General features: G+C 41.5%; 2 protein-coding genes and 1 long non-coding RNA gene across 3 annotated transcripts; 1 reads left to right on the top strand and 2 right to left on the bottom strand.

Annotated features, from left to right (window-relative positions):
* Positions 1–16,181: 16,181 nt before the first annotated feature.
* APOBEC1 (apolipoprotein B mRNA editing enzyme catalytic subunit 1) lies at positions 16,182–22,805 on the bottom strand. The gene is made up of 5 exons (XM_040235091.1): positions 22,685–22,805; positions 21,088–21,115; positions 18,855–19,252; positions 17,995–18,113; positions 16,182–17,343 (listed from the first exon to the last, which is right to left on the bottom strand). The coding sequence occupies exons 1-5, from the start codon at positions 22,698–22,700 to the stop codon at positions 17,185–17,187; spliced, it is 720 nt and encodes a 239-aa protein (XP_040091025.1). The 5' UTR covers positions 22,701–22,805; the 3' UTR covers positions 16,182–17,184.
* A 12,076-nt stretch (positions 22,806–34,881) lies between these two features.
* On the top strand, positions 34,882–55,271 carry LOC120858787. The gene is made up of 4 exons (XR_005719944.1): positions 34,882–34,934; positions 35,666–35,668; positions 51,340–51,355; positions 55,241–55,271. It is a non-coding gene; the product is annotated as an uncharacterized LOC120858787 (long non-coding RNA).
* On the bottom strand, positions 43,001–49,217 carry GDF3 (growth differentiation factor 3). Its single transcript, XM_040235090.1, has 2 exons — positions 48,889–49,217; positions 43,001–43,827 (listed from the first exon to the last, which is right to left on the bottom strand). The coding sequence occupies exons 1-2, from the start codon at positions 49,154–49,156 to the stop codon at positions 43,001–43,003; spliced, it is 1,095 nt and encodes a 364-aa protein (XP_040091024.1). The 5' UTR covers positions 49,157–49,217.
* Positions 55,272–72,089: the final 16,818 nt, after the last annotated feature.

Here is a 72,089-nt window from a genome sequence, read left to right as displayed (position 1 = left end):
CTCTTTGTGACCCCTGGAATGTAGCCCACCAGGCTCCTCTGTCCATGGGATTTTCCTGGCAAGAATATTGGAGTGGGTTGCCATTTCCTCCTCCAGGGGATCTTCCCAATCCAGGGATCTTCCCGATTCAGATATCAAACCCAGATCTCCCTCATGGCAGGCAGATTCTTTACTGTCTGACCCACCAGGGAAGCTCATGGAAATCTATAAACTCAGACATTTTTGATTGTGGTGAGTAATGAAACTGAGTAGGACTCTGTGAGACTATCAGGTACGAGGCCTCTTTTGTTGGTTCCTCAATCTCTGGTAGGCAAGACTCCAACCTCCATGACCTTCCCTGAGTTCCAAAGGGCAGATTCTAACAAGTTGCTAATCAAGGGAGGAGCAGCCAAGAAACAACCCTAGGCAAGACATAAGGGACACAAGAGAAGCTCATTAAGATTAGGAGACACCTGAGATCCTACACAAACTCTAATCTTGTCAGCAACCCCACCCTTGGGGAGTATTGTTAAAAAATTCCTCAATAACCTCTCCAAGTTGGGACACATAGTTTTTAAAGGTAGGAGCCTGCTGTGTCCCCGCTCTGTCTGGCAAAGTAATAAAGGTCACCTTTTTTTTTCTCACTGCACTACAAGGCAGTCATGTGAGACCTTATTACCCTGATCAGAGAGTGAAACTGCACCCCCTGCATTAGAAGGTCAGAGTCTTAACCACTGGACCATCAGGGAAGTCCCAAGCAATCCTTTCCTACTTCACCGAAAACTCTGCATCCGATAATTGATTCATCATCAGTGAACAGACTGAGCTTTCGGCATCAGTAATTATATATTTTTTTCTATACTATCAGTTCAGTCAGTTCAGTCGCTCAGTCGTGTCCGACTCTTTGAGACCCCATGAATCGCAGCACGCCAGGCCTCCCTGTTCATCACCATCTCCTGGAGGTCGCTCAAACTCATGTCCATCGAGTCCATGATGCCATCCAGCCATCTCATCCACTGTCGTCCCTTTCTCCTCCTGCCCCCAATCCCTCCCAGCATCAGAGTCTTTTCCAATGAGTCAACTCTTCGCATGAGGTGGACAAAGTATTGGAGTTTTAGCTGTAGCATCATTCCTTCCAAAGAAATCCCAGGGTTGATCTCTTTCAGAATGGATTGGTTGGATCTCCTTGCAGTCCAAGGGACTCTCAAGAGTCTTCTCCAACACCACAGTTCAAAAGCATCAATTCTTCGGCACTCAGCCTTCTTCACAGTCCAACTCTCACATCCATATATGACCACAGGAAAAACCATAGCCTTGACTAGACGGACCTTAGTCGGCAAAGTAATGTCTCTGCTTTTGAATATAGTATCTAGGTTGGTCATAACTTTTCTTCCAAGGAATAAGCGTCTTTTAATTTCTGCAGTCACCATCTGCAGTGATTTTGGAGCCCCCCAAAATAAAGTCTGACACTGTTTCCACTGTTTCCCCATCTATTTCCCATGAAGTGATGGGACCAGATGCCGTGATCTTCATTTTCTGAATATTGAGCTTTAAACCAACTTTTTCGCTCTCCTCTTTCACTTTCATCAAGAGGCTTTTTAGTTCCTCTTCACTTTCTGCCATAAGGGTGGTGTCATCTGCATATCTGAGGTTATTGATATTTCTCCCAGCAATCTTGATTCCAGCTTGTGTTTCTTCCAGTCCAGCGTTTCTCATGATGTACACTGCATAGAAGTTAAATAAGCAGGGGGAGAATATACAGCCTTGACGTACTCCTTTTCCTATTTGGAACCAGTCTGTTGTTCCATGTCCAGTTCTAACTGTTGCTTCCTGACCTGCATACAGATTTCTCAAGAGGCAGGTTAGGTGGTCTGGTATTCCCATCTCTTTCAGAATGTTCCACAGTGTATTGTGATCCACACAGTCAAAGGCTTTGGCATAGTCAATAAAGCAGAAATAGATGTGTTTCTGGAACTCTCTTGCTTTTTCCATGATCCAGTGCATGTTGGCAATTTGATCTCTAGTTCCTCTGCCTTTTCTAAAACCAGCTTGAACATCAGGGAATTTACGGTTCACGTATTGCTGAAGCCTGGCTTGGAGAATTTTGAGCATTACTTTACTAGCATGTGAGATGAGTGTAACTGTGCGGTAGGTTGAGCATTCTTTGGCATTGCCTTTCTTTGGGATTGGAATGAAAACTGACCTTTTCCAGTCCTGTGGCCACTGCTGAGTTTTCCAGATTTGCTGGCATATTGAGTGCAGCACTTTTACACCATCATCTTTCAGGATTTGAAAGGGCTCAACTGGAATGCCATCACCTCCACTAGCTTTGTTCATAGTGATGCTTTCTAAGGCCCACCTGACTTCACTTTCCAAGATGTCTGGCTCTAGATTAGTGATCACATCATCATGATTATTTGGGTCGTGAAGATCTTTTTTGTACAGTTCTTCCGTGTATTCTTGCCACTTCTTCTTAATATCTTCTGCTTCTGTTAGGTCCAGACCATTTCTGTCCTTTATCAAGCCCATCTTTGCATGAAATGTTCCCTTGGTATCTCTAATTTTCTTAAAGAGATCTCTAGTCTTTCCCATTCTGTTGTTTTCCTCTATTTCTTTGCATTGATCGCTGAAGAAGGCTTTCTTATCTCTTCTTGCTATTCTTTGGAACTTTGCATTCAGAATAATTGTAATCTCAATTTTCCCATTATCTCAAGTCACCATGCATTTCATTGCTTTTTAGTTCAGTTCAGTTCAGTCGCTCAGTCATGTCCGACTCTTTGCAACCACATGAATCGCAGCACGCCAGGCCTCCTTGTCCATCACCAACTCCCGGAGTTCACTCAAACTCAGTCCATCCAGTCGGTGATGCCATCCAGCCATCTCATCCTCTGTCACCCCCTTCTCCTCCTACCCCCAATCCCTCCCAGCATCAGAGTCTTTTCCAATGAGTCAACTCTTCGCATGAGGTGGCTAAAGTACTGGAGTTTCAGCTTTAGCATCATTCCTTCCAAAGAAATCCCAGGGCTGATCTCCTTCCGGATGGACTGGTTGGATCTCCTGGCAGTCCAAGGGACTTTCAAGAGTCTTCTCCAACACCACAGTTCGAAAGCATCAATTCTTTGGTGCTCAGCTTTCTTCACAGTCAACTCTCACAACCATACATGACTACTGGAAAAACCATAGCTTTGACTAGATGGACCTTTGTTGGCAAAGTAATGTCTCTGCTTTTGAATATGCTATCTAGGTTGGTCATAACTTTTCTTCCAACGAGTAAGCGTCTTTTAATTTCATGGCTGCAATCACCATCCACAGTGATTTTGGAGCCCAAAAAAGTAAAGTCTGACACTGTTTCTACTGTTTCCCCACCTATTTCCCATGAAGTGATGGGACTAGATGCCATGATCTTCATTTTCTGAATGTTGAGCTTAAAGCCAACTTTTTCACTCTCCTCTTTCACTTTCATCAAGAGCCTTTTTAGTTCCTCTTCACTTTCTGCCATAAGGGTGGTGGCATCTGCATATCTAAGATTATTGATATTTCTCCTGGCAATCTTGATTCCAGCCTGTGCTTCTTCCAGCCCAGCATTTCTCATGATGTGGTGGCTCAGACGGTAAAGTATCTCTCTACAATGCGGGAGACCCAGGTTCGATCCCTGGGTCGGGAAGATTCCCCGGGGAAGGAAATGGCAATCCACTCCAGTACTATTGCCTGGAAAATCCCATGGACAGAGGAGCCTGGTAGGCTACAGTCCATGGGGTCGCAGAGAGTCAGACACAACTAAGCAACTTCACTCTGCATAGAGGTTAAATAAGTAGGGTGACAATATATAGCCTTGACGTACTCCTTTTCCTATTTGGAACCAGTCTGTTGTTCCATGTCCAGTTCAAACTGTTGCTTCCTGACCTGCATACAGATTTCTCAAGAGGCAGGTTAGGTGGTCTGGTATTCCCATCTCTTTCAGAATGTTCCACAGTGTATTGTGATCCACACAGTCAAAGGCTTTGGCATAGTCAATAAAGCAGAAATAGATGTGTTTCTGGAACTCTCTTGCTTTTTCCACGATCCAGTGCATGTTGGCAATTTGATCTCTGGTTCCTCTGCCTTTTCTAAAACGAGCTTGAACATCTGGGAATTCACGGTTCACGTATTGCTGAAGCCTGGCTTGGAGAATTTTGAGCATTACTTTACTAGCATGTGAGATGAGTGCAACAGTGCAGTAGTTTGAGCATTCTTTGACATTGCCTTTTTTTGGAATTGGGATGAAAACTGACCTTTTCCAGTCCTGTGGCCACTGCTGAGTTTTCCAAATTTGCTGGCATATTGAGTGCAGCACTTTCACAGCATCATCTTTCAGGATTTGAAAGAGCTCAACTGAAATTCCATCACCTCCACTAGCTTTGTTCGTAGTGATACTTTCTAAGGCCCACCTGACTTCACATTCCTGGATGTCTGGCTCTAGGTGGGTGTTCACAGCATCGTGATTATCTGGGTCATGAAGATCCTTTTTGTATAGTAGTCTGTGTATTCTTGCCACGTCTTCTTAATATCTTCTGCTTCTGTTAGGTCCAGACCATTTCTGTCCTTTATTGAGCCCATCTCTGCATGAAATGGTCCCTTCAGTTCAGTTCAGTTCAGTCGCTCACTCGTGTCTGACTCTGCAACCCCATGAATCGCAGCACGCCAGGCCTCCCTCCCTGTCCATCGTGGTCTCCCGGAGTTCACTCAGACTCACATCCATCGAGCCAGTGATGCCATCCAGCCATCTCATCCTCTGTCGTCCCCTTCTTCTCCTGCCGCCAATCCCTCCCAGCATCAGAGTCTTTTCCAATGGGTCAACTCTTCGCATGACGTAGCCAAAGTACTGGAGCTTCAGCTTTAGCATCATTCCTTCCAAAGAAATCCCAGGGTTGATCTCCTTCAGAATGGACTGGTTGGATCTCCTTGCAGTCCAAGGGACTCTCAAGAGTCTTCTCCAACACCACAGTTCAAAAGCATCAATTCTTCCACGCTCAGCTGCCGGGGTCCAGCCCTGGTGGATCCAGAGTAATTCGAAGGTGGGGACGGAATCGGCATCCTAGGAAAAAACTTATTTAATTACAGCTATGGAGAGAGATTAGAAACGGATAGTGTAGTAGGAAAATTAGTGGAGAAAAGGAGGCTGAATAACTTGGTTTACGTGGAATACCGATCACCACCTACGTAGGCCACAGGCGTCTTTCTGTTCTCCAGAAGGAGAGGAGGCACTGAGGCCTCCCCAGTCCGATCTTAGAAGCCCAGGCAGAATTAGTAGGCTTGGTGAGTACCCACGTACCAGATGGGAATTCAGCCAGAAGGGAAGAAAACAACACGGGGGAATCAGTCTTTCCAGACACTGATCTGATTTCTTTATTTTTTAGGTTTGTTTGTATACATTTTGTTATACATAAGGATGAATACAGAGTCACGTGGAGGTCAGCAGACCTGAGCCTTGTCACAATCAAGTGCTTCATATAAAATTTAATTATACAAAGGTCTTATGGGTTTTACATCATCTTCTGCCATGAGGCCTGCTGACATTTTACCACCCTTTCTTTCTGATAACCAAAAAACTTATTTTTTCTTAAACCAGGCACCACCCTCCAAATAAAGTTGCATTCCTATAGGGTGAGGGTGTAGAGAGTTACAATCAAGAAAGGAATTTATTTAACCCAAGGTTAACATGATTAATCTTAAAGGTTAATACTTATTTCTCCTATATGCTAGTTATATTCATTATAAGGGCAGGGAATATAGAGATTTAGCAGCAAACATCAGCCCAACAAATGAAAATCCTTTCACCAATGTTCCCCTTAAGATCTATTTAGTCTTAAGATAGTGATAAAGTTACATTTTTACATAGCAAGGACACAGTGATTTATAACAAAGTACAGTGATCTATTACAAAAGAGAAAATTCATTAACTCAGAAAGTTTAGTATTGCTAACCTTAAAAATTCCTATATTTCCTTTTCTATATTCCAAATACATTGATTAATATATTCCCAGGTGCCTAAGGATATGGAGGCCTGGTGGCAATCATTGACTCAACAATGAGAAAAGCCCTATGCTAATTAAGACTTTCAAAATACTCCAAACTTTCTGTGCTGTTTATGGTTGAGAGGCTGTCACACAAGCTAGTCTGTCAGCAGAGAAGTTTGACCTGAGACACCCTTGTCACACCCAGGGCAGGGAATTAGCAGCAATTATTGGCACAATAAATGAAAAACCCTTCAACAATATAATTCCTAATCAACCCACTATACTATACTAATAATTTTCTAACTTTTTAAAAGAGTCTGTATATAGAAAGTTTAAAGCATCTCATGCCTCTCACGGTTGGGAGGTTGTAAACAATCACATGCGGCCGGACGAACCTGCTCAGGCAGGCTAGAGAGCCTTCAGAGGAGTTTGTAAGTTGAAACACTCTTGTCATGCCCAGGAATTTTTATTAACTGGAGCTGCATTTTAACTCCTTCTCTGAGAGAAATGGTGATGGGGGAGAGCCCCCCGTAAAGTCAGAGGTGTAGGTGAGAGCATAAAACAGACTCTGGTTTTGGGGATAGATGCTTGGGAACAGGGGGTCTCCTGAGGCTCGATCCTGCCGAAGCCTCCTTCCTCATGACCTTTGCCATGGGCGGAATTCCTCACACTGGCTCCCGCACTCAGCCTCTTCACAGTCCAACTCTCACATCCATACCTGACCACAGGAAAAACCATAGCCTTGACTAGACGGACCTGAGTCGGCAAAGTAATGTCTCTGCTTTTGAATATACTATCTAGGTTGGTCATAACTTTTCTTCCAAGGAGTAAGTATCTTTTAATTTCATGGCTGCAGTCACCATCTGCAGTGATTTTGGAGCCCCCAAAAATAAAGTCTGACACTGTTTCTACTGTTTCCCCATCTATTTGCCATGAAGTGATGGGACCGGATGCCATGATCTTCGTTTTCTGAATGTTGAGCTTTGGTATCTCTAATTTTCTTAAAGAGATCTCTAGTCTTTCCCATTCTGTCGTTTTCCTCTGTTTGCACTGATCTCTGAGGAAGGCTTTGTCATCTCTTCTTGCTGTGCTTTGGAACTCTGCATTCAGATGCTTATATCATTCCTCTGCAGTATCATTCCGTTTAGCAGGACTTCACTTTTCTGGGTGCTGAAATTACCTTAAAGTTTCCCTAATCTGTTGATAACCAGGATAACTGTCATAACTAGAGGGAGAATCGTTAGAATGAGAATCTATATCTATTGGCTTCCCTGGTGGCTCAGTGGTAAAGAATCCACCTGCCGATGCAGGAGATGTAGGTTCAATCCCTGGTTGGGAAGATCCCTGGAGAAGGAAATGGCAACCCACTCCAATCTTCTTGCCAGGGAAATCCCACGGACAGAGGAGCCTGGTAAGAGTCAGACCTGACTTGGTGCCTATCCCCTTTATCTATTAAAGAGACTTTATCCCAGCCACTCATATGGTTGGCTAATATCCCGATTACCATAAAAGATGGACAATGGGTAAGGATTTCTTGATTCAGCCTCGTCTAGCTTCACCTGATTTTTGAAAGTTTGCTTGGGCAGAATTTTTGCACCTATAAGAGACCTGCCACTTGTCAAACATTTGCAGTTTTGTTAATATTTCAAATCTGTAACATTTCCGCAGAAGTGGGTTTCCTTCCTAAGTTTTTCAGTTTCTTTACAGATGTTCTCCATTCCTCAAGGTGTGTTTCATGGAACTCTATTTTTACATGACTTTCAAATATGTGTCTTTTTAAAGTTTCCTTCTTAAGAAGCTGGGAAATTCTGCACAGAATTTCTGAAAGGTTCCCAGTGTGTGTTTTAAAAACGAATGTCCAAAAAAAATAAATAGAAATGAATGTCCATAATGAATCTTTAAGGGAGTCTAGTACACTTTGATTAGCATAAGAAAAAAACTTTAACAGGAACTTTTACATATTACTGGGGTGGGGGTGGTCAGGACTGGGTGGGTGGCTGCTGAACCCTTTGTGGAGTTTCCTCTGTAGTATGGTGCTTTCTACAGTTACTGCTGCAGCTTTAAGTACCTTAAAGCTTCTGGTATCAACATTTTAGGGAAATGGCAGGCTCAGAACTAAACTGTCTGGGTGGGTTTTTGCGTGGAGGACAGGGGTAGTCTTTTGATATTCATTTTTTGATTTTTGAGCTTTTCTGCTCTAGGATACGGGAGATGAACTTTGGTTACAATACTTTAATTTGGCAGGTTTTCTTCTACTTTCGGTCTGCCTGGAACTGTTTCCATATGATTTAAAAAGCAGGTGTAGTGTCCCATTATTATGTGGTTGGGGGATTTTTTTTCTTTTTTAAAATTAACCATGTCAGCTGGGATTAGACTCCCTAGAATCTATCAGTGGAAAAGTAACATTGAAAAAATGCTTTCAGAAATTCAAATTTCAGACAAAAAGTGCTTAAGACGTGGTATTTTTTCTAAGTGCTTCTATTTATACCAGAAGCATTAAGGTAACCCAGTGCCAAGTACCATTCTTGAAAAATTCTTTTATATAACTGACCAGTGTTTATTTAATAAAAACAAGTAGATACATATAAATAATTACTGGCAGTAGTTTATAATTATTGGGTTAAAAATAATATTGAAATATGGGACTTTCTGCCAGTTGGGTAATTTTCACTAATTTTTTTTTGTTGTTGGTATGTTTTGATTTAAAACCTGGAAATGGAGTAAAATATGACTATTTAAAATGTTGGCCCCGAAAAAATCAAGATTTAAATATGTATTTGTACTGAAAAAACTAATCATAACTACTAAATCTTAGCCATCTTAGGCTTGAAAGAAAAGTTGGTATTTTGTAAATGCTAGGAGAAGGAAATGGCAACCCACTTCATTGTTCTTGCCTGAAGAATCCCAGGGACGGGGGAGCCTGGTGGGTGGCTGTCTATGGGGTCGCACAGAGTCAGACACAACTGAAGTGACTTAGCAGCAGCAGTCACCACAGAATGCAACTTAGCAATTGTAGGCTTAGAAAGTACTTTGGGGGAGTTTCCTGGTGGTCCCGTAGTTTGGACTTCACACTTCCATGGCAGGGGGCACAGGTTTCATCCCTGATCAGGGAGCTAAGATAAGGCATGCTGAGGGCCAAAAAGTATTTATTTGATGATATATCAAACAATATTCATCATGTGCTTTATGTCAGTGAACAACACTCTGCACTAATATTTCAGTTGCACAATAGGACACCTCCTTCTTTTGCAACCTCCATGTCCAATCACCCCTAGTTTTACATCTTAATTACTCTTGATTATACAAATTTCTTTCTACCATCTTAGCCTACTGCCCATCTTGACCATTCTGCAGTGGAGGGAAAGCAGAGTGAGGAGAAATTTCTAGACATCTCAGTTTTTTTTTCTTTTTTTTTTTTTTAACATTATATATTTTTAAATTTTTATTGGCATATAATTTATTTACAATGTTGTATTACTTTCGGCTATACAGCACAGTGAATCAGTTATACATACACATAAACTTACTCTTTTTTAGATTCTGTTCCTATACAGGTCATTACAGAGTATTGATTAGAGTTTCCTGTGTGTTATATAGTAGATCCTTCTTAGTTATCTATTTTATATACAGTAGTATGTATTTGTCAATTCCAATCTCCCAATTTATCGCTCCCCTCATTTCTTCCCTGGCAACCATAAGATTGTTTTCTACACCTGCAACAACTCTATTTTTGTTTTGTAAATAAGTTCATTTGCACCATTTTTTTTTTTTGATTCCACATATAAGTGATATACAATATTTGTCCTTCTCTCGTCTGGCTTACTTCACTCAGTACAACCATTTGTAGGTTCAGTTTTTTGCTTTGAGTGACTAAGTAGATAGTAGAGTTATTTTACAGAATAAAAAATATTTGCTTTTCAAAAATTGAGTTTGATTTTCTTATGCCTATATGAGTGCAGATGTTTTGCTGGGAATTATCTTAGGAGAGAGGCCTAACTAAACAAGTAGATTTAGAAGACGTCAACAAAGAGAGGAACAAAGAAAAGATAGAAGATGTCAACAAAAAGATGATAGTGGAATATAGAGGTGCAGAATAGAATTCTTTAAAAAAATTATAGATATAATTTTATATCATTATAAAGATTATATATATATATATATATATATATATAATGAATTGAGGAAAAAGCCCACAGATATGACCTAGAGAATACCATCATTTAAGGGACAAGCAGAGGAAAAGGAAGTTCAAAGAAACCAAAGAAGATTAGTCAGTGTTAAGTCTGCACTTTCTCTAGCCACCCACTTGTTCTCCAACAGGAAACTGTTAGTTTTGTTTAAAGCCTGAGTATATTCTTTTAGAGAAGTTTCATGAATGTTTAAGCAAACATCTGATATCCATATCACAATCTGCTACCATGTTATGATGACACAAAGATAACCCATAAAAAGGCCAACATGGCAAAGAACTGAGGCCTCCAGCCAACAGCCATGTGAGGGCGCCATCTTGGAAGCAGGTCCTTCAGCCTCAGTCCAGCCTTTCTGAAGCTCCTTATGTGCTGAAATCACATGAAACACTCAGGGCAAGAACCACTTTGCTAAGCCACTCCCAAATTTCTGACACAGAAACTGTGAGATAATAAATGTGTTTTGAATAAGCTGCTAGGGTTTGGGGCTAGGTGATTTGTAACTAATACAATAAAGAGAAATAGAAGTTTCTGGCTTCAGTTTTCATTTTCCTTAAGCCATAATCATCCAGATTTTTTATTCTTCCTTTTTTTCGGTTTTTATTATAGATTATTTTAGGGAGAATTCCCTATAGCTCAGATGGTAAAGAATCTGCAGTGCAGGAGACCAGCGTTCAGTCCCTGAGTCGGGAAGATCCTCTGGAGAAGGGCATGGCACCCCACTCCAGTATTCTTGCCTGGAGAATCCCATGGACAGAGGAGCCTGGCGGACTACAGTCCATGCGGTTGCAATGAGTCAGATACTACTGAGTGACTAACACTACTACTGTAGATTTTTTTTAATTTTATTTATTTTTAATTAAAGGATAGTTACAATCTTGTGTTGGTTTCTGCCATACAGCAACATGGATCAGCCACAGGTATACATATTTCCCCTCCCTCTTGTGCCTCCTTCCCACCTCCCACCCCATCCCAATTCAGATTTTATAGATGAGTAAATTTTAGGCTCAGACAAGTTAATATATGCATTCTAAGTTGCAGTGTTTAAGTGATAGAGCTATGAACATTTTTGGTTTTCTGACAAAAACAATGTTCTTTGTACTCTCTCAATAGCCTCTAATAATTACAAATAATTTATTTTTTTTATAATTAAGTTACTGCTGTAGATAGACAGGTCCTCTCAGTCAGTAACCTAGGCACTAGTGATATAAAGGTAGATGAGGCAAATTAAGTAGATTCAGTATGAAGTAGAACTGTGAGATGAGGACTTTCCTGGTGATCCAGTAGTTAAGAATCTGTCTTTCAATGCAGGGGACACGGGTTCAGCCCCTGGTTGGGGTACTAAGATCCCACAGGCCGCAGCACAACTAAATCCACACACCAAAACTAGAGAGCCCCTGCACCACAATGAGGACCCAGCCCAGTCCAAAAAAAAAAAAATTGCTTAACATTAATATTAAAAAACAAAAATGAACTGTGGAATAGTATTATACAGAGATAATTTTTTGATGAGAGTCGTAGATGTGAGAAGGCTCAGAAAAAAAAAACAAAAAGAAAAAGCATCAGAAATATTTTGGCAAGAGAGAAGTTTCAAGTCAGATAGAGAAGGAGAAATATCATATGACATCCCTTATATGTGGAATCTAAAAAGAAATGATAGAAATGAACTTACTTACAAAACAGAAAGAGACTCGCAGAGTTAGAGAACAAACTTACGGTTCCCTGTACACACTGCTATATATAAAATGGATAACCAACAAGAACCTACTGGATAGCAACAGGGAAACCTGTTCAGTGTTATATGGCAGGCTAGATGGGTGGGGAGTTTAGGAGAGAATGGATACATGTATATGTATGGCTGGGTCCCTTTGCTGTTCACCTGAAACTATCACAACATTGTTAATTTGCTATACCCCAATACAAATAATATTGTCACCCTGCTTATTTAACTTATATGCAGAGTACATCATGAGAAACGCTGGGCTGAAAGAAAAACAAGCTGGCATCAAGATTGCCAGGAGAAATATCAATAACCTCAGATATGCAGATGACACTACCCTTAGGGCAGAAAGTGAAGAGGAACTAAAAAGCCTCTTGATGAAAGTGAAAGAGGAGAGTGAAAAAGTTGGCTTAAGTCTCAACATTCAGAAAACGAAGATCATGGCATCTGGTCCCATCACTTCATGGGAAATAGATGGGGAAACAGTGGAAATAGTGTCAGACTTTATTTTCTGGGGCTCCAAAATCACTGCAGATGGTGACTGCAGCCATGAAATTAAAAGACTCTTACTCCTTGGAAGGAAAGTTATGACCAACCTAGATAGCATATTCAAAAGCAGAGACATTACTTTGCCGACTAAGGTCCGTCTAGTCAAGGCTATGGTTTTTCCAGTAGTCATGTATGGATGTGAGAGTTGGATTGTGAAGAAGGCTGAGCACCGAAGAATTGATGCTTTTGAACTGTGGTGTTGGAGAAGACTCTTGAGAGTCCCTTGGACTGCAAGGAGATCCAACCAGTCCATTCTGAAGGAGATCAGCCCTGGGATTTCTTTGGAAGGAATGATGCTGAAGCTGAAACTCCAGTACTTTGGCCACCTTATGAGAAGAGTTGACTTTGATGCTGGGAGGGATTGGGGGCAGGAGGAGAAGGGGACGACAGAGGATGAGATGGCTGGATGGCATCACTGACTCGATGGACGTGAGTCTGAGTGAACTCCGGGAGTTGGTGATGGACAGGGAGGCCTGGCGTTCTGTGATTCATGGGGTCAAAAGAGTCGGACACGACTGAGCGACTGAACTGAACTGAATTGAATACAAATAATACAGAGGATGAGATGGTTAGATGGCATCATCAACTCAATGGACATGAATTTGAGCAGGCTCTGGGAAGGCTCAGGGAAGCCAGGCATGCTGCAGTCCATGAGGTTATAAAGAGTCGGACGCGACTAAGAGACTGAACTGAACTAAATACAAATAAAAAGTTTAAAAAAAGAGAGAAGTTTGGAGATTGACAAAATTTATATCTACCTCAGAGATTAGTCAAGAGTCAAGAGAGATTTATCCTTCTTCAGAATGGTAATCATAGGCATGCCTTCTAAAAATAAGTAATCATAAATATACTAATTATTTAATGTTATCTCTTTATTTCAAATTTTAGGTCCTTCCCATATTGTCCCATAAGTTTATTACATAGTTCTTAGGATGCTTATCATTCACATTTTTCTGACTTATCCATACCAACTTCCCAGATCATAAATTTAATAGTCAAATTAGCAAAAATGTTTAAAGGGAGAATAAAGTGACAGGAGGTAAGGGAATGACTGGCATGAGGAGCTTGGAGAAATATGTTCAATATATGAAACAAAGCAACAGATTAATAAATAAAATTTGACTTGGGAATTGCCTGGCAGTTCAGCAGTTAGGCCTCTGAGCTTCCACTCTTCCACTGCAGGGTACATGGATTCAATCCCTGGTTGGAGAACTAAGAACCCACAAACTGAGCAGCAAGGCCAAAAGAAAGTAAAAAAGCCAGAAAAGTGAAAAATCTTGGCTCTCAGCCCCAGAGAACCAAAACAAATGAGTCTTTCTAAAAAATTAATGATTTGCACTATTCTTCCTGTATAATAAAAGGAAATACATCAGTTCACGTGATAAACTGCCTCTATTCTATCTTTGAGAGGTTTTTTTTCTCCTAATATCCCATTTTTATAAAAATAAATAAATGCTGTTTTTCATGGCAGTTTTTAAAAATGCATTGACTGTCTTCAAACAGACATCTGATAGGATGCCACCCGATCTATGCCCCCCAAAGAGACTGCCTTATCCCCATGTAAACCCAGGAAGGCGAGCCAGACTGAACCAGTTTGACCCTATTATGGAAAGTGATCCTATGTTGCTTACTGCTTACTGGCACACCCTGCATTCTTTGCGGGGGGCGGGGGAAAGAGCACATTTCTCTTTAGTTTCATTTCTGCCATGGTGTTGCCTGTCTGACCCTGGCCAATTGCAAAAGGTTTCTGTTTCCTAGCATCCTTGTTATGCAAACACATCATGTGTTCACCATTTCCTCTTCTTCCTTGGCACATGTCTGGACTTGTCTCTTAGCCACCCTTAGAGCTAGGTGGGGCTGCAGGTCTGATCTATGCTGAGTGACCTTTGCAAAGGTCAGAAGTGACATTTGCCATCACCAGTCCTTGATTCTGAAAAAGACCTTTCACATTGCAAAATGCTTTCTTTCTCTGTGTAGCCCCTGCCCCGCTCCCACCTCCTGTGAGCCAGCTGATGTAGAGAACTCAACCGAGGACTCCAAGGCCATAGGAGGTGGTGTAGTCACAAGATGGAAGGAACCGAGGCCCCTGAGTTACTTCAGGGAGAAACAGCATTTACCCAAGTGACGTTAGACTGCAAAGGGAGTGAGAAATAACCCTTTTCTATGACTTAGCGACTAAACAACAGCAACAATGTGCAGATGCTAGATTGTCCTGTGTGTCCCTTTAGCATCTTCTGAGAAATTGGCTCCATGTCATTATCTAGCTTGAAGTCACAGCCAAAGTCCCTACATGTCAAATCCAAGATGGCCTCTCTTGAGTCTCATTTCCTGGGATTCAGGTCCTTGTATGCCCCACCCACTCTACCACTGAATCATGGCTAGCCAGTGTGATCCAAGAACACTGCAGAAGAAATACTATATGACTCCCAGACTTGGCAATTTCCACCTTGGTCCATCTTAGGCCACTTGCTCTGTAGGAAGCCAGCCACTGTGTCACGAGGACATTTACGTAGCACTGTGAAGATACCTGCTGTTGTTTAGTTGCTAAGTCCTGTCCGACTCCTTTGAAACCCCATGGACTGTAGCCTGGCAGGCTCCTCTGTCTACGGGATTCTCCAGGCAAGAATATTGGAGTAGGTTGCCATTTCCTTCTCCAGGGGATCTTCCGGACCCCGGGATCGAATCTGCACCTTCTGCACTGGCAGGTGGGTTCTTTGCAACAGAGCCACGAGGGAAGCCCATGGAGAGACCTACACGGTGAGAAACTGAGATTCCCCACCACCTACAGGTGTCCACTTGCAGCCACGTGTGTGCCCCCTGGGAAGCACATTCTGTGGCCTCAGTCGTGTCTAGAGATGACTGCGATCCTGGCTGACAACTTGCTGCAACCTCACGAGATATCCTCAGCCACCAATACACAAGTGACTCCTGAATACCTGACCCAGAGAAACGGGGACATCATAAATACTCACTGTTACTTTAAGCCTGCAAAGTAGTGGGGAAATTTGTGATACAGCAGTAAATAATACTATCTGTGATACTGCTGCTTGTGAAAAACTCTATAGGGACTTCCCTGATGGTCTAGTGGTGCAGACTCCATACTTCCAAAGGAGGGGGCGCAGGTTCAGTCCCTGGTCAGGGAATTAGATTCCATATGCCACGACTCAAAGTTCACATACCACAACCAAACATCTCAAATGCTGCAAAGAAGACTCAGCACAGCCAAATAAATAAAGAAGCAAAAATAAAATGTTTTTTTTTCTAAAGAGAACTTCTATATTCTGTTTTTTAAAATCTTTCCCCCAGTATTATTGAACATAACTGATATATAACATTGCATACATTTAAGTGTACAACGTAATGACTTGATATATGTTGCAAAATGATTATCAAATTAACTAAGTGGCCGCCTGATGTGGAGAGCTGACTCATTTGAAAAGACCCTGATGCTGGGAAAGATTGTGGGCAGGAGGAAAAGGGGACGACAGAGGATGAGATGGTTGGATGGCATCATCGACACAATGGACATGGGTTCGGGTGGACTCCGGGAGTTGGTGATGGACAGGGAGGCCTGGTGTACTGTGGTTCATGGGGTCACAAAGAGTCGGACACGACTGAGCGGCTGAACTGAACTGAATACATCCATCACCTCACATAGTTACACTTCTTTGTGTGCGATAAGAACTTTTAAGATCTACTCTTAGAAAATCTCAGGTACACAATATAGTACAAACTATAATCATCATGCTATACTTTACCTTCCCAGAATTTATTAGTCTCAAAATTGCAGGTTTGCCCAGGAATTCCCTGATGGTTAGAACTCTGTGCTTTCACTGCCAAAGGCCTGGATTCCATCCCGTGTCAGGGAACTTAGATCCAACAAGCCACTAGGCTCAGCAAAAAAAAAAACACTGTGAAAATTTGTACTCTCTGACAACTTTCACTTCTGCCCCCTGGTAACCACTAACCTGCTCTCTTTCTATGAGTTCAGTTTTTCTAGAGTCCACATGTTAGCGAGATCATATAGTAGCTGTCTTTGTCTGACATTGTAAATAGCAAAATGCCTTCAAGTTTCATCTATGTTGTTGCAAAGGGCAGGATTTCTTCTTTTCCATGGCTATGTAACATTCTATTGTGTATATATATACCACAGTATACCACATCTTCTTTATCCACTCATCTGCTGGCGTATACTTAGACTATTTTTGTGTCTTGGCTATTGTAAACAATACCACAAGGAACATGGAAGTGATTTCATTTCCTTCAGGTATATAAGGATTGCTTTGGCCCTTAGGATCTTTTGTTGTTCCATACAAAATTCAGGATTTTTAAAAAATTTCTGTAAAAATGCCTTTGGAATCTTGATAGGGATTGCATTGAATTTATAGATGGCTTTGTGTAGTAGGGATGTTTTTTTAACAATATTAACTCTTCCAATCTATGACCATGGGATATCTTTCCATTTATTTGTGTCTTCTTCAATCTGTTTCATCAATGCCTTATAGATTTCCGTGTACAGATCTTTCACATCCTTGGTTAAATTATTTCATATCCTTGGTTAAATTAATTCCTAAGTATTTTATTGTTTTTGATGTTATTGTAAATGGAATTGTTTCCTTTCATTCCTTTCCAGATGATTTGCTGTTAGTGTATAGAAATATACAAAAATATCTAAAAATATCTCAATTCTAATGGTGCTTACTCTTTAGTGGGTCATCAGTGCCTATTCATGAAACAGTATGTACACAAGAATTCATTCTATCCATCTCCAGGTCACAGGAAGTTGTATCATCCCCGTCGCTAAAAGGATATAGGGTGGAATCATTTGGTAATGACAATTTTGAGGAATAAGTCTGAACACTCTGAGCTGATTCTGATATCTTCTTGAAATCTGTAAGCAGGGAGGGAGACCCTGAAATTAAAAAATAGGTTAGAATAATAGTTTTCTTAATACCAGGAACATTTTAAAACATCATTTGGAAGACCACTGAACTACTTGCAAGAGAATACAAATCGGTCACCTACATTCCTTCAGTAAGATGACACACATCAAAAAGGAACAGAAGGATATCTGCAATTCAGTATAACCAATATGCATTGTAACAGTGATGATGATGATTCAATCTAATGATGGAGCCCATCTATACCTTGAGCTTTCCTGGTGGCTCAGTGGTAAAAAATCTGCTTGCCAAGCAGGACATGCAGGTTTGATCCCTGGGTTGGGAAGATCCCCTGGAGATGGATATGGCAACCCACTCCAGTATTCTTGCCTGGAAAAGCCCATGGACAGAGGAGCATGGCGGGCTACAGTACATGGGATCACAAAAGAGTTGACCATCACCTATATCTTAGATCAGTTTATCCACCCTTTCCCCTTTTATTTGCCACAAAGACATTGTCTTGCTCTCACATTTTAAAAAGATAAGTCAATAAGTAAATCTCAATATAAATGGCAAAGTTTAAATATAAATGGTGAGAAGAGCACATATTAAAATAATCAGGAGAGAACTTTGAAGAAAGATGCTTCTTTTTGCATCAGAATCTGTCCATTGCAGTAACTTACTGAAACGATACAGTAGAGTTCCAGTGCATACAAGTTCATCCACAGAGGGGGATATCTTGGCCAGTGAGCTTCTTTCCCGTGGGGGTAGTTGACAAAATTCCTCCAGCAGTAATCATACTCTAAGGAAACACAAATCTTGGTTCATTCAACACATACAACAGAAAGTTGAATCCAACTTAAAAATATACCATATATAAATCCCTCTGGCCTATTTCCTGCTGGAGAAGGGCTAGATTCTTCCAGCATCCCTAAAAAGAAGTGGAGTGGGTGGCCATTCCCTTCTCCAGGGGATCTTCCTGACTCAGGGGTAGAACCTGGGTCTCCTGCTTTGCAGACAGATTTTTTACCTTTTGAGCCACCAAGTAAGTTTCCCAAAAGGAACTCAGCAATTCATTGTAAGATGGTACAGAGGGGGCTTTGCTCGTGGCTCAGTGGTAAAGAATCCACTTGCCAATGCAGCAGATATGGTTCAGTCCCTGATCCGAAAGCCACAACTGTTGAGCCTGCGCTCTAGAGCCCAGGAGGCACAACTACTGAAGGCTGAGCACCCTAGAGACCTTGCTCAGCAACAAGAGAAGCCACCACAGTGAGAAGCCAGAGCACCGCCAGTGGAGAAGAGCTCACGCAGTGACGAAGACCCAGCACAGCCAAAAATAAATTAATTAATTAACAAAATAAATAAGGAGCGAGGAAAAGAGCCATCTCTTTGATGCTTTCTTTGCTTTGAATTTCAGAAGTGGGCTTTTATTCTACTTTGGGCTTTCACTTCTGAGACTTCCAGTCTGGGATAATCCAGTCTCCATACCACCACCACCACAGCCTCTTATAAACACCTAAGATTCTTAGTTTGTTGTTTTCACCTGGGGCTTTCATGACCTGGATAGCTACACCGCTGTGAAACAGGTCTTTGAGTCCTTGCCGGTTTTGCGGATCCATGTGCTGGAAAAGCCGTGCTATGTAAATAACTAGGGTCACATTAGGATGCTGATTCAAAAATTCTCTAATGGCCTTGGAGCATTGCCAGCAGGGACTCCAGGACAAGTACCAGAAGATGGAGCAGCTGATGGATGGGCAAAAATGTCTTTCTGAAGCAATTTTTTCTATAAAATTGCGTTCAACATGCTTGGTGGTGTTTTTGCTCGAGTGTCGCCAGACGTCCTGGCTTTTGCCCCACTGGATTTCATAGAGCAGATAGGCCTCTTTACAGAAGTTTCTGGGGTCAAAGGAGAATTCAAATTCCAAGGGTTCAATTCTTCTCCTGAAATAGAAAAAGCACCCCCCCCATGTCGTCATGTCAGCATTTGACAGAAGGTAGAAGGAGAAGAGGGTGGCAGAGGATGAGATGGTTAGATGGCATCACCGACTCAATGGACACTAATTTGAGCAAACTCTGGGAGAGAATGAAGGACAGGGAAGCCTGGCATGCTGTCATCCGTGGGGTCGCAAAGAGTCCGACACGACTTAGTGACTGAACAACAATAATTTCTTCTCCAGAAATAATTTCTTCTCCTTTTCTATCAGGCAAACCTAAAGCATGATATCTCAGGAATTTTTTTTCTATTCTATATCTCAAAGGTATCTGGGGAGGTCTGTTTGGATTATCAGAGTTTCTCTCACAAACAGGGAAGAGGTTTTTCCCAACTCATGTTCTTGGGTTACCACTCTCTATACCACTGCTTGGTAGTCTTGAATTCAGGTGTAAATATGTCTCGGCGTCTCTTTTAAAGTTTTCTTACTATATTCTAATCTTATTTATTTTGGCCTCACAGCTTGCAGAATCTTAGTTCCCCCCACTAGGGATTGAACCGGGGCCCTTGGCAGTGAAAGCACTGAGTCCTAGCCACTGACTGCCGGGGAAGTCCCTCTGAACTTTCTGTCTCACACTTAGAGGTGACCTGTCCCATTCAATCCTTATTATTCCTCAATGGAATAGTTTTGGTTTTTTTTTCAGGTGTGGAATCCTCAAATTGCCAACAGGAGTCAATTACCAACTCTGAGAAGAAAGTAATTTAGCCTCGGGATTCTTCCACATTCAATTTTGTGTATACTAATTCTTCATAAGAAAGAAATTAAAATTTCTCTCGAGGACATCTTTAGACATAACACTATCTGTGGGTCAAAGTTATGACTCAGGGAAAATTCAGAATTATGCCAAGGACTCTGCAATATGGTTGAGTCATAAGTTTATTACATTCTCATATTCTCCACTCATTCCTAAAGGATCACTTAATTTATTTTATAGAGCAATCCTTCCACCCATCAAGAGATAATATGTTCCCTGACAAATCTCTCTGTTCTAGACTTAGGGATGAGGGCAGCGGGGAGGAAGCTTCAAGAGGGTGAGATGAATGGTGGGAGTAGCATGGAAGCATATATACTATCATAAGTAAAATAGAGAGCCAGTGGGAATTTGCTGTATGACTCAGGGAACGAAAACCAGGGCACTTTAACAACCTAGAGGAGTGGGATGGGGTGGGAGGCGGGAGGGAGGTTCAAGAGGGAAAGGACACATGTACATCTATGGCTAATTCGTGTTGATGTGTGACAGAAATGAAACCAATATTGTAAAGCAATCATCAATCAATTAAAAATAAATGCAATTTTTAAATAGGTCTAGGGAATTGCCTGGCAGTCCAGTGGTTAGGACTCCGCTCTTCCATTGCTGGAGGACCTGGATTCAATCCTTGATTGGGAAACTAAGATCTCCCAAACTATGTGGCATGGTAAAATTAAAAAAAAAAAAAAGGTCTAGAAAATGGGCATAGGGTTTAAAATAGGAAGATCAAAGTGATAAACCAGTTTACGGAAGTTCTCACAAATTTCTATGAAAACTTGTGATTTAAAGGGAGAAAAACAATAGTAAGAGAATAACAAAGGAGAGCTGGAAGATAGTTTTTTTCAACTGACACCAAAAGGCATAGGAGGGAAGACACAAGAAGAAATAGTAAGCATAAAGAATGGAGTTGCAAAAACAAAGAATGGGAGCATCAGAAAAGAGGAAAAGAACAATAAGGAAATTGTAGTCCTCCCCCTCCTACATGCTCATCTATTCTAGGTTGAATTAAATGTGCACTATGATAGTAGAATTCTTACCTCAATGTGGGATCTCCTGCTGGAGGACCTGTTGACCAAGAAATGATCATGTCAGGTAACACCCATGTACAAATCGAACCATGAAGAAAAAAGGCTCCATTCTGCTAAATCCACAAATCATATCAGAAAATGCACTTGGAAGATTCTCTTTTGGGATTTCCCTGGTGGACCAGTGGTTAAAACTCCCTGCTTGCACTGCAGGGGCAGGGGTGCAATCTCTGCTTTCAAACCTAAGATCCAGCATACTGCACGGTGTGGCCAAAATCAAAAGCCAACACACACAAAAAGGCATCAAGTGCCAAGTAAATGTGTCTAAAGCACTGTTTTAGTCATCTCTGTGTTATTCACAGGTCTTCCCAGGTGGCTCAGTGGTAAAGAATCTGCCTGCTGTTGCGGGAACCGCAGGAGACTTGGGTTTGATCCCTGGGTCTGGAAGATCCCCTTGAGGAGGAAATGGCAACCCACTCCAGTATTCTTGCCTAAGAAATCCCGTGGAAAGAATAGCCTGGTGGGCTACAGTCCACGGGGCTGCAAAAAGTCAGACACAACTGAACATGCATGCATGCTATTCACAAATTCTCCAAATATTTTGTCTTATTAAAAAAATACACAGTAAACTATTAAAAACCATAATCGAAAAGAAAAAAAGTCTAAAATAAAAAAAATCAACCTCAATTTCCTTAGCTGGGCATTCAAGACTCTCAACAATATGTCTTCAAATTTGTTTTTGAGGGTGGGGAGAAGGATAAATTTGGGAGATTGGAATTGACATATACACATTACTATATATAAAATAGATAATAAGGATCTACACTGTAGAGCACAGGGAACTCTACTCAATGCTCTGTAATGACCTATATGGGAAAAAAATCTAAAAGGAGTGCATACATGTATACATATAACTTTCACTTTGCTGTACACTTGAAACTAATACAACATTGTAAAGCAACTATAGTCCAATTTAAAAAAAAAAGCAAATTTGCTTTCTAACCACATTCCTGATTGCTTCCAAAAACTCTTCTGTAGCCTAATCAATTCATTCATTATATTCCACAAACAGTCTTCGGAAAATTCTCTTAAACTCCTGGTGTCAGTCAAACAGGAATCTCCTTCTCTTTGCCAACCAAAATTCTGCCCTTTCAAGACCAAGTTCAAAACCCACCTCATATGAAAATCATTTCCTTCTACCACCTGGTGTTCTTCTTTCCCCAAGAATTTTTCTAACACTAAGTAACGGAACCTTAAATAATCCATTAACATGCCCTGGTGCTAGAACTTCAGCTGCTATCTTAAATTTTCATCTAGGAGTTATATTTTTTTAACTGAAGTTTTTTATTACGGTGAAACAAGCATGGCTTTAGTGTCATCTGATCAAAATCATTTACAGTATGAACAGGTGGTATTAATAATCACAATACCACCAATAAGAAGAACTGCTGTTTAAGAATAATATGAAGATATTAATAAATAGGAAAGTTGGAAAATGTTCATGAATACAAGCATGAACCAGACACATACGCACACACATAAAGGCAAGCACACACAGAGTTTTGGAGTTTTTCAAGAATATGGAGATTTCGGGCCCCCAACCATTTACCTCCGTCAGAAGCCATGGTGCTCTGTCTCTGGACTTTTTCCTCTGGACTTATATTGTGCTAATTGCTGCTGCCAGCAACCTGCCCAAACATAGTTTCTGCAGGTGTGACCACTGCCACCTGTTTGATCAGAGGATGACTCATTCCTGAGTCTCAGGCAGATACTAGGTATCTAGACCGTACAGAGATCAAACTAGTCAATCCTAAAAGAAACCAACTCTGACTGTTGCTGAAGCTGAAGCTCCAATACTTTGGGCACCTGATGTGAAGAGCCAACTCATTGGAAAAGACTTTGATGCTGGGAAAGGTTGAAGGCTAAAGGAAAAGAGGGTGGCAGAGGATGAGATGGTTAGATAGCATCACCAACTCAATGGAGAAACTCTGGGAGATGGTGAAGGACAGGAAAGCCTGGCATGCTGCAGTCCATGGGTTCACAAAGAGTCAGACACGGCTTAGTGATGAACAACAACAACAACAGACTGTACAGACAGGTAGCAGATGAAGAGGGCAGTTGGTGGGGTTGATAAGAAAGCTTACGATGCAGATAATGAATCTTGTAGCCTAATTCACTGAGAATGAATGTAGGGATATCTCCCTTTAAAGTTAAAACAAGACTGACACATTGCTGTTTACTGGAGAGAAGAGAGGAAGAAGAAAGGGAAGAGCGAATTGGCCTGGCTCTGTGACCTAAAGGTTTTCATTGGTATGTGGTGAAACAGTGAGGCCTTGCCCTCCTGCCATTATTCATTAATTTCTAACTTCCTCTTCTTTTGCTCTTCACCCCAGATTCTCTTGGAAAGGGGAGGGGCATTATAGACGCAAAACCAAAAGAACTTTGGTCTCTGAGTCAGGGAATTGTAACTGAACAAGTTTCAGGTGATTTCTCTTGCTTCATGAAGCAAAGATTAAGTGTATGGCCCCATCCACTTCCGCTTCCTTATCTGCCTTGGAGAAATGAATACTATACTTCCTATTGCCATTGCCTCCTGTTGTCTGAACTCTGAGTTCAGCTCCTCTGGGTTTGAGCAAACACACTCCCAGAATTGAGGTCACCCTCAAGACCTAAGGGTCCCTCTAGGGCTTCCCTGGCGGCATAGACAGTAAAAAATCAGTCTGCAATGTGGGAGACCTGGGTTCGATCCCTGGGTTGGGAAGATCCCATGGAGGAGGGCATGGCAACCCTCTCCAGTATTCTTGCCTGGAGAATCCCCATGGACAGAGGAGCCTGGCAGGCTCATCAGGTGGCAGGGTCAGACAGGACTGAGCAACTAAGCACAACACAGGTTCTCACAACTACAGCCCCTGTACTTTAAGTCTCAAATTCTATGAACCCTATGCCTAAACTCTAAACATAAGATTTTCTTAATCACAAAATCAAGCCAGAGCTGGACAAGATGAAGCAGATGTTTGGAGTGGCAGGCGATAGTTTTGAAGAAGGGGAAGAAGTGCCACATCATAATTCAAGGTCCTTCAGGAGCCAAGTCCATGGGGTCCCAAAGAGTTGGACACAACTGAGCGACTGAACTGAACTGATCCCTGGGACGTATACATACGCTACTTTACAGTAGCACGGTAAACTTTGCAGACTGACTAAGGTATGAATCTTGCAGTAAGATCAACCTGAATTATACGACTGGTCTCAATCTGAAAGACTTTTATTTATTTATTTTTCCGGCTGCACTTCTCGGCATGCAGAACTTCCCTGATCAGAGATTGAATCCACAACCGCTGCAGTGGAAATACAGAATCTTATCCAGTGGACCCTGAGGGAAGTCCAAAGACTTTTATAAAAGGTATGCAGAGGTCTTCCCTGGTGGTTCAGTGGTAATGAATCTATCTGCCAATGAAGGAGATGTGGGTTCCATCCCTGATCCTGGAAGATCCCCTATGCCCCTACAACTACTGAAGCCTGTGCTCTAGAGCCAGGGAGCCACAACTACTGACCACATGGGCCATAGAGCCTGTGGTACATAACAAAAAAAGCCATCAAAATGAGAAGCCCCTGCCCACAACAACTAGAGAAAAGCTCACACAGCAATGAAGATCCAGCACAGCCAAAAATATACATAAATAAATAAATTCTAAAAACAAAAAAAAAAATGTAAGGAACGAAATTGGGTCACTTGTAGAGCTGTGGATGGACCTGGAGTCTATCATACAGAGTGAAGTAAGTCAGAAAAACAGTTGTGTTAGTCGCTCAGTTGTGTCCAACTCTATGGGAACCTATAAACTCTAGCCCGCTGGGCTCTCTGTCTGTGAGATTTCCTAAGTGAGAATACTAGAGTGGATTGCCATCCCCTTCTCAAGGGGATCTTCCCAACCCAGGGATTGAACCCAGGTCTCCCATGTTGTAAGAGCGTTCTTTACCACCAGAGCTACCAGAGAAAAACAGGTATTACATATTAACTCATATATGTGGAATCTAGAAAAATGGTGCAGATGAACACATTTGCAGGGAAAAATAGAGAGGCAGATGCAGAGAATGGACACGTGGACACAGGGAGGAAGAGGATAACGAGATGAACTGGGAGTAGGCTTGAAATAAATATACCAGCATGTGTAACACAGATAGACAGTGGGAACCTGCTGTTACAGCACAGGGAGCTCCGACTGGTGCTCTGGGATGACCTAGAGGCGTGGGATGGGGTGACGACTGCAGGAGGCCCGAGAGAGAGAGAGAGAGATGTATACCTATAGCTGATCAGGGATCAAGACCATCCCCAAGAAAAAGAGATGCAAAAAAGCAAAATGGCTATCTGAGGAGACCTTACAAATAGCTGTGAAAAGAAGAGAAGTGAAAAGCAAAGCAGAAAAGGAAAGATATACCCATTTGAATGCAGAGTGCCAAAGAATAGCAAGGAGAGATGAGAAAGCCTTCCTCAGCGATCAGTGCAAAGAAATAGAGGAAAAGAACAGAATGGGAAAGACTAGAGATCTCTTCAAGATAATTAGAGATACCAAGGGAACATTTCATGCAAAGATGGGCTCGATAAAGGACAGAAATGGTATGGACCTAACAGAAGCAAAGTGTTAAGAAGAGGTGGCAAGAATACAGAGAACTGTACAAAAAAGAGCTTCACAACCCAGATAATCATGATGGTGTGATCACTTACTTAGAGCCAGACATCCTGGAATGTGAAGTCAAGTGGGCCTTAGAAAGCATCACTACGAACAAAGCTAGTGGAGGTGATGGCATTCCAGTTGAGCTCTTTCAAATCCTGAAAGATGATGCTGTGAAAGTGCTGCACTCAATATGCCAGCAAATCTGGAAAACTCAGCAGTGGCCACAGGACTGGAAAAGGTCAGTTTTCATTCCAATCCCAAAGAAAGGCAATGCCAAAGAATGCTCAAACTACCGCACAATTGCACTCATCTCACATGCTAGTAAAGTAATGCTCAAAATTGTCCAAGCCAGGCTTCAGTAATATGTGAACCGTGAACTTCCAGATGTTCAAGCTGGTTTTAGAAAAGGCAGAGGAACTAGAGAGCAAATTGCCAACATCTGCTGGATCACTGAAAAATCAAGAGAGTTCCAGAAAAGCATCTATTTCTGCTTTATTGACTATGCCAAAGCCTTTGACTGTGTGGATCACAATACACTGTGGAAAATTCTGCAAGAGATGGGAATACCAGACCACCGGACCAGCCTCTTGAGAAAGCTATATGCAGGTCAGGAAGCAACAGTTAGAACTGGACATGGAACAACAGACTGGTTCCAAATAGCAAAGGAGTACATCAAGGCTGTATGTTGTCACCCTGCTTATTTAACTTCTATGCAGAGTACATCATGAGAAATGCTGGGTTGGATGAAGCACAAGCTGGAATCAAGATTGCTGGGAGACATATCAGTATCCTCAGATATGCAGATGACACCACCCTTATGGCAGAAAGTGAAGAAGAACTAAAGAGCCTCTTGATGAAAGTGAAAGAGGAGAGTGAAAAAGTTGGCGTTAAACTCAACATTCAGAAAACTAAGATCATGGCATCTGGTCCCATCATTTCATGGCAAATAGATGGAGAAACAGTGGAAACAGTGACAGATGTTGTTTTGGGGGGGCTCCAAAATCACTGCAGGTGGTGACTGAAGCCATGAAATTAAAAGACACTTGCTCCTTGAAAGAAAAATTATGACCATCCTAGACAGCATATTCAAAAGCGGAGACATTACTTTGCCAACAAAGGTCCATCTAGTCAAGGCTATGATTTTTTCCAGTGGTCGTGTATGGATGTGAGAGTTGGAATATAAAGAAAGTAGAGTGTTGAAGAATTGACGCTTTTGAACTGTGGTGTTGGAGAAGACTCTTGAGAGTCCCTTGGACTGCAAGGAGATCCAACCAGTCCATCCTAAAGGAAATCAGTCCTAAATGTTCATTGGAAGTACTGATGTTGAAGCTGAAACTCCAATACTTTGGCGACCTGATGGGAAGAGTTGACTTATTTGAAAAGACCCTGATGCTGGGAAACTTTGAAGGCAAGAGGAGAAGGGGATGACAGAGGATGAGATGGTTGGATGGCATCACTGATTCAATGGAGATGAGTTTGAGTAAACTCCAGGAGTTGGTGATGGACAGGGAGGCCTGGCATGCTGCAGTCCATGAGGTCGCAAAGTGTTGGACACGACTGAGCAACTGAACTGAACTGAACTGATAGCTGATTCAATTTTGTTGTCCAGCAGAAACTAACAAAACATTGTAAAGCAATTTTACTCCAATTAAAAATATATAAATATTCAATTTAGGTCAGTGTCCTGTTCCTGTTATACATTAAGAAAAAACACATGAACATATACGTTTGTAATCACTCCATAATCAAGATATTTAAGCTTGTCATCACTGCCCCAAATTTCCATGTTTGTTTGCAGTCAGTCCTTCTACTCCCAGTCCTCAGTTCAGTTCAGTCCCTCAGTCGTGTCCGACCTTTTGCGACCCCATGAATCACAGAACGCCAGGACCCCTGTTGTTCACCAACTCCCAGAGTTTACCCAAACTCATGTCCATCGAGTCAGTGATCCTATCCAGCCGGTGATGCCATCCAGCCCTCTCATCCTCTGTTGTCCCCTTCTCCTCCTGCCCCCAATCCCTCCCAGCATCAGAGTCTTTTCCAATGAGTCAACTCTTCGCATGAGGTGGCCAAAGTATTGGAGTTTCAGCCTCAGCATCAGTCCTTCCAATGAACACCCAGGACCAATCTCCTTTAGGATGGACTGGTTGGATCTCCTTGCAGTCCAAGGGACTCTCAAGAGTCTTCTCCAGTGCCACAGTTCAAAAGCATCAATTCTTTGGCGCTCAGCTGTCTTCATAGACCAATTCTCACATCCATACATGACCACTGGAAAAATCATAGCCTTGACTAGATGGACCTTTGTTGGCAAAGTAATATCTCTGCTTTTTAATATGCTGTCTAGGTTGGTCATAACTTTCCTTCCAAGGAGTAAGCATCTTTTAATTTCATGGCTGCAATCACCATCTGCAGGGATTTTGGAGCCCCCCAAAGTAAAGTCTGACACTGTTTCCACTGTTTCCCCATCTATTTCCCATGAAGTGATGGGACCAGATGACATGATCTTCGTTTTCTGAATGTTGAGCTTTAAGCCAAATTTTTCACTCTTCACTTTCCCTTTCATCAAGACGCTTTTTAATTCCTTTTCACTTTCTGCCATAAGGGTGGTGCCATCTGCATATCTGAGGATACTGATATTTCTCCCAGCAATCTTGATTCCAGCTTGTGCTTCCTTCAGCCCAGCGTTTCTCATGATGTACTCTGCATAGAAGTTAAACAAGCAGGGTGACAACATGCAGTCTTGAAGTACTTCTTTTCCTATTTGGAACCAGTCTGTTCCATGTCCAGTTCTAACTGTTGCTTCCTGACCTGCATATAGCTTTCTCAAGAGGCAGGTCAGGTGGTCTGGTATTCCCATCTCTTTCAGAATTTTCCACACTCCCAGTCCTGCTGCTGCTGCTGCCTAGTCGCTTCAGTCGTGTCTGACTCTGTGCTACAGCACAGACAGCAGCCCACCAGGGCTGGGCTGTCCCTGGGATTCTGGCTCCCCTGTCCCTGGGATTCTCCAGGCAAGAACACTGGAGTGGGTTGCCATTCGTCCTAGGCAACCACTAATGTTTCTATCACTAAAGCTTAGTTTGGATTCTTCTATAATTCATTCAAAAGGAATCATATAATGTGTCAACCTTTGATGATTGCTTTTGTAAAATAAAATTCACATTTATGGCAAGATAAGAAAAAGTTAAAGATAAAAATCCTTCTCTGGGACTTTCTGGTGGTATAGTGGATAAGAATTCACCTCCAATGCAGGGGACACAGGTTTGTTCAATCCCTTGTCCAGGAAGATTCCGCAAGTCCTGGGATGGCTAAGCCCAAGTGCCTACAGCCCCAGTTCTGCAACAAAAGAAGCCACCCCAGTAAGAAACCTGAGCAACGCAGTGAAGAGTAGATTCCGCTCACTACAACTAGAGAGTAGCCCACGTGCAGCAACAAAGATCCAGGGCAACTGAAAATGAAAATAAATTTTTAAAAATCTCTACCCTTTGACCTCACCCCTCTCCACATTGTGAATTGTGTATCTACATTATGCATGAACCAAATCTCCCCCATTGGCAGGAATATCTGCTCAACCATAAACTGCAAATCCTAGCATCAACAAGACAACTCCTTTAAAGATAACATTCATTTCTTCTTGGTCTTGTCACAGGACCCACCACAATGGGGTTTAAATCTGGATTATGTAAACTGTCATTTAACATACAGCCCTCTGTTTCAAAAAACTTACATGAATTGTGTCTCAGCTTCTAATGAACAGAACAGTTCTCAGAGCTTCCTGGGTTATAATCCTCAAATTTGTCTGCAATAAAATTTTTCAATTCTTTCTTGGATGAACTGATTAATTTTTCATCAACACATTTTTTTGCTCAACTACTTTGTGAAATTGATCTATGTGATTAGGTGTATCAGTGGTTCATTTCTTTCTATTTCGGGAATTCCATTATAGGGTTTTGTTACAATTTATTTATTCATTTATCCTTTGATGGACTTAGGCTAATGCAGTTTTAGGCTATGGTGAAGAAAGATGATGTGAACACTTGTACAATTCTTTGTGTAACCTTTTTTTATTTTCTTCTCTTGGGTAAATAAATTGGGAGTAAAATCATTGGATCAAATAGATAAGCATTTAACTTTTAAGAAAATTATTGGGCTGTTATAATACTTCACACTCCGACCAGGAGGAAATGAATATCCGAGTCATTTGATGTCCTCCCCAACACTTGGTCAGCCTTTCTAGTTGCAGTAATTTCTGTGGGTATGTAGATTTTAATTTGCGTCTCCCCGGTTCTTAATGATGTTGAGCATCTTTTCATGTGCCTGTTAATTATTTATATGTCTTCTTTTCTGAAGCCTGTTTGAGTGTTTTGTCCTTTTTTTATTGTTATCTCCTTACTAATTTGTAAGAATTCTATACATATTTTATTTACAATTCCTTTATCATATGTGTATATATATTTTCTGTATATATATTTTCTTTAGTATATACCTGTATATATATCTGTATATATATTTTCCTTAGTCTCTGACTTGACTTTTCATTTCGTTAATGCTGTCTTTTGAAGAATAAATGTTCTTAATTTGGGAGAAGTTCAATTTATCAATTTTATTTTTAAAGGTTAGTGCTTTTTGGATCTTGTCTACAAAGTCATTGCCTACTCAAATGACATGAAGATATTCTCCTATATTTTCTAGTACTCGTAGTTTTCGTTTTAGCTTTTATATTGGGTCTACAATCCATTTATTTGAGTTTGTGGTGTGATGTTAAGAGTCAGAGTTGACTTTTGTTCATATGGATATTACATATTACTCAGCTAGGGCTACCACAAAATGGGTGGGTTAAACTATAAATTATTTTCTCAGACTTCTGAAGGTTAGAAGTGCAAGATCAAAGTTCCAACCAATCTGGTTCTGGTGAGAACTTACTGGCTTGTAGACACAGCCTTTTTGCTGTGTTCTCACTTGAACTTGCAGGTTCCCCTGGTAGCTCAGATGGTAAAGAATCTGCCTGTCATGTAGGAGACGGGTTCATTTCTTGGGTCAAGATGATCCCCTGGAGAAGGAAATGGCAAACCATTCCACTATTTTTGCCTAGAATATCCCATGGACAGAGGAGCCTGACGGGCTACAGTCCATGGGGTCCATGGGGTAGCAAAGAGTTGGACATGACTGAGCAACTAACACTTTCACTTTTACCTGACCTTATGTTGTGTGTTCATCAGGCACTCTATCTATCAGATCTAGGCCCTTAAATCTATTTCTCACTTCCACTGTATAATCATAAGGGATTTGATTTAGGTCATACCTGAATGGTCTAGCGGTTTTCCCTACTTTCTTCAATTTGAGACTGAATTTGGTAATAAGGAGTTCATGATCTGAGCTGCATTCAGCTCCTGGTCTTGTTTTTGTTGACTGAATACAGCTTCTCCATCTTTGGCTGCAAAGAATATAATCAATCTGATTTCGGTGTTGACCATCTGGTGATGTCCACGTGTAGAGTCTTCTCTTGTGTTGTTGGAAGAGGGTGTTTGCTATGACCAGTGCATTTTCTTGGCAAAACCCTATTAATCTTACCCCTGCTTCGTTCCGCATTCCAAGGCCCAATTTGCCTGTTACTCCAGGTGTTTCTTGACTTCCTACTTTTGCATTCCAGTCCCCTATAATGAAAAGGACATCTTTTTTGGGTGTTAGTTCTAAAAGGTCTTGTACGTCTTCATAGAACCGTTCAACTTCAGCTTCTTCAGCGTTACTGGTTGGGGCATAGACTTGGATAACTGTGGTATTGAATGGTTTGCCTTGGAGACGAACAGAGATCATTCTGTCATTTTTGAGATTGCATCCAAGTACTGCATTTCGGACCCTTTCGTTGACCACGATGGCTACTCCATTTCTTCTGAGGGATTCCTGCCCACAGTAGTAGATCTAATGGTCATCTGAGTTAAATTCACCCATTCCAGTCCATTTTAGTTCACTGATTCCTAGAATGTCGACGTTCACCCTTGCCATCTCTTGTTTGACCACTTCCAATTTGCCTTGATTCATGGACCTGACATTCCAGGTTCCTATGCAATATTGCTCTTTACAGCATCGGACCTTGCTTCTATCACCAGTCACATCCACAACTTGGTATTGTTTTTGCTTTGGCTCCATTCCTTCATTCTTTCTGGAGTTATTTCTCCACTGATCTCCAGTAGCATATTGGGCACCTAATGACCTGGGGAGTTCCTCTTTCAGTATCCTATCATTTTGCCTTTTCATACTGTTCATGGGGTTCTCAAGGCAAGAATACTGAAGTGATTTGCCATTCCCTTCTCCAGTGGACCATATTCTGTCAGACCTCTCCACCATGACCCGCCCGTCTTGGGTTGCCCTGTGGGCATGGCTTGGTTTCATTGAGTTATACAAGGCTGTGGTCCTAGTGTGATTAGATTGACTAGTTTTCTGTATGGTTTCAGTGTGTCTGCCCTCTGATGAACTATGGAATGAGGTTCGTGACATTGTACAGGAGACAGGGATCAAGACCATCCTCATGGAAAAGAAATGCAAAAAAGCAAAATGGCTGTCTGGGGAGGCCTTACAAATAGCTGTGAAAAGAAGAGAAGTGAAAAGCAAAGGAGAAATGGAAAGATATAAGCATCTGAATGCAGAGTTCCAGAGAATAGCAAGAGATAAGAAAGCCTTCTTCAGTGATCAATGCAAAGAAATAGAGGAAAACAACAGAATGGGAAAGACTAGAGATCTCTTCAAGAAAATTAGAGATACCAAGGGAACATTTCATGCAAAGATGGGCTTGATAAAGGACAGAAATGGTCTGGACCTAACAGAAGCAGAAGATATTAAGAAGGGGTGGCAAGAATACACAGAAGAACTGTACAAAAAAGATCTTCATGACCCAGATAATCATGATGATGTGATCACTAATCCAGAGCCAGACATCCAGGAATGTGAAGTCAAGTGGGCCTTGAAAAGCATGGCTACGAACAAAGCTAGTGGAGGTGATGGCATTCCAGTTGAGCTCTTTCAAATCCTGAAAGATGATGCTGTGAAAGTGCTGCACTCAATATGTCAGCAAATTTGGAAAACTTAGCAGTGGCCACAGGACTGGAAAAGGTCAGTTTTCATTCCAATCCCAAAGAAAGGCAATGCCAAAGAATGCTCAAACTACCGCACAATTGCACTCATCTCACATGCTAGTAAAGTAATGCTCAAAATTGTCCAAGCCAGGCTTCAGCAATACGTGAACTGTGAACTTCCAGATGTTCAAGCTGGTTTTAGAAAAGGCAGAGGAACCAGAGATCAAATCGCCAACATCAGCTGGATCATGGAAAAAGCAACAGAGTTCCAGAAAAACGTCAATTTCTGCTTTCCTGACTATGCCAAAGCCTTTGACTGTGTGGATCACAAACTGTGGAAAATTCTGTGAGAGATGGGAATACCAGACCACCTGACCTGCCTCTTGAGAAATCTGTATGCAGGTCAGGAAGCAACAGTTAGAACTGGACATGGAACAACAGACTGGTTCCAAAGAGGAAAAGGAGTATGTCAAGGCTGTATATTGTCACCCTGCTTATTTAACTTCTATGTAGAGCACATCATGAGAAACACTGGACTGGAAGAAACACAAGCTGGAATCAAGATTGCTGGGAGAAATATCAATCACCTCAGATATGCAGATGCCACCACCCTTATGGCAGAAAGTGAAAAGGAGCTAAAAAGCCTCTTGATGAAAGTGAAAGTGGAGAGCAAAAAAGTTGGCTTAAATCTCAACATTCAGAAAACGAAGATCATGGCATCCAGTCCCATCACTTCATGGCAAATAGATGGGGAAACAGTGGAAACAGTGCCAGACTTTAGTTTGGGGGGCTCCAAAATCACTGCAGATGGTGACTGCAGCCATGAAATTAAAAGACGCTTACTCCTTGGAAGGAAAGTTATGACCAACCTAGATAGCATATTCAAAAGCAGAGACATTACTTTGCTGACTAAGGTCTGTCTAGTTAAGGCTATGGTTTTTCCTGTGGTCACGTATGGATGTGAGAGTTGGACTGTGAAGAAGGCAGAGTGCCGAAGAATTGATGCTTTTGAACTGTGGTGTTGGAGAAGACTCTTGAGAGTCCCCTGGACTGCAAGGAGATCCAACCAGTCCGTTCTGAAGGAGATCAGCCCTGGGAGTTCTTTGGAAGGAATGATGCTGAAGCTGAAACTCCAGTACTTTGGCCACCTCAAGCGAAGAGTTGACTCATTGGAAAAGACTCTGATGCTGGGAGGGGTTGGGGGCAGGAGGAGAAGGGGACGACAGAGGATGAGATGGCTGGATAGCATCACTGACTCATTGGATGTGAGTCTGAGTGAACTCCGGGTGTTGGTGATCTACAGGGAGGCCTGGCATGCTGTGATTCATGGGGTCGCAAAAAGTTGGACATGACTGAGGGACTGAACTGACTTATGTGTGTGCAGCCTGAAGGTGTGGAGAGCTCTCTTCTTACAAGCACACTAATCCTATTAGATTAGGATTCCACCCTTATAAGCTCATTTAACCTTAATTAGTTTCTCAGATGCTCCCATTTTCAAATATAGCCACATTAGGGGTTAGAACTTCAATGAAAGAATTTGGCAGGGGAATTTCCCCAGCAATCCAGTGGTTAAGAATCCACACTTTCAGCGCAGAGAGCATAGGTTCCATCCCTGGTTGGGAAACTGGGATCCCACTCTAGCCCACAATTCTCCAGACAAGAATACTGGAGTGGGTTGCCATGCCCTCCTCCAGGGGATCTTCCCAACCCAGGATCTAACCTCTAAACATGCTATGTTCTTTCAGTTACTTAGGTATTAGTTTCACTTAGCAATGTTTTGTGATATTCAGTATGTGTCTTGCATAGTTTATTATAATTATCCCATAGTGTTTTATGGTTTTAATTTGATTATAAGTGGTATGGGCTTTTTTTTAAATTTCATTTTCTAACTCTTCATTGATGGTATAGAATTGATTTTTGTATATTCACCTTATAACTTTTGCAAAGAAATGTTACCTTTTTTAGGTTCTTCTGACTGGTCAAAGAATTAAACTGCTTTGAGATATATAACAGGAGAAAATCAAACAAAAGTTTGACAACATCTATACATCGGGGATGTAAGAATAGGAAATGGCAACCCACTCCAGCATTCTGGCCTGGAAAATCCCATGGACAGAGGAGCCTGGTGGGCAAGAGCCCATGGGGGTTGCAATGAGTCCTTTATGACCGAGCATGCGTGCATACATGGGAGAGACCCAGGAAAATAGAATCACCTGTCGCAATGGCCAAAACCCTCACATCAGCTAAAGACAAAAGAAAATTCTGGGATAGTGGTTTGGGACCTCAAAGGTGTACATCCATTCTGAGTCACTTCAGTCATGTCCAACTCTTTGTGACCCTATAGACTGTAACCCTCCAGGCTCCCCTGTCCATGGGATTCTCTAGGCAAGAATACTGGAGTGGGTTGCCATTTCCTTCTCCAGGGACCTCAAAGGGGAGGGAGATAATTCACAGAGAAATGAAAAACCACATGGTAAAGAGATGTTCGCTGAGCTGTACATAGACAATGGGATCCAGAGTGGATTCTCATCTCTAGGTCCCGCTCAGTCTCCCTCCACCACACTCAACCCATATTCTTGGCAAATATTTCTGGTGACAGCTCTATTCTGGAAAAGGCCCTTTATCTCAATTCTTTAGACAGCTAAAGGGGAAAGTCAAAGTTTCTGCTTGAGTTTTTGTTTGTTTGACACTTTGTTTTTAACTTGAAATAATCCACATGCCAAAGAGCCATTTGAGGTAGACATATTTTGCTCCCCTACATAACCAACCTGTGAACTTGCTAACTTCACTTATTTCTAATTTTTTTTTGATAGATTCCTTAGGCTTCTCCAAAGATTATGCTGTCTGCAAATATAGGCAGTCTAACTTCTTTTCCAACAAGTACACCTTTTATTTCTTCTTTTTGTCTTATTGGAATGGTTAAGGATGCCAATAAAATGTTCAATGGAGAGGGTAAGAGGGAATGTCCTTACTTATTCCCAATTGTAGGAGTATTTAGAAACAAAATTTAATTGAGAAAATTTGAAAATCTAATTGGCTTTTTAAAAACTTATCTCTTTCTCTCTCTTCTTTTTGCCGAGCTGTATCTTTGTTCCGAGCTTCTCTCTCTTTCTTAAAGGGCTTCTCTAATTGCAGCACACGGGCTTAGTTTCCTCAAGGCGTGTGGGCTCTTAGTTCTGAAACTGTGTCCACTGCATTGGAAGGTGGATTCTTAACCACTGGACCACCAGGGAAGTCCCTAATTGGCCTTATTAAAAGATTCATGAATTGGGTAACATCCTGCCTAGCCAGTCAAGAGAAAGGAGCTCCACAGCACTCCAGAAAAGGAAAGATTTTTAATAGCAGGGAAGACGTGGGACAAGGAAATCATAAACAAATGAACTGGTTCTCTCTGGCAAGGTTACTTCCTTTGGGGGAATAAAAGTGTCTATTAGGCACATTACTTCTCTGGTGCTGACCAGGAAGTTCCAGACTGACCTGGTAAGATTACATTCCAAGGCAAGGTTGAAACTGCATTTAGTTTAGGTAGCTATCAAGTCTTGGTTTAATAATGTGGGCTTAATATAAGTGACTACATTTGGGGCTTATAATTTTTTAACAGGGGAAAGCATTCAGCTGTTCTTTTTTGGCCACACCATGTGGCTTGTGGGATTTTAGTTCCCTGCCAGGGATTGAACTCAGACCACAGCAGTGAAAGCGCCCAGAAAGTCCTAATCACTGGATCGCCAGGGACTTCCCTCTGTTATTCATTTTTAAGTATGATGTTAGTTACAGGTTTCTCACAGGTGCCCTTCATCAAGCTAAAGAAAATGTTCTATATTTTGTTGAGATTTTAATCACTAACAGTTGTGACTTTTGTCATATTGTTTTTGCATGTATTGGGATGATTAAATAATTTCTCATTTTATTCTGTTAATGTTCAATTGCTGCATAGTATTGTTTTATAATTCTTCAAATTTTATTCATATCTATGGTTTTATTGCCTTTCTCTAAATTTTGATTTTTTCTATATATATATAAATTATATATTATAAATATATATATTTTAATTGCTGCAATGTATAACTTTCAGGATCTTAGTTTCCCAACCAGGGATTGAACCCAGGGCCAGGGCAGTGAAAGTGACCAGTCCTCACCACTGGACCACCAAGGAATTCCCTTCTCTTTTTATCCTTTGAAGTATATGCAAGACCTCTACATGGAAATAAACCTACACATCTATGGTCAACTGGTTATATGTATTTTCTTTTTAGTTTTTAATTGAGGCAAAAAATACCTAAAATTTAGTATCTGAGGAGGAAGAATGGTCACTGATGGTAAAGGAATGAATATAAAGAAAATCCAATGTTAATAAACACCTTGGGGGACTTCCCTGGTGGTCAAGACTTCTTCCAGTGCAGGTGCTATCCCTGGTCAGGAAGCTAAGATCCTACATGCCTCGTGGCCAAAAAACCAAAAGGTAAGCAGAAGCAACAATGTAACAAATTCAATAAAGACTTTAAAAAACAAACAACAACAGCAACAAACACCTAGGGAAAAAGGCTCAGTGCAAGAGATAATAGTGTCTCTTATCTCAGTTATACCAGATATCTGAAAGGGTGAAGCTGTTCATCTACTGAGGTCATTCCTGCTTTGGGGATCCTCACGAGATCTCCACTGAAAGCCTGCCTGCCTGAGTAACCACCCCGAGAGACACTGTCACAGGATATGATAACAGACTACACTAATTATTAATGACCAAATGGAACTTTGGTAAGGTGCCCATAGATTTTGATTTGTCTGAGTGTTTTGCTGTAAGGACCCAAGTTCTAAGAGGGTGGATATTGTAATACTTTGATATATAGATAGCCAAAAAGCACATGAAAAGATGTTCAACATCATTAATTACCATGAAACTACAAAACCACAATGAAATACAACTTCTTAATTACCAGGATGGCTATAATTAATTTTTTTTTTTTTTTACAATAAGAAGTATTGGTGAGGGGAATTCCCTGGCAGTCCAGTGGTTAAGACTCCACACTTCCAACACAGAGGGCATAGGTTCGATCCCTGGCCAGGGAACTAAGACCCTACATTCCACATGCTGCAAAGGGTGACCAAAAAAAGAGAGAGAAACCTTGATGATACTAGCTTAAGTGTTTATTATTGTCTTTAGTAAAAAAAGAAGTGGTAAGGAAACAACCCACAAACAACTCTTGATATTATAGTTATGCCATATTTTCTTATGTTAAAAGAAAATTTAGGCCTAACCTAATTTGATGTTTGTTGTCAAAATCCAGCCTCTATCCACAGGGACCAAATTGAATCTAGGAGACAGAGTTTTGGGTGAAGCAGAAAAGAATAGCTTTATTGCTTTGCCAGGCAAGGTGAGCCATGGCGGGCTAATGCTCTCAAGACTGTGTGTCCGCCTTGGAGAGGGTAGCGAGGAGTCTTATAGTTATCATTCAAGGAGCAGGATGGTTGATACAGATCAGGGTATGTGCACAGCCTGCATTTTTTTTTTTCCATCTATACACACCTGAAGACACTGAAGGCTGGCATCAGGTAGTCTCCTGACGGCTTCTGTGGTTCTCAAGGTTATGGAACTGTGGCCTTCTCTCTGGGATGAAGAATGCTTACAAAGAATGGAGTGTAAAGTTGTTGTTCAGTTACTAAGTCATGTCCAAATCTCTGCAACCCTATGGATTGCAGCATGCCAGGCTCCCCTGTCCTTCACTATCTCCCAGAGCTTCCTTAAACTCATGTCCATTGTGTTGGTGATACCATCCAACCATCTATCTCATCCTCTGTCACCAAGGCCCTTATCCTCCTGTCCTCAGTCTTTCTCAGCATCAGAGTCTTTTCCAGGGAGTCAGCTCTTTGGATCAAGTGGCCAAAGTGTTGGAGCTTCAGCATCAGTCCTTCCAATGAATATTCAGGGTTGGTTTCCTTTAGGATTGACTGGTTTGATCTCCTTGCTGTCCAAGGGATCCCCAAGAGTCTTCTCCAGTACCACAGTTCAAAGAGGAGTGTTCAAAAGAGAAAAATATCAGGTGCAATGATACAACTAAGCAGAAACAAGACAAGATGTCTGAAAAGCAAGTCAAAGTGAGTTAAAACAGATCAGAGCCTGATGGAAGCTATTTGAACTAGTTTTTATAAATCTAGCTGGAGCATCACTTGATGATAAACTACCCTAAGGCAGAATCTGTGCCCTTCTTTCTACCTTTCAAGGCATTCAATAAATGTCAAATTGAATTAAAATGAATTAAATTGATGGGGAAATTTCAAATCAAGCTGACCTATAGTATGTGGATAGACCTGTCATTAAAGATCTTAAGTCTTGAAATGTTCTGAAATTGCTGTGCTATACACATTGTATATAACATATTTTGGAATTTAGGTTTTGTGCCATTCTGCCCCAGCCACAGCATACAACTTGACTTTCCTGGCACATGCTATTTATAGACTGATCTAAGTGGACATTTAAGATTCCAACAGAGAAGCGTCAGATGTGGTAATGGCCTCAGGAGATAACTTAAGTCAGGAGTGACTAAACCTGCCAACAGCAGAACACCTAGCAGAAGGAAATAGCCACTATCTTTTCAGTAACTTAAAAAAATAACATGAAGGCAATTCAAACTGAGACTCTGTAACAACCCAGAGGGATGAGAAAGGGTGGAAGGGGTGGAAGGGGTGGAAGGGGAGGGAGGGTCAAGAGGGAAGGGACTTATGTATGGGCTTCCCAGATGATGTTGGTGGCTCAGAGGTTAAAGCGTCTGCCTCCAATGCGGGAGACTGGGGTTCGATCCCTGGGTTGGGAAGATCCCCTGGAGAAGGAAATGGCAACCCACTCCAGTATTCTTGCCTGGAGAATCCCATGGACTGAGGAGCCTGGTGGGCTGCAGTCCACGGGGTCACAAAGAGTCGGACACGACTGAGTGACTTTACTTACTTACTTACTTCCCAGGTGATGTTACTGGTAAAGAACCTGCCTGCCAATGCAGGAGACATAAGAGACACAGGTTTGATCCCTGGGTCGGGAAGATCTCCTGGAGGAGGAAATGGCAAACCCCTCCAGTATTCTTGCCTGGAGAATCCCATGGACAGAGGAGCCTGGTGGGCTACAGTCCATGGGGTCACAGAGTCAGACATGACTGAAGCGACTTAGCACGCGCGCGCACACACACACACACACACACACACACACACACACACGCGGCTAATTCATGCTGAAGGAGGGCAGAAACCAAAGCAATATTGTAAAGCAATTATCCTTCAATTAAAAATAAACAATTTAAAAAATAACATGAAGGTATTAAAAACAGACAACACCCACACACAATCTATTTCTTTGACTCAGGAAATCTGTTAGTAACAATTTAGCTCAATTCAAAAGTAAATTTAGCAATGCAGTCTCAAGAATTGTGGTCAGTCGAATTGGTAACACACTTTCTTTTTAAATGTATTTATTTATTTGGCTGTATTGGGTCTCCTTGCAGCACGTGGTACTCTCTCAGTTGTGGCAGGGGGGCTTAGTTGCTCTGTGGCATGTGGGAGCCTTAGTTCCCCAACCAGAGATTGAACCCTTGTCTCCTGCCTTGCAAGGTGGATTCTTTACCACTGGCTCACCCCAGGGAAGTCTCAGTGATACATTCTTGCAATTTCAATAACTGACACAAGAAACTCAGTGTTTGAGATAGGAAAGGCCATGAAAGGTTGATCATCGTAAGGTTGCGGTCAGGAGAACAGGATTATCATGGTCAAGGCACTCAGTCAAAAAAAAAAAAGTCAAGGAAATAAGGTGTGTGTAGCCTGGGGGAAATACACCTTGAAATATCTGGGTGAGGAGGAAGAAAATATTAGAATTTCTATTCCTGAAACACAGAGATAAGCAAAGAAAATGTTAGAATTTCTCTTTAAAACTTTCAGACAGGGACTTTCCTCATGGTGCAGTGGTTAAAACTTTGTGCTTCCAGTTCAGGGAGCCGAGGTCTGATCCCTGGTTGGGGAATTAAGATCCTACGTGCTGGGGTTTCTCTGTTGGTCCAGTGGTTAAGTATCTGCCTTGCAATGCAGGGGACAAGGGTTTGATCCCTGATCCAGGAAGATCCCACACACTGTGAAGCAACTAAGCCCAAAAGCAACACTACTAAGTCAGAGCCCGTTGTAGCCCACCAGCCACAACTACTGAAGCCTGTGAGCCTAAAACCTGTGCTCCACAACAAGGGAAGTCACTGCAATGAGAAGCCCGGGCACAACAAAGAGTAGCCCCTTCTGGCTGCAGCTAGAGAAAGCCCAAGCACAGCAATGAAGAGCCCCAACAGCTAAGAATTAAAAACAAAAACAAAAACCATAGGCTGCACTCAGCCAAAAAATTCTAAAAAAAAAAAAAAAAAAGAAAAAGAAAAACTTTTAAAGTACATATAGTAATACTGCTGCTGCTACTGCTAAGTCACTTCAGTTGTGTTCGACTGTGTGTAACCCCAGAGACAGCAGCCCACCAGGCTCCCTCGTCCCTGGGATTCTCCAGGCAAGAACACTGGGGTGGGTTGCCATTTCCTTCTCCAATGCATGAAAGTGAAAAGTGAAAGTGAAGTCGCTCAATGGTGTCCGACTCTTCGAGACCCCATGGACTGCAGCCTTCCAGGCTCCTCCATCCATGGGATTTCCCAGGCAAGAGTACTGGAGTGGGGTGCCATTGCCTCCTCCAATATAGTAATACAGTAGTTAATAAATATAATTTGAACAATGAGCTACTTATATATTGGCATATATGCTAATATTTCACTTAAACAATATAGTAACATAGTAGTTCAATATTATAATTTGAATAAATATTCACATATTGGGGTATATGCTTTTTCACTTGTAGATATTAAAATAATTTAAGCCAAATATGCTAGATTTTAGGGCTTCCCTGGTAGCTCAGCTTATAAAAAATCCACCTGCAATGCAGGAGACCTGGGTTCGATTCCTGGTTTGGGAAGATCCCCTGGAGGAGGAAATGGCAACGCACTCCAGTATTCTTGCCTGGAGAATCCCTGTGGACAGAGGAGCCTGGCGGGCCCCAGTCCATGCGGTTGCAAAGAATCAGACATGGCTGAGTGCTAAGCACAGCACAACATGCTAGATTTTAAGCACTACAATGAAATTTCTCAAGAAATCTTTATTTCCCAAGACCTTGTACAATAACTGGCATAAAATAGATGCTCAATAAATAATAAAAGTAAAGCTAGTGATAAATTGCTTCAGAAATAATTTGCCCAACAGGCTGATTTTTCATGTTTGGTCAACATGGTTTGGAATCATCCCAATTAATATGAGCAGCTTACATAATGAAGAAAATAGACCTGGCATGGATTACTACAAATAAGCCAGATCCCACCAAACGTATCGTCAGATTCCTGATTGAAGAATATTGACAGGAGTGGCACAGTCTGAAATAACTAGAATTCCTCTAGTACCCGGATCTGAAGCTTCTTGAATCTTGGCATTTAGATTTTAACTAATCCCTTCCTCTGATTTCCTAATACACATTCATATAATTACTGGTACACTTTTATTTTTAATGAAGCCAGTATGTTGGCTGGTCCTCTTCCCTTGGCATCTTACTATAAACTCACGTAATGATAACTGGTTCACAGGTGAACTTTTATGACTTTTGCTTATGCTAATCAGGCTCCCTTATTCAAGTCTGAAGGCTCATAGGATCTTAGTTCCCTGAACAGGGACTTGAACCCAGACAGTGGCAATGAAAACCTGGAGTCCTAACCACTGGATTGCCAGGGAACTCCCAAAGTTGATGCCTCTAGAAAAACTGGATATTTAGCTGCTTTAAATCTCAGCTGCTTTATCTATGAAACATAAATAATAATGCTTACCTCAAAGAGCTGTGAAATGTATTTATAAGTTAATGCATAGAATAGTGCCTGCCCATAATAGGCTATCAATAAATTCCAGTTTCCTTCTATCTAGACTCTAATATACCCTCAGGTGCATGATGCAGAAATTAACTAAGTTCATTAAGACCCTGTGTGTGTGTGTGTGTGTGTGTGTATAACTAGGGGACATCATTAATTGTGGATAATGATGATAAACTGTAAGCATAAACATACTGACAATTCAGATCCAAAGGTCATAAACCAGGTAGTTTTATTATTAGAGCATTTACCCCGAGAGCACCCCTTCTAGTCTACTGCTGCCAGTCTACCCACACCCACACTCATCAACTATCATGTCTTCATAATGCCGTAGAATGACGTTGTCATCATTGTCCTGGTAGAGCATGGAGATGGGAGACAGCTTGGTGGGGATGCAGACAGCCTGGGGAACCTCCGGGTCGACAGCATGCATCAACGCTTGCATGAAAGCATAATTGGAGCTGTTGAGGGAAATTGTCAGTGAGAAAGGACATTCTCCATGGCAGTAATTGGCCATGAAACCCTTGGGGGCGATGATCCACTTGTGCCAACCCAGATCCCGGAAGTTGATGAACAGCTGGTGGCGATGGCAGAGGCTCTTGCAAGAAGCCTTCGAGGTAGAGATGGCCGCCCTCCTCTTGCGGGAGGGAGATCGGCACTGCTCAGGGTGGAGGGTGACCACCAGCAGTGAAGTGTGAAGAGAACGTCTCAGTCTGGCGCAGGTGCCCTCGAGCTGAAAATTCTCCCCTGAGGCTCTGCCTCCTTTGAGCACTATCTCTAGAAACAAAGCTAAATTCTTGTGGGGGTCACTGTTCCTCTTAGCCACATCCAGCAGGTTGAAGTGAAGGACACCTTGAGGCCACGGTACTGACTGCAGTGTAAACATTTTACCCATCTTCAGGGTGGCCTGGTCTGTGACACGGGGCTCCGTTTGAACCAGGGACAGAGACAGTTCCAGCTCTGGTCCCAGGCTATAGTAAGTGTTGGGTCCCAAGTCCAGGCCCAGCTGGGCCATCGTCAACTGCTCCTCATCCCCGATGGCAGACAGGTTAAAGGACAGGAGCTTCTGTAGGCAGGGGGCATGAGAAAGTCTCTCGGAGTAAAGGAAAGAACCTAGATGGGAACAGAAAGATGTGAGGGTCACCATGAGATTTTTCACTTCACCCCAACCTGTGTGATCATATCAGTGTCAAACAGTATATGTATATCCACACACACAAAATAAGGGCAGGGAAGGCCTCCCTGGTGGTGCAGTGGTGAGGATTCCACACTTCCACAGAGGAGGTATGGGTTCAATCCCTGGTTGGGGAACTAAGATCCCAGAAGTCATGGGGTGTGGCCAGAAAAATAAAACAAAACAGCAAATAAAAAGAGGACAAGAAATTCTCAGGTATGCTCAAATCCTCCATTTGGGAGGATCTGTTTCTCTCACTTCTTATCTATGACCAGAGGTACTTGTCTTCATAACTGCAGGTCCCCAAGGGATCCTGAATAGGATTTAGAAGGTCTATAATCTTAGATGGGAAAAAGAATCATATCTTTATCTTCAGTAAACTCGAAGTGAAATTTAGCATTTCTTTCAATTGTGAACATAGGCAACAAATCCCAATAATATTCTAAGAGCCTATGACACTGTTACCAATAAAAATCATAGGTATGTTCATATATTAAGTTGTTACAAACATTTTAAAGTAACATTTATGCTTGAACTACTCTGAATTGATGGTATAATCCCTTCTATAGATCTTGTTACTTGTTGCACAAAAGCATCATTTATATTAACATACACACATTTATTTTTATAATGTTTCTATAAATGTATTTCCATATTTAATTGACTTATTTTAAAACTCAAAATATTTAACTTTTGGCATAGAAACAATTCGGAGAAGACAATGCAACCCACTCTAGTACTCTTGCCTGGAAAATCCCATGGACGGATGAGCCTGGTAGGCTGCAGACCATGGGGTTGCTAAGAATCGGACACAATTGAGCGACTTCACTTTCACGCATTGGAGAAGGAAATGGCAACCCACTCCAGTGTTCTTGCCTGGAGAATCCCAGGGACGGGGGAGCCTGGTGGGCTGCCATCTATGGGGTCGCACACGACTGAAGAGACTTAGCAGCAGCAGTGTAGAAACAATTATTCTGAGAAAGGGTTCACTGGCTTCAACAGAACTGCCAAAGGGACCTGTTGCACAAAGAACGTCCTGTGCTGTCAAGAGTTGTAACCACGTAGAAGGACTTCAAAACAAACACCAGTCATCCCGCCCATAATGGCTGTCTGGTGCTTCCTTATGTTTTATCTTTAGGTAATTCTTTTTTTTTTTTTTGGCCCACACAGTTCATCTAGCAGGATCTTAGTTCCTTGACCAGGGATCAAACCTGGATCCCAGCAGTGGAAGCACAAAGTCCTAACACTTTCAGTGCTAATAACCTCTAGTCTTGTGCTTTTGAATACATGAATACTGCCACTTTTGTGCCATGTAGGATCTATTTCCCTGACCAGGGATCGAATCTGGGCCCCTGCACTGGGAGCGTGGAGTCTTAGTCACTGGATCACCAAAAAAGTCCCCTCTCCGTTTCTTTTTGTTAACTATCTTCTCTAAAAAAAAAAGAGAGAAAAAAAAAAGCCTATGTTTGCTCTCTCTTCCTTTTACCATATAGTCTTCTGTTGCTTTCTTTCTTTTTTGACCACACCACTTGGTGTGTGGGATCTCCCTGTCCAGGGATTGAACCCATGACCCCTACAGTGGAAGCTTGGAGGCTTAACCACTGGACCACCAGGGAAGTCCCTATTTTCCAACTCTCTTACTGTTACTACTCCACTGAAATGAACATCTATCTTGAATGTTGACTGACTAGCAAATTCAGGGAAGTTTTCACAGAGTGTACCCTTCTCATCCTCTCTAAACAGTTGATCTCTCCTGTTCATAGTTCGAATCCTAATATACTAGTCTCACTTTTTACTCATATCACTAAATCACATTCCTTAGTTGGTTCAGTCGCTCATCGTGTCCAACTCTTTGCGACCCCATGAATCGCAGCACGCCAGGCCTCCCTGTCCATCACCAACTCCCGGAGTTCACCCAAACTCATGTCCATCGAGTCAGTGATGCCTTAGGTGTGGTTAAAAAAAGACTAAAAGCCAGAGAGGAAAAGAGGAACAGATTTGAAAACATGAATATAAAAAAACTGTATTCAAAGAGACACCATTAATGAAATTTTTTCACTAACAAAATTAAAAGCAAAAAGGACAACCAAGAATACTTGCAATATGTTTATAAACAGCTTTTGCGAATGATTAACAGGCCTCACAAATCATTAAGGAAAAGAATCCTAAACAGGAAAAAGGTCATAATATATAAACAGGCAATTATTTGGAAAATAAAAATGAACGATTCACATTGAGATAAACATGATAATTATAATCAATATTGCTGTATGTTGTATATGAAAGTTAAGAGAGTAAGTAAATCCTAAGAGTTTTTATCACAAGGGAAAAAATTGTTTTCTATGTCACTAACTTTGTATCTAATGAGAAGATAGATGTTCACTAAACTTATTTCTTTTCTGGCAGCACTCTGCAGCTTGCAGGATCTTTGTTCCCTGGCCAGGTATTAAACCCAGGCCACAATTGTGAAAATGCCAGGTTCATTAAACGCTGGACACTGTTATGGAATTCCTCTATGCGACTTACTGCGATCATTTCGTGATGTGTATGTGTATGTGTGTGCATATATTAAACATTATGCTGTATACCTTAGACTTATACAGCACTGCATGTCAATTATATCTCAATAAAGCTGGAAGAAAAAAAGACTACATGTTTTAAATAAATAAGCAAATAAATTATTCATTTGAAAATGCACCATTTCACTTTATTAAACAGAAATTAAAACAACAAGATCTTGTTTTGCTACCAGATTAACAAAAGTTAAAAGCTGAAAGAGTGTTGTTGCCTAATGACCCCGCAGTGTAGCAGGAAGTACACTACCACACACCAACAGAATAAAATCCTATACAGCAATGAGAAAGAACTACAAATACATACAGTGTGGATAAATCTCACAATTGTAGAGTGAAAGAAGCCAGACGTGAGAAAGGACACATTTCACAATTTCACTGACATGAAGTTAAAAAACGGACAAAACTAGTATGTGATGTTAGATGTCAGGAGAGAAATTACCCTTGAGAAGCAGTGCTTAACCAGAAGGGGGCATGAAGGAGCCTCTGGGGCGCTGGTCATCTACTATTTCTTGATCTGGGCACTAGTTATTCTGCAAAAATTCATGGAGCTGTTTCCTACAATTCACTCACATTTCTGAATGTACATTATTCTGTTTCTATTTTTAAAGCGATTACTGTCAGAGTGAGAATTCTCATACACTGATTGTAGAGTATAAATTTTAGAGGCTATTTGCTGTATATTAAAAGTAGAAATGTAAAAAAAAGTATACATGTGCCTACTCTTTGATACAACAATCCTCTAAGATCCTACGGAAATAAAAGTGCACACATGTACACAATGATACAAAGCTACACTATATATAATATGTTTATATCCATCAACAGGGCATCAGTTACATAAACTGTAGCATTATGTCCACTCAATGGAATATCATGTAACTATTAAAACAGGGATAAGTTCACTATATGCTCTTACTTGTACAAAACGTTCATAATATTGGAGGAATGTATGTATAGCATGATTCCATTTATAAAAATATTACAAGTTTATATTATATATGTAAAGAAGAAAAGTCTGGAAGAATATACAACTATTAATGGTTTTCTCCAGGGGAAGGGTTAGGGAGGAAGGATTATGAGATTATGTCCTTTTCTTGTATCATTAGATAAAATTTTGATCATCACAAAAATTATTTTTCCCCCCACGGGGAAGGGAAGGCAGCAGCCTCAGCTATTTCCTACTCTCTCCTTGGAAAATCCTTTAAGATAGTTCCCCTCACCTCTTAAACTCTCCAGAAATCATCCCTGAAACTCCACCCCCAAGGCCATGAGCCTCTAACGAGACACTTAGCAGGACATATGGAAGTCATCTGTTTGTTGATGTCTTTTCTATAAACTTTTTTTTTCTTCCTATAAACTCTTAAAGGGCAGACTTCGTTCTCTGTATTCTCATGTCTTATAGATTTCCTGGCACTTAGTTAAGTATCCAATAAATGCCTCTTGGACTCAAATCTTATTTGCAGTTGCTGTAAAACTAACCAACCAGAGCTCTCGATTCTGCATCTGAACCACCTAGGAGTCTATATAGAAATGCAGATTACAACACCCATCACTGACTTTGAATAAGAATCAGCTGGGAGCAGGAACTAGACTGGAGAATCAGCTTTTAACACTTGATCTGGGTAATTTTTGGTGGGTGGTCAGTTTCGCAAATTGCTGAATGGCACTTACTCAGATCCTTATCCTAAAAGGTATGACAGCGGCATATATTATCCCTCTGTAGTTACAAATCCAGAATAGCCTTTTCTACCCATCAAAAGGATCGGGGAGGTGAGGAGGGGGAAGCAAAATTTACAGACACACTGAGCTCAAAGGCACCGGGATGCGTAAAGTGTGGGCTCAAGAGTGGGAGACTGAACCCTAATTCCACCCTCCATCCCACCTCCTCCCGACTACCTAAACTGCAGCGCAAAGCGGTTGATTCAGAAAACAAAACAAAACAAAATAAAACATTTCAACTCCTGGCTTTGTTCACACGCTAGCTGTATGATCTTGAATAGGTTACAGGTTATCTCCTGTCTGAGCCTCAATTTCCTCATTGTTAAAAACTCGGTAAGAATACCTGCCTTTCTCTCAGGACAGTGGCTGGAATTCAATTAGGTAAAACAGGTAAAATGCCAGCACAGGGCCTTCCACAAACCCCTGGGTCATTGTTGTGCTGTGCTTAGTCGCTCAGTCAAGTCCAACCCTTTGCGACCCCATGGACTGTAGCACGCCAGGCTCCTCGGTCCATGGGGAATTCTCCAGGCAAGAATACTGGAGTGGGTTGCCATGCCCTCCTCCAGGGGATCTTCCCAACCCAGGGATGGAACCCAGGTCTCCTGCCTTGCAGGCAGATTCTTCACCATCTGAGTCATTGTTACTCCCCCTTTATTCCTTTCTTCACCCCAGATTCTCCTCTAGGAAACACTCCAAAGTCCTCACCTTGATCTGGGAGAAGCCGGAGGATGTTTCCACGGACGCCCAGCTCCTTCACGTAGCACAAGTCTTTGGAGATGCCGGTGCTGGCTGTTGCCTCTTGAGCCTGGAAAATTCTCTTCAAGATGGAAGGCACAGGTTGGAATTTCTTGGGTGAAGGCACTTTGTCTAAGCCCAGAAATCGGAGAAAGACATGTTCATGGAATTGGAGTGTCTGGCCCAAGGCCAGAGTGTACAGGAGGCAGAGAGCCAAGGCTGCTAGGGAAGGAAGCATGGCTGAGGTGAAGCCGCAGAGAGCTCTAGCACCGAGCTGCCCAGCAATTCAGGTGCTGCTGATTTATCTGACGTATGATAATCAGGTGTGAACTGCTCTCTTCCCAGCTCTCAAAGGCAATTGGATACAAAAGAACAGAATTTTTTTTTCCTCTTCCCTAGTTCTACCGTTCCAGAAAAAAATTTCACAAGAGATTACCCATGCATGGAGCTAACTCTACAACCATCTGAAATTTGTCAGCAGTAGACAGAGTAGAAAGGAGATTTACTAATTTAACAAACATTTACTAAGCATCTATTATGTGCAAGGCGCTGAGATGAGTGCTGGAAACGTATTAGTAGCTCAAGGTCTCGTCATTCATAGTCTAATTAGACAAATATGCATGCCCTCAGTCGCTCAGTCTTGTCTAACTCTGTGACCCTAAGGACTGCAGCCCGCCAGGCTCCTCTGTCCAAGGGATTCTCCAGACAAGAATACTGAAGGGGGTTGCCATTTCCTTCTCCACGGAATCTTCCTGACCCAGGGACCGAACCCATGTGTCCTGCACTGGCAGGCGGATTCTTCCCTGTGCTTCACCAGGGAAGCACGCACAAAGTGTTCACAGCGGGAAAAAAAAAAAAAAAACAAACCTGCAAAGCTTAGTAGACATTCAGGGCTGAAAGAATTACATGTGGAAAGGCATGGAGGTTATTGAGTAGCTTAAACAAGGCAGCATAGATCAATTTCTGTTTGGGTTTTTGTTTTGGCCTAACAACTATAAGTCTTTACATATGCTACAGAAGTATCAGCTTGTCTGTAGAGAAAATAACTTTCAAGCTTTTTGAGAACAGAGACATTATCATTTTACATTATTTTATACCACCTATTTTTTTATCTTGATAAATTTTATTATTACAGTAGATGGAAAGAATTATTGTAGATGGAAAGAATATATATATTTTTTTTCATTGCCTTTCATTTCTATAAGAAATAAGCAACTGTTTTAGGTAAATTTATCATTTGAGCCTTTTAGATTGTTTGAGAGTGGTAGGAAAGGGGGTAGTTTTCTAGACTCGTGAATGATTTGGGGTCACAAATCATTGCCCTAAATCGTAACCATTCATAAACTCAAACCCTTTAACATCAGGCTCTCTGAATTTGGTCAGTTTCTCTCCCACCTATGCTTAAATACCACCTATTTTAAGAACCTCCTTCAAAAGGACTTAGGTCGGGATTGTTGTGTTCAGTGCCCCTGACCCCACAGCAGGCTGCTATCCACCCATGCCTCTGCCAGAGTCTCCTGGACACTCAGGGGCAAGTCTGGCTCAGTCTCTTGGGGGATCCCTGATCCTTTTTTCTGGGTCCTGGTGAGTATAAGGTTTTGTTTGTGCCCTCAAAGATTCTGTTTAAGAGCTTGTTTTCCCAAAGGAAAAACAAAATGTTGTTTCTAATATATAATAATTTCTCACCATTTACAGGATAAAATAACTCCTTAGTTTGACATTTAAGGACATTTATGGTTTGGTACCCATCTCCCTAGCCAGTTTCATTTCCTAATACTCAGCATCTTCAGTGTTAATGCTTTAATGATACTGACGTATTTTTATTTCTCCTATGAGCTTATTTCACCTCAGAGCCTTTGCACAGACCAAGGTCAAAGGTCACTTCCACTGCAAAGACTTCCTTGACTCACCAAAACAGGTCTGGATACTTCCTGTTTCTCCCATGAGTCTTGAGTGCGCATCCATGAGAATACTTGCTGCATTTCACTGTGTTTTGCCTACATCCCTCCCAGATAACATACTCCTTGAGGGTTGTGAATGGTATCCTTTTATTTAAGTATCTTTCATTCTAAATGCTAAGAATAGGGAATAGGGAGTTTAATGGGCATAAAGTTTCTCTTCTGCAAGACGGAAACAGTTCTAGAAATCGATGACAATGTGAATATACTTAATGAGTGTACTTCACGCCACCGAACTGCATACCTATGAATGATTAAAATGATGAAATTTTATGTTATATGCATTTTACCACAATTTTTAAAAATAAAAAAGTCATATCCTTTGATTAGTAATTCCATTTCAATCTTTTGACAAATTATTTTTATTTTTTTAATTGATATATAGTTGATGTCTGGAGGAGGAAATGGCAACCCACTCCAGTATTCTTGCCTAGAGAATCCCCATGGACAGAGGAGCCTGTAGGGCTACAGTCCATGGGGTCACAAAGAGTTGGATATGACTGAGCATACATGCGTGGTTGATGTACAATGTTGTACATCAGGTGTACATCAAAGTGATTCAGTTTGAATTATATAATATCAAATTAATTTCTTTTTTAAGTTATTTTCCCTTATAGGTTAGTATAAAATATTGAGTTTAGTTCCCTGTGCTATATTATATGTCCTTATTTGCCATATGTCCTTTTTGGTCAACAATATGTCCAAGAAGGACTATATGTCCTTATTGATCAGCAATTCCATTTCTAGAATATTATTCTAAGCTAATAGAATATAAGCTACAGAGGGCAAGGACAAGTGATGTGTCTTTCCCTCAAGGTTTCTCCACTGCCAAGGAAAGTGTCTGCCACGTAGCAGACATTCATAGGTATCTGTGCAATTTAAAAACGAAACAATGAATGAATGAATCGGTGCCGTTTCCAAAGGCCTTGCTCTTCTGGAGAGCCACATCTTCTCCCTTCCCATTTCTCCTACTCCTACTTGCACTCTGTGTGTGAACGTGTGAAGGCACTCAGTCGTGTCCGACTCGTTGCGACCCCATGGACTGTGGCCTACCAGGCTCCTCCATCCATGGGATTTTCCAGGCAAGAGTACTAGAGTGGGTTGCCATTTCCTTCTGCAGAGGATCTTCCCCACCCAAGGATTGAACCCGGGTCTCCTGCACTGTAGGCAGACGCTTTACCGTCTGAGCCACCAGGGAAGTGCATTTAGTCTACAAACCCCACCTGTTTTCAACAATAAATGGAGGCTGCACTTTGATTCTCTCCATTTAACTTTCCTGATTTAAAGTCAGAAATCAGACTAACTAGGGACTTCCCTAGTGATCCAGTGGTTAAGAACCCACCTTGCAATGCAGGGGACATGGGTTCAATCCCTGGTTGGGGAACTAGGATCCCACATGCCACGGCCAACTAAACCCATGTGCCACAACTAGCAAAGCCTGCTTGCCATAATGAAGACCCAGCATAGCCACAAAGAAGGAAAGAAAGAATCAGATCAACTCATTTAAAATTCGGTTCCATCACTTACCAGTTGTGTGATCAAGAGCACATCATTCAGCTGTGAAGTGAGAATAAAGCATTCTTTGCTGAGTTGCTGATGGGATCTGAAGAGATAATGCATACACCAAGCTCAGGATATCTGACAAATGGTGAGCACTCCATAAAAGCAAGGTGACACGCTCTTTTGTCGAGGCTGCCAACTTGCCACCCTGACTAAGGAAGACTTAGGGCCCCATGAGCCACAGCCACGGCCACACGCAAACACTGGAAACACCGGGAAGGCCAAGGTAATGCTGGTGCCACGCATCACCACGGCATCAACGTCAACAGATATCACCCAGGTTACTTTGAGAAGGTTGGTATGAGAGATTACCACTGAAGAGGAACCAGAGATTCTGCCCAACTGTCAATCTTGATAAACTGTGGACCTAGGTCAGTGAGCAGACATGGGTGAATGCTGCCAAGAGCAAGACTGGAGCTCCTTCTATCATTAATGTGGCATGGTCGGGTTCCTACAAAGTTCTGGGGAAGGGAAACCCCCAAAGCAGCTTGTCATTGTAAAGGTCAAATTCTTCAGCAGAAGAGGTGAGGAGAAGATTAAGGGTGTAGGTGGGGCTTGTGTCCTGGTGGCTGGAAGCCACATGCTGGGAAATTCATTAAATGATAACAGGTGCTTTTCAAAAAAGAGAAAGCAAGGTGACATTAATTTGTTGTTGTTGTTTAGTCACCCAGTCCTGTCTGACTCATTGCAACCCTATGGATTGCAACACCCCAGGCTTCTCTGTCCTTCACCATCTTCTGGAGTTTGCTCAAACTCATGTCCACTGAGTTGGTGATGCCATCCAACCATCTCATCCTCTGTTGCCCCTTACTCCTCCTGCATCAATCTTTCCCAGTATCATGGTCTTTTCCAATAAGTTGGCTCTTGGCATCAGGTGGCCAAACTTCAGCTTGTCCTTCCAATGAATACTCAGGGTGGATTTCCTTTAGGATTGACTGGTTTGATCTCCTTGCAGTCCAAGGGACTCTCAAGAGTCTTCTTCAGAACATAGACATTAAATATTTCTGTCATTATTATTTATTAAAGTTGCATTTGATCAAGGGAAAGAAAGCAATAATTGAGTGTGTAGGCACCTCATATAGCAGAAAAAGCAACAGGATCAGGAATGGGGGTTCTGAGTTAGTTAAGGCTCCTCCAATGACCTTGTAAGCTTAGACAATTCACTCAGTCTTTTATGATACATGACTTCCCTGGTGTCTCAGACGGTAAAAGCATCTGCCTACAAAGCGGGAGACCCAGGTTCGACTCCTGGGTTGGGAAGAACCCCTTCAGAAGGAAATGGCAACCCACTCCAGTATTCTTGCCTGGAAAATCCCATGGACGGAGGAGCCTGGTAGGCTACAGTCCATGGGGTCACAAAGAGTCAGACATGACTGAGCGACTTCACTTTCACTTTATGATACATACCAAAGCACGTGTTACCAAGTCCAAGCTTGCTCTGCTCACTGCTCAAGAGATCAGTAAATCAAGAGACAAGGTGTTGAGGCAAGGAATATGACTTTATTCAGAAAGTCAGCTGACCAAGAAGATGGCAGACAAACATCTCAAAAAACCATCCTCTTGGGGTTTGGATGCCCAGTTGTTTTATGGATCAGAGATGTGGAGAGGTGAGGAAGCAAAGTAAAAAGACCATTTAATATCTTGCAAATGTCTCCTACAGTGGCAAGCCTCAGGCAGGGGGAAGTGTTGATTTTTTTCTTCCTGCCATTTACAGGTGGACGAGGTTATGAACAAAGGCATTTTAGCTTAACAGTCAGGCAGAGGGGCAGAATTCTCTGAGACAGCCCATTATATATGCTTATAATAACAAAAACAGCAAAATAAGGGTTAAAGTCAAAAAAACAGTTTTCTTTTTTTTTTTAATTCGGTTATTTGTCTTTATTGTTAAGTTGAAGGGAGACTTTGTACAATCTAGATGCAAGTCCCTTATCAGGTATATGATTCACAACTATTCTCTTCCATTTTTTGGATTGTCATTAAAAAAAAAAGTTGGACTACAGTTGATTTACAATGTTGTGTAAGTTTCAGATATGCAAAGAAACAGTTTTCAACATGGAATCAGAATTGACCTCTCCCTGAAAAACATGGACATTTAAAAAATAAGATATGAATGATCTGAGATGGCATAAAGCATTAACCGATTGGGCCTCACTTTCTTTCCCCATAAAATCACAGCAATAAATCTGATCTTCTTTAAGCGCTCTACAAACAAAAACCTTGTAACTCTAGCGGAGTAGGGAGGGGCACCATAGGGGTGTGAGAGTGGCAGGTACGAACTACCAGGTATAAGTGCAAGGATGTATTGTACAACATGAGGAATATAATCAATATTCTGTAATCACTGTAAATCGGAAGTAACCTTTCAAAATTGTATTAAAAATAAAATTTTTTTAAGTTAAAAAATAAAAGACACACACAAAAAATAGATAATTCTAGACTTTCAGCCCAAATGAGAAAATCAAAAGACAATACAGCTAAATATTGTAGAACTGGTTATTATATATATATATATATACACACACACATATATATGTTTAATTTATATATTTATTTTTGGCTGCACTGGGTGTTCGTTGCTGTGTGGGCTTTTCTCTAGTTATAGCCAGTGGGGTCTACTGTCTAGTTTTGGTGTGAGAGCTTCTCATTGCAGTGGCTTCTCTTGTTGCAGAGCATGGGCCCTAGAGCATGGGCTCAAAAGTTGTGGTGCACCAGCTTAGTTCAGAGAAGGCAACGGCACCCCACTCCAGTACTCTTGCCTGGAAAGTCTCATGGATGGAGGAGCCTGGTGGGCTGCTGTCCATGAGGTTGCTAGGAGTCAGACACGACTGAGCGACTTCACTTTCACTTTTTACTTTCACACATTGGAAAAGGAAATGGCAACCCACTCCAGTGTTCTTGCCTGGAGAATCCCAGGGACAGGGGAGCCTGGTGGGCTGCCGTTTATGGGGTCGTGCAGAGTCGGACATGACTGAAGCGACTTAGCAGCAGCAGCAGCAGCAGCTTGGTTGTTCCATGCCATGTAGGATATTCCTGGATCAGGGATCGAACCCATGTCCCCTACATTAGCAGGTGGATTCTTTACCACTGATTCACCATGGGGTCGCTAAGAGTCGATACAACTGAGCGACTTCCCTTTCACTGTTCACTTTCATGCATTGGAGAAGGAAATGGCAACCCACTCCAGTGTTCTTGCCTGGAGAGTCCCAGGGATGGGGGAGCCTGGTGGGCTGACGTCTATGGGGTCGCACAGAGTCAGACACGACTGAAGCGACTTAGCAGCAGCAGCACCAGAAGAAGCCCTAGAACTAGTTTTGAAGTCATGGACTTAAAATCCCAGCTCTATCTCTCACTTACTGTTAAGTTCTAAAAAAATGGTTTCCCTGGCCTTTGGTTTTCTAATCAATGAAATGGGGAATATATCAGTTCCACAGACTTATTGTGATCATAAGCATGAAAAATATTCACCAACAATAGTAAAAAGAAGCAAATTAAGCAATATGGATGGACCTAGAGATCATCATACTAAGGGAAGTAAGCCAGACAAAGAAAGATATATATCACATGATATCACTTATATATGGAATCTAAATGTGATACAAATAGATTTATTTACCAACAGAAATAGGGAGTTCCCAGACAGTCCAGTGGTTATGACTCCATGCTTCTAATGCAGGGGCATTGGTTCAATCCCTGATCAGGGAACTAAGATCCCTTCAGTGAGGCTGAAAAAACAGATAAAAGTAACACAGAAACAGACTCAGACATAGAAAATAAACTTATGGTTACCAACGTGGAGGAAGGGATAAATTAGGAGTTTATAATTAGCAGATATGAACTACTATAGATAAAACAGAAAACAAAAAGTCCTGCTGGATAGCACAGGAAACTATATTCAATATCTAGTAATAACTTAAAATGGAAATGAAGATAAAAAGAATACACACACACACATACTGAATCCCTTTGCAGTACACCAGAACGACTAAACTATACCTCAATTTAAAAAAAAAAAAAAAAAAAGGATTTCCAAATAACAGAAGCAGATTAAAGCAATACAATGTCTGTCTCTCTAATTAGCAAGGTGAAAAAATGATGAGGAAGCAAGGAAACAAACATTATTACACTCATCTCCGATATATACATTAATATAACATACCTGGAATAAAAGTTTGCAATATGTATTAAATGTTTTAAAATTATTGTGTTCTTTTTCTGTTTTGACCCCACCCTGTGGCATGCGGGATCTCAGTTTCCAGACTACGGTCTGAGCCTATGTGCCCTGCATTAGAAGCAGAGAGTCTTAACACTGGACCACCAGGCAAATCCCTACTGTGTCCTTCTTATATGAAATAACTAGAGTTGTCAAATTAATGGTGACAAAAGTAGAATGGTGGTTGCTAGGGGCTAGGAGAGGAGAGAATGGGGAATGGGGAGTTATTCTTTAAAAAATACAGTTTTTGCAAGGTGAAAAAAGACATGAAAATCAATGGTAGTGATGGTAGCACAATGTGAATGCCACTGAACCATACACTTAAGAATGATTAACCAATAAATCTGGTATTGTGTACATTTTACCAAAAATTTTTTTAAAATGGTTTAATCAGCAATTCCACTTTTAGAATAATATTTGGAACCACTAGAATATAAGCTACAAAAGGTCAGGAACAAATCATGAGTACTTGATAAATATTCATTGAGTGAATTAAGTAATGGAAGTAGACAAAGAATTATGGATATATTCATTTTAGTATATTTTTATAGAGAAAACTTAACAACCTAACTCGGAGAAGGCAATGGCACCCCACTCCAGTACTCTTACCTGGCAAATCCCATGGACGGAGGAGCCTGGTAGGCTGCAGTCCATGGGGTCGCTAAGAGTCAGACACGACTGAGCGACTTCCCTTTCACTGTTCACTTTCATGCATTGGAGAAAGAAATGGCAACCCACTCCAATGTTCTTGCCTGGAGAATCCCAGGGATGGGGGAGCCTGGTGGGCTGACGTCTATGGGGTCACACAGAGTCGGACACGACTGAAGTGACTTAGCAGCAACAACAACCTAACTATACAACATTAAGTGCATTATGGAGCATCCATAAGTTTTATTATTACTCAGCCATAAATAATATTGTAAAAGAATACATGTGGCATGAAAACTTACCCAGGAAAAGCTTATCCTTAGTAATTTAAGCAAAAAAAAAAAAAGTTTTTGAAATATATAGAAAAATAATCCAATTCTTGAAAAATAAGTACAGAAAATATCTGGAAAGATTGATCTTAATACATTAACAATTGCTATTTCTTAGTAATTTTTTGTAAATTTCTGTTTTTTTTTCATTTTTATAATTTTTTTTTTAAATTTTACTGTTAGAAAAAAGTTACTTAAACAAAACAGTGCAGTCTTGGCCTCTGAAGTACAAAGTGATTTGGATGCTGCTGCCAATCACAGAACAAATAATCGGGTGTCTAAACACCATTGTAAGTACTAGGGACACAGAAGTGGCAAAACAAAGTCCCATAGGTAAAGAATTGGGGAAACTTATTTTAAGAACTAAGGAGAGTATAGACGATTTTATCTCCAAAACAGAAATAGAGACATAGACACAGACAACAAACCTATGGACACCAAAGGCAGAAGAGAGGGTGGGAGAAATTGGGAGATTGGGATTAACATATATGCTGCTGCTGAGTCGCTTCAGTCGTGTCCGATCCCACATGCCACACACACACAAAAAGATAGGAAAAAAAAAAAAAAGGAGTTTTTCATTTCCTTAGATGTATTTTGCCATTAAATATATTATTCATTTATAATTACATTTGGTGGGTGAGTGATCAGTGAGAACTATAGTCGGAGGATGAGATGGTTGGATGGCATCACCAACTCAATGGACATTAGTTTGAGCAAGCTCAGGGAGTTGATGGACAGTGAAGTATGGTGTGCTGCAATCCATGGGGTTGCAAAGAGTTTGACACAACTTAGTGACTGAACATTAACAACGATAGTCTGAGTAGAAGTAGTTAGAGGATGTTGGGGGAAAAAAAAACAGAAGGTCCACTGGGTTAATATTTATACCATGTCTTATGCAGTCCATGGGGTTGCAAAGAGTCGGATGCAACTGAGAGACTGAACTGAACTCACATGCTGTTAAAACCTCATTCCTGCCATTTAACAACTTGAGCATTTTATCTTATTATTAAAACAAAAATAAAACAATAATGAATAAAATCCCTTAGAATCAACCTAATGACTATGTAATAATATCACTTTATATTAATATATCATTTTTAATCATTTAGAAATTTATCTTTTGACACTAATCATGTCTTTAGCTGTATTTCATGACATGTCAAATCAAGTTCTATCTGCATTTCATATTATGTTCTTACTAAATTATATCTAAGTATCAATTCAATGTACATAAAAACTTAAGGGTCTTAATCCTTTGAGATGAATTGTTTTAAATAAAATATCAATTTGTACTCCTAGCAGTAGTGAATGAGAGTTTAGTTTTAATAACGCTGGCTGGTCTTAGATATTTTCTTTCCTTCTTTAGCTTTTTAAGATGAGATGTAACTGATAAATACTTTCTATCTTCATTTAGACTTCTTTTATTGGCCACACCACATGGCATGTGGGATCTTAGTTCCCTGACTGGGGATTGAACCCTTGCCTCCAGCATGGTGGATGTTCGGAGTCCTAACCACTGGACTGCCAGGGGATTTCCTGGACTACTTTAATTACTATGGCTGATTTTTTTTTTAAGTCATTTGTACATTTTCTTTGAAATGTACATTTCTGTTGTTGACACTCTTTTCTGTTCAGTTCAGTTCAGTTCAGTTGCTCAGTCGTGTCCGACACTTTGCAATACCATGAATTGCAGCATGCCAGGCCTCCCTGTCCATCACCAACTCCCGGAGTTCACCCAGACTCATGTCCATAGAGTTGGTGATGCCATCCAGCCATCTCATCATCTGTTGTCCCCTTCTCCTCCTGCTCCCAATCCCTCCCAGCATCAGAGTCTTTTCTTGGACTATAGCAAATACGTTTTTTATTTAAAAAAGAAAAAAGAGTGTTTTCAGTAATGGTCAGCATCAGGTTATCAGAAATCCCCAGTGCAGGATTTTGTACCTCCTATGTGATGATCACAAATTGAGGTTTAGATGTTTTGCTGAGATCTCTAGGCATTGTCACCTCAAAGTAACACCACTCAGTATTACAGTCTCCTGAAACAAAGCTACTCACAGTGTGGGCCTTGGTCCTATGCTCATCTGCAAATTGTTACTTGTGGACAACAGCGCAGAAAACGAGAGCAAGTGTTAAAGAATGTTAACAGCAATTTGACAAATTAATGTTATGTCAGATTAATCTATTATTTTTTAAATGGTGTTTAATTTTGTGTTTTAAATTATTCATTTCTAGTAAATTTTCAGTTATATCTTATAAGTATTTTGATCCATGATTCAAGATTAAAACAACAAGCTGGGGCTTCCCTGGCAGCTCATTGGTAAAGAATCTGCCTTGCAATGCAGGGGATCTGGGTTCAATCCCTGGTCCAGGAAGATGCCACATATGCTCTGGCCCTGCAACTAAGACTTGACAGAGCCAAATAAATTAAAAATAAATAAATAAATAAATAAAACTGAATCTTCACCATAGACGGATTGAAAAGCAATATTCTAAATTATTTATTTGACTCAGCATGTTAGTTTCTTATTGCTGCTGTAAAATTTACGGCAAATTTAATAGGTTAAAACAACAGAAATTATTATCTTACAGTTCCAGAGGTTAGAAGTCCAAAATTGGTCTTAATGGGTTAAAATCAAGGTATAACTTGAAACTATGTGGGGACTTCCCTGGAGGTCCAGTGATTAAGACTCCACAGTTTCAACACAGGGCACTTGTGTTCAATCCCTGGTCGGGTCACAAGCCAAGTGGCCAAAAAAAAAAAAAAAAAGGATAGCTTGGAGCTGGTGTTCTTTCTGGAAGCTCAAGAGAAGAATCTGTTTCTTTGCCTTCTTTAGCTTCTAGAGCATGTCTACATTCCTTGGCCAGTGATCTCTTTCCCCATTTTCAAAGCCAGCAGAGTAACACCCTCAGATAGTTCTCACTCTGATCTCCTTTACCACCTGTAAGGACTTTTGTGATTACAGCACTTCAATACAGGATTATCTTCCCATCTCAAGATCCTTGACTTAATCATGTTGATAAGTTTCCTTTGGCATATAAGATAACATATTCACAGGTTTTGGGAGTTAGGATATGGATGCCTATGGGGGGTAGTTATTCAGTGTTCCACATTCAGGTTACTAGTTTTAGCCTTCAAAGTCACATTCTCAAATCCATCTTCAGAGAGCAAAAGGGGTTCTTTACACCAGACATGGTTGCTTTCGACAAATAACACATCAGACCATAGTGCTAGGGTAAGTAATTAATGATTTTGATCCTGCATGTAAACAAACAAATTTTTTTAAAATCTCAGTTGTTTTTCATTAATTTTAACTAAGATGCTACCCATCAAATCATCTAATATTATTTTATCTATTTACCTGTCTGGAAAAGAGTTGAATAATAATACCACTGGAAGATATCATGTTAGCATCATGTAACCCTAAGTTAAAGAGTTGTGAAACTATCAGAATTTATCAAAGTTCATCACCATTTTCAAGGGGCTTTGTGTGTCTATGTGTGTCAATTATTAAAATCAACCTTTTGAGTTTTATCAGCCACCACTATTTGTTATCAGCAGCAAGACCCTGCTGTAGCGTAGTCTGTATCCACACCATTCAAATTGTTTCTGATAGAACTACTGAGAGACAGCTCTACTCTTAGTATATTACTCTCTCCATTCATTGTGATTCCTTTTAGTTTGAAGTATTTTATTTTTGCAGGACCAGCAGCTACTAAATAAGATACCAATTATCAGCTGACATTTAGATTTTTTTTTTTTTTTTTTCCTTTGACCCTGCTGCATGGATTGAGATCTTAGTTCCTGACTAGGGATTGAATTCATAACCCCTGCAGTGGAAGCCCGGAGTTTTAACCACTAGCCAGGGCAGTCCCTCACATGAAACTTTTTTGTATAAATTTGAGTGCTTTTCTCCTGTTAATCTGTCTTTGTCAGTTTAAGACCCAGCAAGAGACAATAAGAGGTTCAAGAAAAACTTTTTTCCCCTCCCCTACATCATGCATAAGCTGTTCTGTTTGTTTTTATTTTGTAATATGACACATGTCAATATTCTCAAATAATACAGCACTCATTACAGAGCACTCTAACATGACATTAAGTACCATTTTCCTCACCACATACAATGATGATGCCTCTCCAGTATTGGTTTTGTTGTTCCTAACCCATTACGGAAAAATGCCTAATTGTTTCTATTTAATATACTCAACTTTAAACATAAATCACAATTTTTCATATGCTTCTTGGCTATTTGAACTTCCTTTGGAAATATTATTGTCCATTTTTCACTTGGATTATTCATTTGTTAATTTTTTTCTCATTTTGGGGGCTCGAGGCATTTGGGAACCTAGTTGACTGATCAGGGATGGAACCCATGCCACCTGCAGGGGAAGTATGGCATCTTAACAGCTGGACCACGAGGGAAGTCCACAGAGAACTAAAATCCTCTACATCCTAAAGTGGGAAAGATGCATCACTAGGTGGGCACGAACCACCAACCTTTCTGTTAACAGTCAAAAGTGCGAACCAGTTGTGCCCAAGAGACACCTCGTTAAGATTTAAATTGAGGAAGAATTAAAAGACCCTTTAACTGTAATCCCTCGTGTTGCCTATTGTTGTTTACTTGCACATTCCCTCCACAGGAAGGAGGATTCTTAACCACTGGACCACCAGGGAAGTCCCAATCATTTCTTGTAATTTCTAACTTGTTCCCCAGCTTGCACTCTCTTTTACTCTATTCTGTGTTGTCCATAGCCTATATCTTCTAACATACTAATAACTTCATTCATCTATTGAACAAATATTTGTGCAGGTATTGTCTTAAGCATTTGAGATGAAAGGGTTCAGTTCAGTTCAGTCACTGAGTCATATCTGACTGTTTGCAACCCAATGAATTGCAGCACACCAGGCCTCCCTGTCCAACACCAGCTCCCGGGGTTCACTCAAACTCACGTCCATCCAGTTGGTGATGCCATCCAGCTATCTCATCCTCTGTCATCCCCTTTTCCTCCTGCCCCTAATCCCTCCCAGCATCAGAGTCTTTTCCAATGAGTCAATCCTTCGCATGAGGTGGCCAAAGTACTGGAGTTTCAGCTTTAGCATCAGTCCTTCCAGTGAACAGCCAGGACTGGTCTCCTTTAGAATGTACTGGTTGGATCTCCTTGCAGTCCAAGGGACTCTCAAGAGTCTTCTCCAACACCACAGTTCAAAAGCATCAATTCTTTGGCACTCAGCTTTCTTCACAGTCCAACTCTCACATCCATACATGACTACTGGAAAAACCATATCCTTGACTAGACGGACCTTTGTTGGCAAAGTAATGTCTCTGCTTTTTAATACGGTATCTAGGTTGGTCATAACTTTCCTTCCAAGAAGTAAGCGTCTTTTAATTTCATGGCTGCAGTCACCATCTGCAGTGATTTTGGAGCCCCCAAAAATAAGGTCTGACACTGTTTCCACTGTTTCCCCATCTATTTCCCATGAAGTGATGGGACCAGATGCCATGATCTTCGTTTTTTGAATGTTGAGCTTTAAGCCAACTTCTTCACTCTCCTCTTTCAGTTTCATCAAGAGGCTTTTTAGTTCCTCTTCACTTTCTGCCATAAGGGTGGTGTCATCTGCATATCTGAGGTTATTGATATTTCTCCCGGCAATCTTGATTCCAGCTTGTGCTTCTTCTAGCCCAGTGTTTCTCATGATGTACTCTGCATAGAAGTTAAATAAGCAGGGTGACAATATACAGCCTTAACATACTCCTTTTCCTCTTTGGAACCAGTCTGTTGTTCCATGTCCAGTTCTAACTGTTGCTTCCTGACCTGCATATAGCTTTCTCAAGAGGCAGGTCAGGTGGTCTGGTATTCCCATCTCTTGCAGAATTTTCCACAATTTATTGTGATCCACACAGTCAAAGGCTTTGGCATAGTCAATAAAGCAGAAGTAAATGTTTTTCTGGAACTCTCTTGCTTTTTCTATGATGCAGCAGATGTTGGCAATTTGATCTCTGGTTCCTCTGCCTTTTCTAAAACCAGCTTGAACATCTGGAAGTTCACGGTTCACGTACTGCTGAAGCCTACCTTGGAGAATTCTGAGCATTACTTTACTAGTGTATGAGATGAGTGCAATGGTGAGGTAGTTTGAGCATTCTTTGGCATTGCCTTTCTTTGGGATTGGAATGAAAACTGACCTTTTCCAGTCCTGTGGCCACTGCTGAGTTTTCCAAATTTGTTGGCATATTGAGTGCAGCACTTTGACAGCATCATCTTTCAGGATTTGAAAGAGCTCAACTGGAATTCTATCACCTCCACTAGCTTTGTTCGTAGTGATGCTTTCTAAGGCCCACTTGACTTCACATTCTAGAAGGTCTGGCTCTAGGTGAGTGATCACACCCTTGTGATTATCTTGGTCATGAAGATCCTTTTTGTACAGTTCTGTGTATTCTTGCCACCTCTTCTTAATATCTTCTGCTTCTGTTAGGTCCATACCATTTCTGTCCTTTATCGAGCCCATCTTTGCATGAAATCTTCCCTTGGTATCTCTAATTTTCTTGAAGAGATCTCTAATCTTTCCCATTCTGTTATTTGCCTCTATTTCTTTGCATTGATCACTGAGGAAGGCTTGCTTAACTCTCCTTGCTATTCCTTGGAACTCTGCATTCAGATGCTTATATCTTTCCTTTTCTCTTTTGCTTTTCGCCTCTCTTCTTTTCACAGCTATTTGTAAGCCCTCCCCAGACAGCCATTTTGCTTTTTTGCATTTCTTTTTCATGAGGATGGTCTTGATTCCTGTCTCCTGTACAATGTTATGAACCTCAGTCCATAGTTCATCAGGCACTCTGTCTATCAGATCTAGTCCCTTAAATCTATTTCTCACTTCCACTGTATAAGGGATTTGATTTAGGTCATACCTGAATGGTCTAGTGGTTTTCCCTACTTTCTTCAATTTAAGTCTGAATTTGGCAATAAGAAGCTCATGATCTGAGCCACAGTCAGCTCCCAGTCTTGTTTTTGCTGACTGTATAGAGCTTCTCCATCTTTGGCTGCAAAGAATATAATCAATTTGATTTCAGTGTTGACCATCTGGTGATGTCTATGTGTAGAGTCTTCTCTTGTGTTGTTGTTCTCTTGATGTTTGCTATGACCAGTGCATTCTCTTGGCAAAACTCTATTAGCCTTTGCCCTGCTTCATTCCATATTCCAAGGCCCAATTTGCCTGTTACTCCAGGTGTTTCTTGACTTCCTACTTTTGCATTCCAGTCCCCTATAATGAAAAGGACATCGTTTTTTGGTGTTAGTTCTAAAAGGTCTTGTAGGTCTTCAGAGAACCGTTCAACTTCAGCTTCTTCAGCGTTACTGGTTGGGGCATAGGGGGATTACTGTGATATTGAATGGTTTGCCTTAGAAACTTTAAATAAATGTTTGTGAATAATTTATCTTCTGAATAACACATTTGTGGATCTTTCTGGTTTCTCCAAAGGCAAAGAAAATAAAATATTAATGCTTAAATGTCTAAATTGTCTATCTGATCTAAGACTGCCTTTAATGTCTGAGCCTCAAGCAAAGAAAACAAGAAATAGTTCTCTATTCTTCCAAGGCTATAAATTTGCAGTTGATAAGGACTGGTGGGGTCATTTTTACTGCCTGGGATAACAATGTTTCTCCTGTCTTGCATTTTTAGATAATGAAGATAACAAATCCTTAAAAGTTCTTGCATTCTTGCCTAGAGGATCAGAAGACAACAGAAAAGATTTTGGCCATGACCTTTACTCTTAGGATTAGCTTCTTTGACCACCTTTGGGATTTAGGAACTCCAAGTTTATCTTTGCTGTTTCACAACTAGAGGCAGTATTTACAAGTTTTAAGGGAAATGGAAAAGGAACAAAAATCAAAACAAAGTTGAACATTAGTGTATTCATTCTTTTTTAATATTTTGACTTTTTATATATGAGCATGAAATATACGAAGGGTTTCCCAGGTGAAAAGTGAAGTGAAAGTGTTAGTTGCCCAGTCATGTTCGACTCTATGCAACTCCATGGACTGTAGCCCGCCAGGCTTTCTGTCCTTGGAATTCTCCAGGCAAGAATACTGGATTGAGTTGCAGTTCCCTTCTCCAGGGGATCTTCTTCTTCCAGGGATCGAACCCGGGTCTCCTGTATTGCAGATGGACTCTTTACTCCTTAAAGTATATGAAGGGCTTCCCAGGTGGTGCAGTGGCAAAGAATCCACCTGCCAATGCAGGAGACCCAAGACTTGGGTGAGTGGAGAATGGCCACCCACTCCAATATTCTTGCCTGGAAAATTCCACAGAGAAGCCTGGCATGTGATCGCCAAGAGTTGGACATGACTGAACACACACACAAACACACACACATATGAAATATATGAGCTTCCCAGGTGGCTCAGTGCTAAAGAACCCACATGCCAAAGCCAGAGATTCTATTCAGTTCTGTTGCTGGGTTGGGAAGATCCGTTGGAGAAGGAAATGGCTACCCACTCCAATATTCTTATCTTGGAAATCCCATGGACAGAGGAGCCTGGCAGGCTACAGTCCTTGGAGTCACAAAAGAGTCAGACACAACTTATCGACTAAACAACATCAGCATAAGGGAATGATTAAGTAGATATTATGATACACCAACTTTGCTTTGGGCTTCCCAGGTGGTGCTAGTGGTAAAAAACGCGCCTGCCAATGGAGAAGATATTAAGAGACGTGGGTTTTGATCCCTGGGTTAGAAAGCTCCTCTGGAGGAGGGCATGGAAACCCACTCCAGTATTCTTGCCTGGAGAATCCCACGGACAGAGGAGCCTGGAGGGCTACAGTCTACAGGGTCGAAAAGAGTCAGACACGACTAAAGCAACTGAGCACGCACACACAGGCAGGGATCCATAAGGTACGTAAACTCCCTCTCCCATCTCTACTGTTATCCACACCTTCTGGCAGGTAAGTGTGGGATGCTGGCGATGGAATGAAACACCAACATTGCAGAGTGGTTTGAATCTATATTTTAACCCTTGCTTCCTACAGCTGCTTTATTTTATATCTCTTGCACAACAACCTACAGGGCAAGTTGCCAAGCACTATGATTCAGAGACTATACAGTGCGCAGGCGCAGGGCGAGATAACCTTTACCTTGACTTATTTACTGCAGCTAAGACTTTGTTTTGGGGAACTTTCTTATCAACTTAGAATCCGTTTTGTCCCTGGGTCTGTTCCTTTTGAGGAATCAGAGAAACATCCTTGTGTGCAAGAAATGTTCTTTTCCCATGGGAACAAACAGAAGATTCTTAACTGAACATCTCGTTTGCAAGAATGTTGAGCCCTGGTTGAGAGTCTCATTTGCAAGCACTTCTCAACCTTCCTTATACCTTGTTCCCTACAGTGGGAACCACACACACTAAAAGCTCTACACAGTGGCAGACACTTGTCAGTTGCCATCCTACCTCCATAGGACCTCCACTCAGGAAAACGTTGCCCATTAACTCCGAGCAATGAAATAATTGCAGGGGAGTTAATTAGATGTCCAGCATTCCCCTCATGGCAGCTATTACACCTTAACTCTTTGTGGTAGAAAAGCCACATCCATTCTTATTCCTCCCAAATGAGCTGTGCTGTAAAACCTCTACATTAATGCCTTTGCCACTGTTTTACACAGCAGCAGGACCAAGCTCCTCCTTTCAAAGAAAGAAAGAAAGTGAAGTCGCTCAATCCAATCCGACTCTTTGCGACCCCATGGACTGTAGTCCACCAGGCTCCTCCATCCATGGAATTTTCCAGGCAAGAGTACTGGAGTGAGTTGCCATTTCCTTCTCCAAGGGATCTTCCCAACCTAGGGATTGAACTAGGGTTTCCCACATTGTGGGCAGTTGCTTTACCATTTGAGCCACCAGGCAATCCCAAACTCTCCTATCAAACTTTCAACCTCTGCCCTTATTGAATGACTGACATCCAGCCAAATGCCCAGCCAGGCACCTCACATCTTGAGATCCCATCCTTGAGTTTTCATCCTCTGTTCATTTCTCTAATTTAGGACTCTTCCTTGGTACTCATAATTAATATAAATCCCACTCCTCTCAGACTTCCCTGGTAGTGCAGTGGATAAGAATCCTCCTGCCAATGCAGGGGACACGGGTTTGATTCCTCGTCCAGGAAGACTCCACCTGCCATGAAGCAACTAAGCCTGTGTGCCACAACCACTGAGCCTGCGCTCTTGAGCCCTCGAGCTGCAACTCCTGAGCCTGTGTGCAGTAACCACTGAAGTCCATGAGCTTAGAGACCGTGCTCTGCAACCAGAGTAGCCAATGCAATGAGGAACTTGTGCAAAGCAACAAAGACAAATAAATAAATAAATTTTTTAAAAAATCCCACTCTTCTGCAAGATTTGAACACCTACCCAACTACCTATCCCCCTATGCCACTACCAGCTAGGTTATCAAGGCAAGAAGGGTTACTATTATTGCAATAAGTTACAAAAAATTGGGCTTCCCTGATAGCTCAGTTGGTAAAGAATCAGCCTGTAATGTGGGAGACCTGGCTTCCATCCCTGGGTTGGGAAGATCCCCTGGAGAAGGGAAAGGCTACCCACTCCAGTATTCTGGCCTAGAGAATTCCATGGACTGTACAGTCCACTGGGTCACAATGAGTTGGACACAACTGAGTGATTTTCACACACACTCATGCACAATTACTGAACTAATAAAACATGATATTAATCCAGAAAACCAAAAAGGATAAATAAAAGTTATAGGCTATTTAAACCCAGGCACATACTAGCAGCATGGATGTTTTTGACTGGATCAATTATCAAGGCCCACTTGACATGGCCCACAGTTCTCAATGGATACTTTACACAAGACCAAATAGCTGTTGGGCTTCCCTGGTGGCTCAGATGGTAAAGAATCTGCTTTTAGTGCAGGAGACTCAGGTTCCATCCCTGAGTCAGGAAGATCCCCTGGAGAAGGAAATGACAACCCGTTCCAGTATTCTTGCCTGGAGAATTCCACGGACAAAGGAGCCTGGTGGGTTACAGTCCATGGGGTTGAAAAGAGTGATATGACTGAGTGACTAACACTTTCTTCAAATAGCTGCTATTCATATATATAATATATTAATTTTGAGACTGGGTTATTTTATGTCCTTTCAGTCCTTATTCAACCCTGTATATTCACTGGAAGGATTGATGCTGAAGCTAAAGCTCCAGTTGATGAGAAGAGCGGACTCATTGGAAAAGACCCTGATGCCAAGAAAGATTGAAGGCATGAGTAGAAGAGGACTACAGAGATTGGATGGCATCACTGACTCAACGGGCAAGAATTTGCACAAACTCCGGGAGATGGTGAAGGACAGGGAAACCTGGTGTGCAGCAGTCCATGGTGTCACAGAGTCGGTCACGACTGAGCGACTAAACAACAACAAGGGAAACGCAGGCACATGTGGGCATAGGGGTCAAGCAGGGGCGAGGTGAGTGGCATTCCTGGGCTGCAGCACTGTGGTTCTGCTGTCAATGGGGTCCTCCAAGGTCCCATAGGTACCTGGTGCCCACCTTGGAGCCCCACCCCACCCCAGGGCCGCAGCAGCCTGGATCCAGGGTGGATGCCTTATAAGACTGGTGGGGACAGGCTTCAATACCCAAAGCACTGGTGGAGAGGGAGAAAAAGCCCACAGGGAGCATAGGGACCAGGTGGGCCAACAGGGGCGAAGAACACTGACCGTGGAGGGGGGTGGGGCCAGGTACCACCAGAGAGTGCAATAATTTATGAACTAGGTGGCGCTAGTGAAAACAGTGAGAGACTATTTTCTTGGGCTCCAAAATCACTGCAGATGGTGACTGCAGCCGTGAAAGTAAAAGATGTTTGCTCCTTGGAAGAAAAGCTATGACAAACCTAGACAGCGTATTAAAAAGCAGAGACATTACTTTGCCGACAAAGGTCCGTCTAGTCAAAGCTATAGTTTTTCCAGTAGTCATGTATGGATGTGAGAGTTGGGCCATAAAGAAGGCTGAGCAAAGAAGAATTGATGCTTTTGAACTGTCGTGTTGGAGAAGACTCTTGAGAGTCCCCTGGACAGCAAGATCAAACCAGTCAATCATTGGAAGGATTGACGCTAAAGCTGAAGCTCTAATACTTTGGCTACCTGATGCGAAAAGATGACTCCTTAGAAAAGACCCTGATGATGGGAAAGATTGAAGGCAGGAGGAGAAGGGGAGGACAGAGAAAGAGATGGTTGGATGTCATCACCAACTCAATGGACATGAGTTTGAGCAAGCTCTGGGAGACGGTGAAGGATAGGAAAGCCTGGCATGATGCAATCCACAGGGAGAGTTGGACACGACTGAGGAGGGGTAAAGATCCTGGACAGTAAAGATCTCTTGCCAGTGCAAGAGAGGCAGGAGACACATGTTCATTCCCCGGGTCGGGAAGATCCCCTAGAGGAGAGCATGGCAACCCACTCCAGCATTTTTGCCTGGAGAATTCCGTGGACAGAGGAGCTTAGAGGACTATAGTGAGTCGCCAAGACTGAAGTCACTTTGCAGGCAGGACTTGGGAGTGTTTTCCCCAACTGTGACCCTCCTCTCTCCCTTACTAAGCCACACCTCCCTTTGTAATACTTTTCTCTACCCCACCCTATATTTTGGATCCACCATTTGTTGTCTGTTCCCTGAAGGCAAAATTGCCAGGGTCCAGCCCAGATGGATCCAGGGTGATTTGAAGGTGGGGGGATGACGTCGGCATCTTTGGAAAAATACACATTTAATTACAGATATATAGAGACATTAGAAATGGATAGTGTAGTAGGAGAATTAGTGGAGAAAAGGAGGCTGAATCCAGATGGGAATTCAGCCAGAGAAATGGGAGCAAGAAAGAAGCGACATGGGGGAATCAGTCTTTCCGGAAACTGATCCGATTTCTTTATTTTGGGGTTTGCTTATATACATTTTGTTACATATAGGGATGAATACAGAGTCACGTGGGGGTCAGCAGTCCTGACCTTTATCAAAATCAGGTGCTTCACATAAAAAGGTCTTAGGGATTTTATGATCCTTTCTTTCTGATAACCAAAAACTTATTTTTTACAAGGGTGTTTTTTCTTAAACCAGGCACCACCCTCCAAATAAAGTTGCATTCCTATAGGGTGAGGGTGTAGTGAGTTACAATCAAGAAAGGAATTTATTTAACTCAAGGTTAACATGATTAATCTTAAAGGTTAATACTTATTTCTCCTATATGCTTAAAGGTTAATACTTATTTCTCCTATATGCTAGTTATATTCGTTATAAGGGCAGGGAATATGGAAATTTAGCAGCAAACATCAGCCCAACAAATGAAAATCCTTTCACCAATGTTCCCCTTAAGATCTATTTAGTCTTAAGATAGTGATAAAGTTACATTTTTACATAGCAAGGACACAGTGATTTATAACAAAGTACAGTGATCTATTACAAAAGAGAAAATTCATTAACTCAAAAAGTCTAGTATTGCTAACCTTAAAAACTACTATATTTCCTTTTCTATATTCCTAATACATTGATTAATATATTCCCAGGTGCCTAAGGATATGGAGGCCTGGCAATCATTGACTCAACAAGAAGAAAAGCCCTATGCTAATTAAGACTCTCAAAATACTACAAAACTCTCTGTGCTGTTTATGGTTGAGAGGAAGTAAACAATCATGTGCATAGTGGCAGGAGTATGGATAATCCTATCACACAAGCTAGCCTGTCAGCAGAGAGGTTTGACCTGAAACACCCTTGTCACACCCAGGGTAGGGAATTAGCAGCAATTATTGGCACAACAAATGAAAAACCCTTCACCAATATAATTCCTAACCAACCCTCTATACTAATAATTTCTAACTCCCCAAAAGAATTTGCCTTTAGTAAGTCTAAAACATCTCGTGCCTCTCAGATTGGGAGGCTGTAAACAATCACATGTGGCCGGACGAACCTACACAGGTGGGCTAGATAACCTTCAGAGGAGTCCATAAGCTGAAACACTCTTGTCACGCCCAGGAATTTTTATTGCCTTGGAGCTGCACGTTTATTCCTTCTCTGAGAGAAACGGTTATGGGGGAGAGCCCCCCGTAAAGTCAGAGGTGTAGGTGAGAGCATAAAACAGACTCTGGTTTTAGGGTAGATGCTCAGGAACAGGGGGTTTCCTGAGGCTTGATCACACCTTTGCGTATGCCAAGCCTCCTTTCTCATGACCTTTGCCATGGGCGGAGTTCCTCACGCTGGCCCCTGGCACAAAATGGTTCTTTTGCCTCCTTTACTCTCTACTCCTCCTAAAACCAGGCTACACAGTTGAATGGGAAAAAAAAAAAAAAAAAGAGAGAGAATCGTTCAACTGGAGAAAAAAGGTGGGCTCAATAGATAAGAGAGAAAGTAGAGCCAAGATTTTGTTATCATCAGTTTCTATCTTCCCTGGTGGTCTAGTGGCCAAGACTCCCAAAGCAGGGTGCTGGGTTCCATCCCTGGTCAG

This window comes from Oryx dammah, unplaced genomic scaffold (genome assembly GCF_014754425.2).
Source record: "Oryx dammah isolate SB20612 unplaced genomic scaffold, SCBI_Odam_1.1 HiC_scaffold_29, whole genome shotgun sequence".
Lineage (NCBI taxonomy): Eukaryota > Metazoa > Chordata > Mammalia > Artiodactyla > Bovidae > Oryx > Oryx dammah.
Note: the sequence above shows the minus strand (reverse complement) of the source record. Positions and strands in the feature narration are given on the sequence as shown.

What these genes read in the sequence shown, in the direction of transcription:
- GDF3 (XM_040235090.1), bottom strand. Translation starts at nt 49,156, where the DNA reads ATGCTTCCTTCCCTAGCAGCCTTGGCTCTCTGCCTCCTGTACACTCTG. An exon ending in CCGGCTTCTCCCAGATCAAG is followed by an intron (nt 43,828 to 48,888) that starts GTGAGGACTTTG and finishes GTTCCCATCTAG; the next exon opens with GTTCTTTCCTTTACTCCGAG.
- APOBEC1 (XM_040235091.1), bottom strand. An exon ending in CCAGGTCATGAAAGCCCCAG is followed by an intron (nt 18,114 to 18,854) that starts GTGAAAACAACA and finishes GTGTTTCCTTAG; the next exon opens with AGTATGATTACTGCTGGAGG. An exon ending in AACTCTACTGTATCGTTTCA is followed by an intron (nt 17,344 to 17,994) that starts GTAAGTTACTGC and finishes TTTTAATTTCAG; the next exon opens with GGTCTCCCTCCCTGCTTACA.